We start from the raw sequence: 72,089 nt of genomic DNA on the forward strand, positions 1-72,089 counted from the left end.
GAGACAACAACTGACTTGGCCCCAGCCCTACCTGCCTGTCTCACGACTCAAAGAACCTGCACAGCGACGCATCCAGCGGGACCAGCGACCTCTGAGGACTCAGAGGACTGACCTGCACCTAAAGGACCAAGAAACTCCCTAGGACAGTTACTGTGTCCAAAAACAGCAACAAGAAACCAACTTTAAAGATACTCCAACTTCCCGCCAGAAGCGTGAGTCTTCACACTCTGCACCCGACGCCCTGGCTCGAGTTTGGAGAAACCAACACCACACAGAGGACACCCAGCCGACTCCAACAATGTGGACACCTTGAATCGACATCCCTGCACCCCCACAGCAATGCTTGCAGAGAGGATCCAGAGGCTCCCCCTGCCCGCGACTGCCTGGTAACAAAGGAACCTGATGCCTGGACCAAGTACTGCACCCGCAGCACCCAGGACCGAGAGGAACCATCTACCAGTGCAGGAGTGACCAGCAGGCAGCCTTCATCCTAGCCCAGTCGGTGGCTGGCCCAAGAAGCCCCCCTATGCCCTGCCTGCATCGCCAGAGTGACCCCCAGCCCCCGCCATTGTTTTCAACCACAAACCTGACACCTACTTTGCACACTGCACCCAGCCGCCCCGTGCCACTGAGGGTGTATTTTGTGTGCCTGTGTGTGTACGCCCCAGTGGTCTACAAAACCCCCATGGTCTGCTCCCCGAGGACACAGGTACTCACCTGCTAGCAGACTGGAACTGGAGCACCCCTGTTCTCCATAGGCACCTATATTGTTTGGGCCCTCCTTTGACCTGTGCACCTGACCGGCCCTGTGATGCTAGTGCTGAGGGTTTGGGGTTGCCTTGAACTCCCAACGGTGGGCTGCCTATGCCCAGGATACTGTACTTGTAAGTGCTTTACTTACCTGAGAAACTAACCAATACTTACCTGCCCCAGGAACTGTTGATTTTTGTACTGTGTCCACTTTAAAAAAAGCTTATTGCCATTTTTGCCAAAACTGTGTGTACTACTGTTTTAAATCAAAGTTCTACACTTACCTGTGTGACGTACCTTACAATTTATGTACTTACATAAATTCTGAATCTTATGGTTCTAAAATAAATTAAGAAAATAATATTGTTCTATATAAAAACCTATTGGCCTGGAGTTGAGTCTTTGAGTGTGTGTTCTCATTTATTGCCTGTGTGTGTACAACAAATGCTTAACAACACCCTCTGTTAAGCCTACTGCTCAACCACACTACCACAAAATAGAGCATTAGTATTATCTAATTTTGCCACTATCAACCTCTAAGGGGAACCCTTGGACTCTGTGCACACTATCGCTCTCTTTGAGAAGGTAAGTCCAGTCTTCTGTATCAAAGACCCTCTCAAAGCCTATTAATAGTAAGGCCAGGGAGGGGAACAGGAGGTGCTGGGGCATCTATGCAACACGAAGGCATCTAAGACAGTGCCTACTGCCCCTGGCTGGTATAAGGCCACATTGGTCTGGATGTAGGAGGGTACCAAGAACCGTCTTAAGACGTGTTGCCAGCATTCTGGTGAAAATCTTTACGTCACTATTGATAAGCAAGATAGGTCAGAATGTCGCACCGTCACTGGATGGGGGGTTGACTTTGGAATGAAAATAATGGTGGCCATGTCCATCCCTGTTCACCCTCAGTGTAAAGGGCAAGCAAATGCGGGGAGACAATCTCCTTGTATTTGCAGTAGAATTCTGAAGGGAATCCGTCAGGGCTCAGTGTCTTACCGGCGGCAAAAGCAGAAATGGCATTACAGATTTCCTCGACCATGAGGAGCTGTTCCAAGGTCCATATCTCACAGCAAGACACCCAAGGAACAAAATGTCACCAACAAAGGGGATTCATGCTCCGCCTGCGGCTGCAGGACGGCCCCATAGAGACACTGGTAATAGTCTGCAAACGCCCGTATTGTATTCTGGGTAGAATACTGAGGGGAACCAGTGCCATAAATTACTTCAGGAATCACTCGAGTGGTCATGGGTTGGGAGGCAAGCTCATATACTCATGCCGTAGATGCACACCATAATTGCCAAGCCCATTCTATTGATTAAAGGTGAATTCCAGCATGGGTCAGCTCAAACTGACGGGCCATCTTCCCTTGAGGATCCTTAGGAAGTCACACCTCCAAGAGGACGGCTATAGCCTCCAGTTCAATTATCTGGTGGAGTTTATCTTGTCCGTTCTGTGGAGAATACCCTTGGCATGTCCCCTGATAGTAGCCTTTCAAGCCACCCACAGCATCGCAGTGGACTCCACCATCCCTTCATTAGTCTGGAAATATGTATGGAGTTTGTCAGTCAGCGCCCAGAAGTATGTCTTGTCTTGAAGGTACCATGCATTTAAGCACCACATAGGTCACCAGGTGGCTGCTCAGGAGTCTAATCAGAGGAGTATTGGTGTGTAATCAGAGATTACCCAAGGGAGAATCTGTACCTTGGACAGATCGATTCGAGCGTGGGAGTGGGAGTGGTTGAGTGTGCGTTTATTGTCATTGTTTAGGATTCCACCAGCATCATGCATCGCACAACCCAAGAGCAGGTATCCAATTGGAGACTCAACAAGCACCTGCACGTCCTTCACTGGACGGGACACTGGTGGCATCAGCAGCGGGATCTACCACTGCATTAAAATCACCTCCCACTGCAGTGATTCCATCAGGGAGTGTGAAAATCTGATCTGGAAGAGTCTGAAAGAGAGACTCTGCCAGTGGGGGGAGGGATGTTGAGACAAAGAAGATTTAAACTGTGGCTCTCTATTCCACCTTCAAGATCAAAGTACAAAGTAGCGTCCGTGATGGTCAGACACCATACAGATGACCACCATAGGGAAGGACCGGTGGTTGAGGATTGCAACCACACAGGAACCTCATCTGTAACCAGCATGAAATACTCTATCTTATCCCTGTCGGATTGGGAAGGGGCAGCGGGTAACCAGCAAGTGTGTTTCCTGGAGCAGCAGAATGGCCGGGAGAAAGTGGTGGGACTATTGAAGGATCGCTGAGCATTTAATTTGGTCTAGCGGCCCAGTCACATTCCATGATAATACCAGAAAGTCCATGAGGGTGAGTACACAGTACTGGGAAAAATGAAGCAGGAAGACGCGTGTAGTGTGCAGTGGGTGACATCCGACCAGGGGTGTAACGCCCCTTGCAAATGCTATGTTGTTATGGAAGTGTGAGAGGCTGTGTTGTGGAGTGAGCATAAGGGTGAAAACAATTGCGAACAGTCAAACAAATATACAACAAATGCAGAAAAAGCTCTTCCCCCAACAAACCCCCACCCTATACTTCAGCACAGAAGCATCTGTCGCCCTCATAGCTAAAACACAAACCTGAAACATTATATTCTAAACGTGAAATGGTAGATCCCTCGTAGTTTCAGAATCTCATATTGGCTAGTCCCTTAGAAAGAAAGAAACAAAAAAGAAGAAGAGTTACATAAAAGGGCTCTGGGCAGCGGCTCTGGGCCTAGTCCGTTCTCGTTGTCAGTGCCCCAGTCAGGTCACAGGACTCTAAGACAATCCTTCATCCTCATCAGTGGACACAGGAGAGGTGGTGCTCACCAGGGGTTTGGCAAGCCCCAAAAAGTCAACCCCGGTATGGGACGAATGCTCCTGTACTGTCAGCTGCAATCAAGATGCATCAGATTCTGGTGAGAGCAAGCCAGTCCCTGATTGAGTGCACACCTTTTGGAAGCAGGTCTACATCCTCCAGCCTGCCTTATTAGTTGCAGACTTTTTGTTTAAAGGTTGCTTCTCTGTGGGCAAGGTAGCGCTATTTAGGGGACAGAACTGCCTCTCCTCAGTGAGCGGCTCCCAGGCTGCATCTGGTGCATCAAAAAGTTCCTTTTCCTCTCATACATCACTTTCAGCTGTGCCAGAAAACAGGGGCGTGTAAGAGGGGTTGAGGGCCCTCAGTTTCTGCTTGACCGCTGAATACAATTATCTTTTGGTTTGCACCTCTGTCATATAGGGCCAGATGTAGCAAAGACATTGCGACTCGCAAACGGCGAAAATCGCAGTTTGCGAGTCGCAAATGCATCTTTGCTATGTTGAAATGCATTTTGCGAGTCGGAACCGACTCGCAAAATGCATTTCCGAGTCTCAAATAGGAAGGGGTGTTCCCTTCCTATTTGCGAGTCGCAATGGTATGCATTTTCATTTCGCGGTCGCAAATGAAAGCGCAGTTACCATCCACTTGAAGTGGATGGTAACCCAGGCGCAAACGGGAAGGGGTCCCCATGGGACCCCTTCCCCTTTGTGTCTGGCACAAAAAATAATTTTTCAGAGCAGGCAGTGGTCCAATGGACCACTACCTGCCCTGAAAAACACCGAAACAAAAGGTTTCGGTTTTATTTTCAAAGTGCAGCTCATTTTCCTTTAAGGAAAACGGGTTGCACTTTGAAAAAAAAAACCTGCTTTATTTAAAAGCAGTCACGGACATGGTGGTCTGCTGTTCCCAGCAGGCCACCATCCCCGTGAGTGCCCTGACTCTCTATGGGGTCGCAAATTGCAATCCACCTCATTAATATTAATGAGGTGGGTCTTTGCGACCCCATAGCGAGTCGCAGACGGTGTCTGAGACACCGTTCTGCATAGCAAATTGCGAGTTGCAATTTGCGAGTCGGAAGGACTCGCAAATTGCAACTCGCAATTTGCCACCTACCTACATCTGGCCCATAGTCTGCAAATATCAGTATTTTGAAGCCATTGCTGTCCAAGTCCGGGAAGCGCCTTGTTTCTCGCAGAATGGAATCCCTACCATGGAAATTAAGAATGCAGGCAATCATGAATTTATGGGGGCCCCAGTCATGGGGGGGTGGGCTTAGGTGTCAGAGCCCTGTGCGCTGGCTCCACCACAAACCAAGTGGATAATATATCTGCCTGCATCCATGTCTTGATCCAGTGTTCCAGAAACTCAGCGTGGTGCAGCTTCTCCATCCCCTGCGCACATCCAATAAATCTCAAGTTGTTGCACTAGGATCTATTTTCAGCATCATCTGCTCGATTGTGCAGCTTGACGGTTTAGGACATGAGGCGAGACAATTTGGCTTTGAGTTCAGTTATCTCATCTTTTGCAGCGGGCAGTCATCCTTCAGCCTCAGAAATTCTGCCAGTGACATTGCATAAGTCCTGACGTACAAGTGGTACATCCACACAGACGTCACCAATCTTGTTTCAACCGCCATCTGAGACACCTGGATAACCTGAAGAATGTTAGATAGATCAGCAGTAGTTGCAGACGTCCTGCTCTCTGAAGCCCCCCGGGGGGGGGCACTCCCAGGTTTGTGGCATATTTCTCAATATGAGTTTGAGATGAGTGCGGAGGAGAAGGAGCTTTTTCCTTCCCCATAACTGTGAGTTACAGGAGCCCCTAAGATCAACAGTCAAGGTGCCCAGCCCGCTTGTCACAACAAGGGTGACAGCACCAGCAACTGGGACCCACCAGTAGTAGGAGGAGGCATTAATTATTCCGATGTCCAGTAAGGAATGAGGCCGCAAACCATCATGAGCTGCAAGAGGTATTGTCTCCAGCGGGCCACACCACAAATTCTAGTGAGCTGTTGGCCTCCTATCGAACTGACTCATGATATCACCAGTGCACACAGTCATGTTCATTGTCCCGCAGGGGGTGCAAAGGGCTGGGGCACTCATAAGGCAGGAATAAGAAGTTCTCAGGGGTGCACACAACTGCGCAGCAGACCATTCACAGTGCACGGTTAGTAAACAAGGGAGGGAGGAGCAGGCACACTCCGGGACCCCACACAAGCTTCCACCAGAGACAAGTGGTCCTTAGTTTCATCTGAGCATGCAATATATTACATGGAGTGGGATCCAGAAGAGCCGGTCACCATCAGCACCTCCCAAGTCCTTATCAGCTACCCAGTCACTGTAATGTGGGCATAGTCCACCTACCACAGTCACCAGGTCAATTTCAGTGGTTATGAGTCTCCACACATGGGCTCACCATTGTAGGGACACAGCGCAGGTATTTCTGTATTATTCATTCATTCAAGATGCCCTTGCACTGAGCGCTTCCCCACTGCCACCACCTGCGCAGCCACACACCCACCAGGGATGCAGGCGGCGACCCATAGAGAGTGCTCCAAGCTCCGGCCGCCTGCCAGCACCTTAATATGCAGCCTGCAAAGCCACACATGGCCTCAGAGGGCAACACAGAGGAAGAACAGTACCTCCGTTGTTTACGGCGAGGCCTTAGGTGTAGGCTCTGCATCTTGTTGCAGCTGCAGCCTCTGAAGATCTTGCTGCCACTTCAAGCTTGTCAATGGCTACGGTAGCAAGGGGGTCCACTCCCTTGCGGCTGAAATCACCAGGTCCTAGAAACAGTTATGGGTGGTGCGTCATCTGGGCATGGACATCCTTCATGGCAGTTGGCTCAGCGGTGCCATACCGGGTGCCTCTAAATTGGTCTGTCCGAGTCATGAAGTGGACCCCAGGCATTGTAGAAGAATACACATTTGTGAGAAAGTAGCCTCTTTCTAGCATGGTTACCCCTAGGTTTGGCCTGTTTGTGAGTGTTTGTCTGTGTGTTTTTGCTGTCTCACTGGGATCCTGCTAGCCAGGACCCTAGTGCTCATAGTTTGTGGCCTAATGTGTGTGTTGTCAGTATGCTTAACTGTGTCACTGAAGTTCTGTTAACCAGAACTCCAGTGCTTATGCTCTCTCTACTTACCAAATTAGTCACTATAGTTTAGTGCCTCCATATTCCAATTCCAATTGGCATACTAGACCCCCACTTATGAGTCCCTAGTATATGGTACCTAGGTACCCAGGGCATTGGGGTTCCAGGTGATCCTTATGAGCTGCAGCATTTCTTTTGTCACTCATAAGGAGATCAGACAAACCTTTCTTCAGGACTGCCATTTCAGTCTGAGTGAAATAGTGCCCACACCATTTTCACTGCACTTAAGTAACTTATAAGTCACCTATATGTCTAACCTTCATTTACTGAAGGCTAGGTGCAAAGTTACTAAGTGTAAGGGGACTCTTGTACTAGCAAAGGTGCTCCCACGCTGTCCAGGGCCAATTCCCTGGACTTTGTGAGTGAGTGCGCGGGGCCAATCCCATGCATCCTGGGGGCTCCACCATGGACCCCCAGTACTGCCAAACCAGCTCTCTGAGGTTTCCACTGCAGCCCCAGCTGCTGCTACCTCACAGACAGGTTTGTGCCCTCATGAGGACTGAGCAGCTCAATCCCAGTAAGGCAGAACAATGCATTTCCATAGGGAGAAGGGTGTTACACCCTCTCCCTTTCGAAATAGGGGTTACAGGCTTGGGAGGGGTAGCCTCCCAATCAATCAATCAAGGAATTTGTAAAGTGCACTACTCACCCGTGAGGGTCTCAAAGCCTCTGGAATTGCTTTGAAGGGCACAGATGATGCCCTCCTTGCATAAGCCAGTCTACACCGGTTCAGGGACCCCCTGTCCGTGCTCTGGCACGAAACTGGATGAAGGATAGAGGATTGACCACTCCCGTGTCCATCACCACCCCAGGGGTGGTGCCCAGAGCTCCTCCAGTGTGTCGCTGGTGTTAGCCATCTTGGATTCCAAGGTGTGGGGTCACTTGGAGACCTCTGAATGACCAGTGCCAGCAGGTGACGTCAGAGACCCCTCTTGATATGTGCATACCTGGGTAGGTAGCCAGTCACCCTCTCAGGGCTATATAGGGTCTCTCCTCTGGGTGTTTCCTCAGATTTAGCTTGCAAGACTCATCCGGGAATCCTCTGCATCCCATCCTCTGCTTCAGCTTCTGACAGTCGGATCAACCTCAAACTGCTCCAGGAACCGCTGTAACTGCAACAAATTATTCAGGACGACTCCCCTGACCTACAACTTCAGCTCCAGTCAGCCTTTGCAACAGTTTCCAAGGTGTGCACGGTCTGAGGACTGCTTGTCTTCATCCTGCACCAGAAGAACCAAAGGAATCTCCCATGGAGTGACGGAGTCACTTCCCTGCTTCTGCAGGCACCATTCTATGACGATGACCGGTACTCTGGGACTCCTCTCCTGACGACGAGCATGCTCCCTGGAACACAGATGGTGGACCAACATGACCCAGACTGCCCTAAGGTCCAGCTGTCCAAATTTGGTGAAGGTAAGAGCTCGCCTCCCAGTGCTGCGACAGTACCCCTGTGCACCACATCATCTCCAGCTCCTTGGTCTTCTGGGCACTTCTTCCAAGAATCCTTTGTGCACAGTGCAGTCCAGGTCCCCAGCACTCCATCCTGTGACGCACCACTCGCTGAGTTGTTCCCTGGCAGTGTGAGACCTTCCTTTGTTGTGCTGCGACGACTACACTATGCATCTTCTTTGTCCCTGTGTCCTGGGACTCCTGTGGGTGCTGCCTGGTCTTCTGAGGGCTCTCTGAAGTGCTGAGAGCCCCCTCTGTCTCCTCAGTCCTAGGAGATACCCCAAGGTCTCTCCTGGGTCCAGGCAGCTCCATTTTGACGCAAACCGCGTACTTGCGTGAATCAAGGCTTGTTAGCAGAATCCATCGACGCAAACAGCCTGCATCCAACAACTCGATGTGGGACATCTCCTGCACCACACAGGAACCCGCAGCCATCTTCTTTGGTGCTCTTCTGTACTTTTCTTCTTGCCGGAGAAACCACTTTTGCACCATCTTCTAGGTTGGCAGGGGCTCCTGTCCTTCCTGGAATCTTCTGCAACTTCTGGACTTGGCCTCCTCTTTTCACAGGTCTTCAGGTCCAGGAATCTACTATTTGTTGATTGCAGTCTTGCTTGGGTCATGCAAAATCTCTGATCACAACTTGTAGTGTGTCCTGAGGAAACTTGCAGTACTTTACTCCTACTTTCCTGGGCGGCTCTAGGTTGGGGAACATTACTTACCTTTGGTGTTTTCTTACACTCCCAGCATCCCTCTACACACTACACTTGCCTACGGGCAAATTTGTGATTCGCATTCCACTTTCTTAGTATATGGTTTGTGTTGCCCCTAGGCCCATTGCAATCTATAGTATTTTCTACTGTTTGCACTATTCTATGACTGTTTACTTACCTGATTTTGGTTACTAGTGTATATATTGTGTATAATACTTACCTCCAGAAGGAGTATTGCCTCCCAGATATTTTTGGCCTTGTGTCCATAAAATAAAGTACTTTTTTTTTGGTAACACTGAGTATTGTATTTTATTGTGCATAAGTACTGTGTAACTATAGTGTTATTGCAGGAGCTTTGCATGTCTCCTAGTTCAGCCTAAGCTGCCCTGCTACAGCTACCTCTAGACAGCCTAAGCTGCTAGAACACTGCCTACGTTTCACTAATAAGGGATAACTGGACCTGGTATAAGGTGTAAGTACCTTAGGTACCCACTAAAAACCAGGCCAGCCTCCTGCAAAATTATTATCCACTCCCACTAAATGGCAACTAATTCACTATGTACCACTATGGAAGCAACTGGAGTGATTTGCTCCCCTGCCATGCACAGTTTTTTCATCAAATATTTTACTGCAAATATTGCCTTGATATTATCAATAATGTTATCAGAGATGTCATGAGTTCTGTGATTTGTGATGATAAATAGCAGTACATGGCGAGGGTGCGACCACCACCGACCACGGTCATGCGCCCCCAGCACACAATTACTGCAATGCCCTGGGGAGGAGCTGGTCCCTGAGGCTTTGGATGGGCTGAATCCCCCCACATTCTTTTACTGTAAGTCCCCAAGGTTGGGGGTGACAGTCCCCAGGGTTGGGGGGGCGGGTGGCACCCCACATTTAATAACATTTTGTTCCCTGGGAGGTGGTGGTCCCCAGAGCTGTCGGGGGTGGAGGGAGGGGTCCTGCATTAAAATAGCAATGCCCCTGGAACTTGGCCCACCAGGGGTCTTCAGAATTAACAAGTGTGGGAGCCCTCACTGTTTATTTTATTCATTTTCACCTGATCAGTGACGAATCATGGAGAAATTTAAAAAAAATGCTTTTTTGCTATGGGGGGAGAGCTAAGGGGTCAGGGTGACTCTACCCTGCCCCCCCTTTGTTTTCTTTTTTTTACATTTTTTCCTGGGACTTGTCTGAAGCCGAGTCCCAAGGTGGTTGCCAACACTTCGTGGTTTCTAATCAGAACTATGCAGCTCCATGTACGAGCTCTTTTTCTTCGCGAAGTCCTCACAAAGAGTTCACGATCTCAGATATCTAAATTTACTTACCCTTTAATATCTCAAAAACTACAGAACGGATTTACACCAAATAACAAAAAGCGTAATCTGTATACCGTAAACTAGCTTTCTGCTAAATTTGCTGTAATTCTGTTAAGTGGTTTGGGCTGTAGTCGTGTTCAAAGGTCCTATGGGAATTAACATGGGAAAGGCAACTCTTTTGACCACCCCTTTTTCTCGACACCCGCTTGACGGATGACCCTGAAACTTTTCCTGTGCAACGAAAATCAATGGGACACTTTTATTTGCATAATTTCTTGAAGATTCGTCAAACGGGGCCAAAGATGTTGGGAAGTCAAAAAACGCTTTCTCACTGGAAACATAGTACTTAATAATATTTATGAATACATTCCTTCATTTTTTTGCCTTAGTGTCTGCACAAACCTTTGCAGACCTTTTATACCCGCTAGATTGCTAGAGGAGTTTTGCGGCAAGAAACCATAGATTACCAGGACATTATAGTTAGGCTTACATTTTAAACATACAAACCCATAGAAATTCACCTGTTAGAGTTATCTCAGTTAACTATAACTCATGCCCTAAGGTAATTATAACTTGCGCCCCTCTGTATTGTGCCATACAACCATAAGATCACAGCCTGTGGCTCTTTAGCTCCACTTGATTATGTTGAGGCATGGACCACTGTGGCAAGATGGATCCGAATTCATTGAAAAGGAAGACAAATTTCACTGATGAGGAAGCTGATATGTTTTTTGAAAAATATCAAATAGCGTTTTGGGTGAAATAGAGAGGTGGCATCACCGTCGCCAGTATGGCTGTGGGAGCTGTGTTGCCCGAAGGTGGCGCAGGGACTCGCTGGTCACTCACAATTCAGGATGTTGCATCTCTGAATTGTGCACAAGTATATTTAACTGCATATTGTAACGTGTGCATGTCTATGTCTCCTTGTCTCCGTTTACCCATACTTCCTCTCCATCCTTCTGCCATACCCCTTTCCTTTTGTCGGCCGATCCCCTGTTTTGCTATTCCATGTCCCCAAGTCTTCCTGTCCATACATGCATTCTCCTGACCCCTTGCCCGTTGTACCACTGTCTCTATGCCCCTTGTCTTTATAAACCCTTTTACTCCTGTGTTCATGTAACCCTCTCTACATGTATTGTTGCCTTTCTCGACACCTCCATGTCCCCCTGTAAGCACACCCCGTCCCCTGCTCCATTGTCTCTAGGACATCCTGTCACCTATGCCGATCTCTCTCGTGCCATGTATGCCAAACGTCTTGTACCCATCTCCATGTACCCCTGATCCCGTTTCTCTATGCATCACTTATTCTAAATTCATGTACACACGTGCCATTGTCTACATATGCCACAATCTTGCCTTCTTATCTCTCTCTAGGTACACCCTGTCACCCTGCCGCTACGTCAACTTTTAGCTAGCTAAGCATCTTCCTGAGGGCTCTTAGGAAGCCAAAGCAACTGGATGCCATCTTATTTTCTTGAGCTCCCATAGTGAGTTTACTGTCCTGTGTGACACCCAGGTCTTTCACATCTGGCTTGGGAAATGGACGTTCTCCCAACAAGGAGGTCCAGTTTAGCTGGCAAAGGAACAGGTTGTTACTGAGTGCCAAAACCTCAGTTTTATCACCATTTAACTCGAGGCATCTTTCAGCCGTGCAGTCAGTGACTTGCTTTAAACAGGAGTTAAGCTGCTGTAAAATAAGACTTGTAATGGACTTGAGGGAGACAATGATTTGTGTCTATTATCCGCATAAGACACCATAGCAAAACCTAGCAGATGATGTCTGACAGTGGATGAAAGTAAAGCGTTGGGCTCAGGGCAGATCCCTGAGGAACATCACACTTTAGGTTATGGGTGGTAGAAAGGAAAGGCCCCTCGCTGACTTGAAAGCTTCTGCTGTTTAGAAAGGAAGAGAGCCATTTTAGTGCACTTCCTGTGATCCTTGTTTCTTCTAATCTACACAGTAGAGTAGGAGAACATGTCAAATGCTGCACTCAGAATGAGAGCAGCGAAACCACCTTGGTCAAGGACCTTTTTAAGCTCCTTCGCAGCCATTAGGAATGCTTTTTCTGTACTACACACTGGCCAGAAGCCAGGTTGAGTATGGTAAAGGATCTTGTGAAATTCCAGAAATACAGACAGTTGGTTGTTTATCGCTTTTTTTTAGAACTCTGCTAACTCCAAGGAGGAAGGAGAAAGGCCTGTAGTTTTTGACTAACTGTGATCCAAAGAAGGTTTCTACAGTAAAGGTCTAATGATTGCATGCCTCCATGCATCTAGCACACTGCCACCATCCAGAGATAGGTTGTATTTATCAGTAAGTACTGACAAAATGGCAACACTGCTTTCAAAAGGTTATCTAGGGGTTTGGGATCCAATGGATTGCCTGATTTCACAGTTTTTGCTATGGTTAAGATTTCCTCCTTGCTAACCTGTGGAAATGAGGAAAGTTCAACCTTTGACCTGTCGGCTGAAACCTTCAGGTTGGTCATGTTCTTGTGATCCAATGCCCCAACAAGCGTGTCATACATAAGCCTTGCTTTCCCTTGATAGTAATTGGCTAATAACTCACAATGGGCCTAAGAGGGTGGAGGGCCTGCACCTGAGATATCAGGTTTCAAGAAAGAATTGCTAATTTATTTAAGTTCCTTCAAGGACCTAGAGGAGTTATTGATCCTTTCAGCGAGATTGACCATCTGGGCTTTCCTAGTGGCATGCTGATACTTTTTTTATGCTTTTTTGTAGATAAATTTGCAAGTTTAATCGTAACTTTTCTCCACTTCCTTTCCCTTCTTTTACATTGTTTCTTTAATTTAGTTAATTCTGCTGAAAAACATTGGTCTTTTGCCTGTGGCCGGGAAATCTTATTCAATTCCAAAAAAATTTACTCATCTAGGAAGACGTTCACCCAGTCCTTAAATGCTGTATACAATGGAGAAACATCACCAGATAAGTCAGGCACTGTATTCTGTAAGGCCACGATGGGTACTTTGGGGCATATTTATACTCCGTTTGCGCCGAATTTGCGTCGTTTTTTTCGACGCAAATTCGACGCAAAACTAACTTCATATTTATACTTTGGCGTTAGCCGCGTCTAGTGCCAAAGTTCATGGAGTTAGCGTAATTTTTTTGCGTGAACACCTTCCTTGCGTTAATGATATGCAAGGTAGGCGTTCCCGTCTTAAAAAATGACTCCGATGCATATGCGTCGTATTTATACTCCCGGGCAGAAATGACGCCCGGGAGTGGGCGGGTCTAAAAAACCCGCATTAGCGCCGGATTTTAGCGCCTGGGTCAGGGCAGGCGTTAAGGGACCTGTGGGCTCAGAATGAGCCCAGAGGTGCCCTCCCCTGCCCCCAGGGACACCCCCTGCCACCCTTGCCCACCCCAGGAGGACACCCAAGGATGGAGGGACCCACCCCAGGGACATTAAGGTAAGTTCAGGTAAGTATTTTTTTAAAAACAAATTTGGGGCATAGGGGGGCCTGATTTGTGCCCCCCTACATGCCACTATGCCCAATGACCATGCCCAGGGGACAGAAGTCCCCTAGGCATGGCCATTGGGCAAGGGGGTATGACTCCTGTCTTTGCTAAGACAGGAGTCATTTCAATGGGGGTTGGGCGTCGTAAAAAAAATGGCGCAAATCGGGTTGAGGCGATTTTTTTGCCCTTAGCCTGACTTGCACCATTTGTGGACGCCCATACGCCATTTTCCCCCTAGGCCGGCGCTGCCTGGTGTGCGTTGTTTTTTTTAACGCACACCAGACAGCGCCGGCGGCTAACGCCGGCTAACGTCATTCAATAAATACGGCGCCCGCATGGCGCTTCAGAATGGCGTTAGCCGGCGCGAATTTTTTGGGCGCAAAACTGCGTTGGCGCAGTTTTGCGTCAAAAAGTATAAATATGGCCCTTTATTTCCTGTTATTGGAAGGAAAAAAGGGGAAATAAAATTATCTGACCAACAGAGAGGAAGGGGAACTTTCACTGTCGTGCTTGGAATATTAGTAAAAATGAGATCGCCCATCCTCGTGTACCAGGTTTGGTGTCTTTCATAGAGACATTTCTACTCCCGATAGCAAGATAAATGTTTTGGTGGAACTCTAGATAAAAAAGGTCAAACACTTGCAGCAATTAGTGTGGAAATACAGATTCCCACATTTTATTCCAGATTAATTTATCAGCTGTGGCAAGTCTCCAGAGCCCAGAATTAATGATATGCATGTTTGCAGTATACTGCTGTTTTGGATAAGTAAGAATATCAGTCAAAATGGAAGCCAATGAGTTTTTTTTAGCTTTTGATTAGCCCTTTGAACCTTGTGTACTCGGTCTTTCCAGTTTGTTTGATTTATGGGCTTATTGTTTGCTGGTTTTATGACTCATTGCAGAGAGACACTGCCATTGAGAACATATTCTATGTCCCTAAACTGTTACTGTCAAATTGTTGCATCCACCTACCTTATTCCATTTTTTTGTAAGACCATAAGTTGGTGCACCTACATGTACAACTAAAATGTATTGCTTCAAAGAACACAATTGTGTCCCATAGGACTGCATTTTCAAACTACTATAGTGGCCAATGCAAAGAAAAAGTGCTTTACAATATGGGAAACTTATTTCAGACATTATTTAATTCACCCTTATGTGTTTCGTAATACCACAGGGTTGGGTGCTTAATTTATAACGATGGAACATGCAACATATTAAAGAAAATGATCTTGCCACAATGATAAGGTTCGAAAAGCTGTTTGTTACTGTGCAGGCCACGTGATATACTGCATTAACAGGCCTGATTGTGAATAAAATGAGTAGAAAAAAGCATTCATACCCCAAAAATGTTTACAGTGTTTTATAATGCAGTTCCCCTAAAAGTGAATCACTTCTATTGAACAAAGCAATTAAACACGTCTTTTTGGCTTTGATACAACTTTACATTTTTCATTTATTATACAGAAAATGTTTGTAGTTAGCCAGACAGCCACATCTGTTTCGCCCTTTGTGACATGCAAGCCTGTGTTTTTTCAAGGCTAAAAAAGAAGAGTCAATTTGTGGTTGTAATAGTTGTCAAATCTCATTGTTATCCATGTTGTGTCTCTGCGGTTGTCAAAGATATGAAAAGTCCTTCTGTTGATTAAAATTGCCAATATTTCAAATCTTTTGCTGTGCCTTATTATATAACAGTTTTGAAGGTAGGATTGAGATCTCCCACATGACACTAGCTGTTTTGTAGTGACAGGTAAACTCCTCTCAGTAAAGTCCTCTATCAAGGAGGTGGGCTTCCATTACTAACAATTCTCCAACGATTAATCTTGATGCGATCTGAGATTGTAAATGAAAATACATTTTTATGATTCAGTTTGGGAAATTTTAGAAACTTCACTCAAGGTTTTTCCCCCCTTTCTTTTAAAAATGTAAAAGAGTGGTGAAGGTAGATTGTTGCTAAGTGTAGTGGAAAAGGAAAGTTTAAAAATTGTACTTTGTGTTCCCTGAGCGAAAGTGGAATCACAACCAGTTTGGCTATTGTGGCTATAACTAGAATCCCAGATTAGATGTGGCCAACTGTCCGGAACAATGCAGGGAGGGGACAGGAACAGATAGCAACACAAAAAATTGATACAGTGGCCTTTTTTCAAGCGGTAGTCCAAAATGAGGAGACCAGGAACAGAAACCTATTCAACCCCAGAGCCTTCTCAGACATTTGTGTGTGTCCACAGCAGGGGAAAAACTGGTTCTAGCACAGATTGAGGATATACTCCATCATTTTAGTAGTGGTATGTCTGAGTGGTTATATCAGGCTCCTGTAAGCAGAACAAGACTACATCCATCTTGAATGGGGGATGCAAGGAAGGCTTAGTGTAACAAGAGAGAGTTAATACTTTAAAAGGAGGGTGATGTTCCCATGAGAAAGTTGCCAGTATTGGGTATGGGGAATTCGTCAGTCACTGGCTAGTGCACAGTAGAAGTGGATTAGCCATTAAAGGCTTGAACCACGGTCAAGCGATGTCTCTGGTTTGATCCAAGGTGCCTTTTCTGAAGTAGACAATTCACAGGCATATTATTATTCCCAAGGTGTATTTTTACTTTACATGTTGACGTTTTGCTCATGTCAGTACTGAGGTGAAGCTTGTTGCAAACCACATTTTTGGTTGCTGGTGGAGGCCTCTCAGGTTCTGTTTAGCATGACTGTGTTGTCCATGTACCTAACTTTGTTGTCTAGTTTGGTCAGTAATACCCTTCCTCTTATCAGTGGACCAAGAAGGTATGCAATATAGGAGGTAATTTAGAAAGTATATTTTGGGTTCCCCACATCTCATGTGCCAAATAGTTTTTAGAAAATATCTCCACTGCCATAGGAGGGATACACTTTTATTACAAAGGTAATGCCAAGTAGGGTGTTATTGCATGATGGCCAAGCTAGAACTTCATTTTATAATCAAAGAAACCAACCCCCTAAGTGGTGGTTTGTTTCGGTGAAACCAAAAACAGGCAGAATTCCTTAAATGCAAACTGACTAAACATATTCCTTCTGTAAACTTGGATACTCAGAACAACCACTCCTAACACTTCCTATTTTCTGCAGAAAAAAATAGAAGAAAGTTCGTCTCTGTAGTGGCTATGAATCTTTTACCTACCCACATTCGTAAAACTTCATGACATGTCAAATTTCGAAATACCCTTAAAACATGACACTGTAGAACTGACTTTGTCTAGGTCCAAATTACTCTCTATTCCTCACACTTCCCCCTTGGCCTCCAAATATTGTTCTCCACCATCTGTGGCTCTTTCCTCATGGCACATCTATACCTGAGCCTAACACTCAATAATATCAGGGGTATTCCCAAAAAGAGAGATGAAGGACAATGCTGTGTCACAACGGTGGGCTGCACATTATTTAAGCCCTTATGCAACCACCGTGCTGTTAACTGCCTGATCCCGTTAGCACCTTTACTGCACCTGCACCCACTGGGAGCTGCACTTTATCTGCACTCATTGGCAACCCATACTCCACTCATTTGCACTTGAACTCTATTTGAGTCATCTAGCACTCACCACAGACCCTCACAGCACCTACACCTTGTAGCAGTTGGACTGCAACTGCACTATCTTCACTGCAATTACACCATGGGGCACCTGCACTCAATCTACACCCTGGGGCCTGCCCTCTTGATCCAACAACTATAATCCACTCTACACCTTTAGAGAATCTGTACCCTCGTATACACTGTAGCACCTAGACCCATATTTATACTCCCTTTGCGCCAGATTAGCGTCATTTTTGTTACGTTAATCCGGCGCAAACTTAACACCATATTTATATTTTGACGCTAGACCCGTCTAACCTCAAAATATCTGAGTGTGTGTCATTTTCTGGATGTGTGAAACCACCTTGCGTCAATGAGATGCAATGTAGGCGTTCCCGTCCAAAAATTGACTGAAACACCCATGCGCCATATTTATCCAACTGGGCAAAAATGGCGCACGGCTGCGAGGCGGAGCCAGAAAATGACGCAAATCCTGATTAGAGTCAAATGTTAAAGCCTGAGTCTGGCCAGGTTTTAAAATGGGGCAAACACACCAACACTTAAGGAAAACTCACACAATCAACATCATTGCTCAAGAGGGACGACATGGAGGGCCTACTCATGCAGCATGCCAGAAGATGCAGAGCACAGGACCAACAGCAGCAGCTACCACCACACCAAAATGGACCCTAAAGGCAACGCGGAAGGCAGGTGAGGCTATTTAGGACCAGGACAACCCTTCTGGGCCTCAGGGAACATGATATCATCCAGAGGTACAGACTCAACTGGCAAGCCAAACAGCAGCTGCTGCGCCATATTGAGCCACAGTTGGCAGCCAGCTTGCAGACACTGCACATCATTCCAGCGGGGACCAAGCTGCTAGCTGTCCTGCACATGTTGGTAAGTGCCTCATTTCAAACTACTGGTGCCCTAGTTGCCGGGATCTCACAGCCCTCATTCTCCTCCTTCCTTCCCAAGGTACTTGATGCCATCATCTCCCTCACACCCCGCCACATCAGCTTCCCCAACACACAGCAGAAGCAGCAGGAGACCAAACAGGGGTTTTATCAAATAAATGGCTTCCCGCACGTGCTTGGTGCTATTGACTGCACACATGTCCGGATTGTGCCAACTGGTGCAACTGAGCACCTATAACGCAACAGGAAGCACACACACTCCATCAATGTGCAGGCCATTGTGGATCACCAGGGATTGTTCACCCAAATCATGGCAAAGCATCCTGGGAGTGTACATGATTCCTTCATCTTCCGCCACAGCACCATCAATCGGCACTTCGAGGATGGACGATATGGTAATGGCCTTCTTGTTGGTAAGTACAGAAATCTAGTAATTTACACGCAGCACAGCAAACCTGTAGGACCCACAAGACATACACCACTACATTGACACGTGGACAGGAAGACACTGAGGTGTGACACTGGTAGTCATGTTTGATATCCGGACCCAATGGGATACAGACCTACGGACAAATGACGGATGCAAATAACAACAGATGCCACTCTAGAGCCACAAGGGACCAATTTAAAACCACACAGTGACAATGACATGGCCTTAAACAGCAGTACAACTTGGAAGATTAACCATTCAAATCACATAAGGCTACAGTCAATCCCACACACTTCCAAGCTATATGTCCTGTGTAAGGGGTGTGTAATGTGTGTTGCTGCAGGTCAAACACCATGAGACACATAGCATGATGACGCTGACTCAAATGAAGGTGACATGGAATTACTGAGGCAGTAGCAACATCTCATATCACTCCTGGGGTGACATTGCCAGCTAGCAATAAGGAAGTGGACTGTGTTATGAAAACATGTTGGTGTAACACTAATGCAAAGTGCACACTGCTACACATACTGAATGAGACAATTCCCCATATACATAACAGATGTACAGGCAGATGGACCTTCCTACACTAAAACCTTCACCCCCACAACCAAGTTAGCCAGCTCACCTGGAGCAAGTTCAAGTAGTTTAGGTGCACAGTTGTACATGAGCCAACTGGGTGAGGGAACAAAAATAGGTTTGCATAGAACATGTCACCCATGGGATAATTGTGCATTGTCAATACTGAACACTTCAGTGCTGCCAACGTATAGAGATGTGTTGTGCATTGTCACCTAGCCAAATCAAAGGGCCTCACCTGCAATTACATATGTCTAATTGGATGGGATGTCTAGGCCATATAGTGCAATCATGTTACCACCACAGTGGAATCTATTGTGTGTGTGGAAGTAACATGTTACCTCCAGTGAATGCACACATACACATCTTTCTCACTACATAACGCATGGGAAATACATACTGAACTGCAAGTTTCTAAATATACCACAGATATCAGGTCAATCAGCCAAACACCAGTTTTGCTAGTCAAACAACCCAATGCAGATCACACACAATACCACAAACACATATGAGTCACAGACAACACAAGGTAACAACTGCCATGCAAAGTCACAATCACAGTGCAACCAACAACAAAACACTTACCCCCATTATTTCTTTCAGCTGATCAGGGTTATGGGATCCAGCAAAGGATCATGACCCCATTTGCCAACCCAAGCACAGCAGCAGAGCGTGCCTATAATGAGGCACATCGTAGGACACACACCAAAGTTGAGCGGACTTTTGGCATCCTGAAGTCCAGATTCAGGTGTCTGGACATCACCAGAGGCAGCCTCCTATATTCACCAGAAATGGTCTGCAAGATCATTTTGACCTGTGCCATCCTGCACAAAATCTGTGTGAGGAGGAACATTCCCCTATATGAACCTGAACAATAAATGCCTGAAGAGGAGGATGCTGTCTAGGAAAATGAGGGGGGCCATCCTAACACAGCTGCAGTAATGCGTCGCAGACAACAGATCATACAAAACTTTTTCTAACTATAGTCACTATCACTACTTTGTTATGATATGGAATTAAACACCTCACTTCATCACTCAAATATGCTCTGGGTAATTATTTATGCATCACATGATCTCTAGGAATCATAATCAGAGTATTTCCTCATGGAGCATTGCAGAAAGACAAATTTGCATACTTCAGATGCCACATCACATTTGATGGGTATGAATGTACAGCAAACATCACACACAGTTTTTATGAAATACATCCTGTCTATTTCATATTTGAAGGGCAATATCATAGGACCACAGCTATGAGACACATCCATGTTGCCAACATGGTCCATTGCAGCATATGACACACAACTAAGCCACCATCAATCGTAAGGTGAAAAAGTGTATCATACATAAGACAGTGGATGTGCAATTGCATTGGTAACAGGAATGTATGACCAGACCCTTGACAGCAGTAAGGTAATAAGTCCTACCACTGCCATGTTTAAAGTCTCTGCCCATCCTTCTCTAAGGGGCGCTGTAAATGGACTATCTGTACCCTGAGAATCATCATCTACACTCACCCAGACTCACATTCTGACTCCTGTGTGCTTTCCTCTTCAGTATGGCATGCCATAGTTCTAGTTCATCAGTCTGCATGGACTTCAGGTCCCACAATGCACTGCCTGGTAGTCGGTAAGACCTGTAATCTGATGTCCATTGATTCCCATGTGAAAAGTTCCGATTGGCCCTTTGAACTGGATTCTCAACTCCGGGACTTGTGAGAGACTGAAGCTGCACACACCTTTGAGCACTCTCATGCATCCCAGCCATTTGACTCTACCCTGCCCTTGCTGCTGCCTGGAACTGTTTAGAAGCTGCCATTTCCTGATTCTCCTTGTTGTGCATTGGGGTACAAATCATTTGTGTACCAGAGCCCTTGGGGGAATGTGTAACAGTGCAGAGTATACCAGAAACTGATCTTTGTTCCTACAGTGTTGTTCCTGCTTGTCCCAGTCAGACTCTGCTCACTGTGTATTTGCTTTGTTAATGTTTGTTCCTGACAGAGCCTGCATCCTCTTAGCCAGACTAGTTTCAGTCTTTGAGTTAACCAGAGACATTCCCTGTGGCTACATTTGCCTCATAGTTGGTTTTCATGCCCTCTGTTTCCTCTTGGGGTATTGTGTCTGGTAGGTCTACGATCAGTCCTCAAATGTATAGTATAGTTTAATTTGTTTACTTATCGTATTTTGTTCTGGGACATGTTTTCAAATGGGCAAATCCAGCCCCCATCCCTTGTCTGATTTTGCATGTATTCATTAGTGCCAAACAGTGACAGTGTGCTATGGCTGTATGCATGGATTTGGTACTGTGCCTCCAGCTCAACAAACAAGGGCTGCTAATTTGTATGTAAGGACAAAACATGTTTGTGCCCTGACGGTCCAGACACAGATTCACTTCTGCCGCCACCTATTGATGGGGCATGTGTGGCGACTAGCTGTGAGATTAATCAGCACAGGGGCAATGATGTTCCCTGTTGCAGTGGGAATTTTAGGGCCCACCCTGTGTACAAGTGTAGCGATTAAACCTGCCTGTTTTTATATTACTGATCCATAACTTATTTGAGCACACCAAGGTTGCTCTGTCGTCAGCCTTCTGAAATTTTGGCTGGGCCATAGCTGCCCTATCCCCTTGTATGCCGTTAGCTGATCTTTGGCTTTAGGTCAAATCTGCTTTGAAGGGTACTCGGTTAATTCAAGGGTTGGCTCCACAGACTCATGACTAGACCTGCACGTAACTGTTACACCATGTAGGCCAATACTGACACAGGGTACACATGGCCACACACTTGAACTGGACACCTTTGTGCAATGAACCACTGGAAATATGTGAACACATGCAGCATGGTCTGCTAGTCCACCACAGCCACAGGAGAAACATAGGTCATTTACCTGGATCAAACTGTGGTGTACATAACAATTTTATGATTGGATTTGCGACTCTGTGTCACAAACACTGTACGTACCTAGCATCTTCAAATGCCTGACTCATGGGTAGTATACACACAAGTGACCATGAACTGGTAACCAACATTTCAGGACATGAGAGGGGTAACATATCTGATCAAGCCCTCATCAGTCGTCCTCAATCTTTTCCTGTGTATAGTTAGGCATGGGAAATGTATTGTCCCCAATGTCAAGCAAGAACACACAGCATAAGAGGCAACAGATATTACAAACACATATTATGACTGATGCACCTTATTGAATGGCATCTGATGGTTATACCCATTTGTAACACATTCATACATGCACATTATGCCAAATGTTTTGCATACCGTTCCCACAGAGGCACACAAATAATTTGAACAGACAATTCACACACATAAACACACAGGCCATGATACATTTTTTAGTAGAGTAGCCTTGCTGTCCTCTATTGATGCACATTATACATCAATTGGTGCCTAGCGTTAATTCCACCAACGCACCCCAGGCATGTGGTTATCCATTGAAAATGTATTGATCCTTGAATGCGTGGGAATTTTCATGCATATGCGTCAAAAAATATTGACGCAAACCCCGTACACGCAAGACAACAAATTGGCCGCAAATGAGACAGGAAGTGATATCCTGTTTGCAGAAATGGTACAGTGGGTGTACTTTCACTTTCACTTTCACTTTCACTTTGCAGTCTGTGATTATTCTAGACTGTATAGCTGTATTTTGACTTGTCTCTCTGTGAATATTGTGATTTTGTCTCCTGTGTGCTCTTTATATTATCTTTTGGTGTTTGGTAAGTGTCTTTGGTATCCTGTGTAAGTGTATTTGTGTCATTTATTGTATTTAGATTTGTCTTTGTACTGTTGGGAGTCTGTGTGTGGGTAGTATTAGTTGGGGTAGTGTTGGGCTGTCTGTGGGTTAGATAAGTTTCCTTTTCCCACCTACTTTCCCTGTTTTTCCCTCTTTCCCTTTTTATTTATTATTTTGTTGCGATGTTGGGAAGGCCACTGCTGGGGTGAATGGGTGAGGAGGAGCTAGGGGCATTTGTGTGGCTGGTGTGCCACTTCCCCCCCCTGATGTTTGAGGCTGGGGGCCGTGTGATACAGGGATATCACACGGAGTCAAGAAGGCTGAGGTGCGCAAAGGTGCCGTTTCACCTGAAGTGCATATTCAACAGCCAGCGCAACGACCACCAGCTGAAGCATCGCTGGGCTGACCTGGTGGCCCGAGAGCAGGACCTGCTGGACCACCTGTGTGTGGTGATTGGTGGCCCTGTTGGTGAGTACCAAATTGACTAATGTGTACAGTACAATGCTCTGGAGTGACAGTAGCAGATGTTGTGACATGCTGAATGCAATGTTTGTGGACATGTGGAATGCAAGTTGAACAAACTGTGGCCCTGATTTATACTTACTTTTGCACCACATTACCGCCATTTGTTGACGCAAAACCTGCTCAAACTTACAAAATACAATTGTTTTCTGTAATTTTGGGCCACTTTTGCGTCAATAAATGATGGTAATGCGGTGCAAAAAAAGTATAATTCAAGGCCGTTGAGTGTACCAGGAATGGGATGTATTTCACATGTTAATACATGGAAACAACGTAGTCCCCAGTTTTGTGGACCCATGGCCCATAATTATACTTTTTTTAGCACCGCATTTGCACTGTTTTTTTACGCAAAAGCGGCGCAAACTTACAAAATACAATTGTATTTTGCCACTTTTTCATGCAAAAGCGGCACAAACTTACAAAATACAATTGTATTTTGTAAGTTTGCACTGCTTTTGCATCAAAAAGCTGCGCAAATGCGGCGCAAAAAAAGTATAAATATGGGCCCATGTCCGAACAGTATTCAGGGCCATCCGTACCAAGCTCTTCATAACCTTCACTATTATATTAGGCCCATATTTCTACTTTCTTTGCGCTGCATTTGCATAATTTCTGGACACAAAAGTAGTGCACACTTGCTACATTCAAATATATTTTGCTAATTTGCACAACTGTAGCGTCAACAAATGAAGCAAATGCAACACAAAATAAATTACACGTGTGGCCCTATGTTCACTGTTTCTGTGTGTTTATGTCGGGACAAATAATCATTCACATGTCCAAACCCAAATGGGCCATTATGCTACCAGATTGCATTAGTACAAAACAGGTTCATCTCGTGGCTTTTCGGAGTAGGCGTTGAAATCCTATCATTGAGTAGCAGGGCCCAACAAGTTTTTTTGCTTGGGCGCAATTGCTGGGACTTAGCTAGTGCAGTTACCATCTGTGTCACTTTGGTGAATCCCATTTTCTAAAGTGAAAGGGTCAGCATGGGATCCCTGCTCTTTGTGAATGCATGGTCACAATCTATTTTTGAGCATGATGTTGTGCAAGAGACCACTGACTGCTTCCATGACACTATTTTAGTGAAGAAATAGGTTGTTATTTTACTTTTGGTACACCCCTGCTGAAATATTGCAGCATTTATACAAATGTTAACTTCTCAGTATGAAGGCAGTCACAGACATGGTGGTCTGCTTAGATCAACAGGCCAGCATTCCTGTGAGTGCCGCCATTCCCAAGGTGCTTTCAAATAGAGACCTACCTCATTATGATTGCAGAGGTAGGACATTTGCTTCCCCATTTTTTATTAGCGGACAGTGTCAGTTCGGTTGTACTACCACTGATCACCCAACTTGGCAATTTTAAGTTGCTCATTCTGGCAATGTATGATTTACAATATCTGATATAGGTACACAGGGCCCAGAGTAACACATTTCAGGTGCAATGACTACACCTATGCCAATGCATTCTGTCAGCAATGATCAACTAAGACACTGTCAGCATACATCATTTTACTGTTTTGCCAATCAATGTTTAGCGTAACATTGTCATCAAGTAACACACAGGATCCCTGCCATCATGTTGTCATAGGGGGCATATACGGCTTAGGGTACACGGCCAATGTGGCATATGCAACCTACATACAACACTGGCACACCTATTATGGACCACTGAAAGCACAACAATTCCAGAAAGCAAATCAACCTATATGACCATCACACAGTTACTCATTGTCCCTTGATGCGCAAGCCACAATACTGGTATGGCAGTGCACCAGGAATGTGGCATTGCAAGTGTCTCCCAATTACAAAAGATGAAATGGAGTACCCTCTGGAATGTGTCAAGCACAAAAATTAGTAATCATGTTTGGCACCACATGATTGCTAGGGCCAGTGCATTTGTGCATATGTGTGTCTATCACTCACTGGAGTGACAGTGACAATGCATGTTTGCAGTGGTATGTCTGTTGGGGTGTCTACATGCCTGATGTGCAGCTCTATCATATAAAATGACACACACAGTGATTTGTTGTTCCAACTTTTGTACAGTGAGCAGACATTGAGCACATATCACCCTTCCAAGTTTTAAAGGTGGACCAGCCCCCTACACAATAGATGAAGTGGCTTGATTCGAGGACCCAGACGTATCCAGTAAGTGTTAATTTGTTTGTCCTGTGTTGTGTTTGCAGTTGTTGTGTGATTGACTCCTGTGTGTTGGATCCATTGCAAGATATGATGAGATGGTGCGTGATCTGATATGTGACTTGACTGGAGGTTGATATAGTGTGCCATGGAAGAGTTATACATTCACTGGCAGAGAGTCATATATTGGGAGTCCAGTGCTGCGCAATAGGCATGGGCAGGTGAACAAGGTGCTTTGTTGCCACATGTATGCAAAAAATTGATTTGGAGGTGGCCAGTTTCATAATTTAGACAGCAAGTCATACCCTAATTCACACAGAACAGTGATGCATCAGTTTTACACACCAACTTACGCATCCCTGTTAAGTAATGAACATGTAGGACTTTATGGGTGACTGTCCTGCAGCATCTAGCTTCACATGTTGTACTCCATTTACGTGGCACATGAGTGAAATGTCATAGGTGTGCGTGCAGGTCAAGGCCAGATGGGTGCTTGCATCAATTTGGTTGATTTAGGAAATGTATCAGTGAGATCTGATGTTGATGGTTGTCCGCAAATAGAAACATGAATGTAGATGTGATTGTCCAATGGTTGACTCAATCCTAGTTGGCAGACCTCCTTACCTGTGGTGGACTGACTAAATCCATGTACAGCTGGACAAAGCTTCGTGGTTGTCCTCGATGGTTGAATATATGTATTGCATGTTCATTACCCCGAGGCACAGGGTTAAGGGTAGAAAATATGTGTAGCTAGGTGAGATGGTCACAGTGTAGATGACAGACATGTAATTCAAGCATTCATGTGTGCCAAACTACAATGCCCCCTTATGATTACCAACTGCATACCGTCCTGCCAGTTCCATATACATATCACAGGTCTTGTGTGCCTTGAATTTGATCCAGAGGATTAGTCGACCTGTTACATGTTGAGTACTTGCAGCATTTGTTATGTGACTAATAGCACTACAAATATGCACAGATCATTTAATTAAGTACACACCTTTTTGTGCATTGCTGTGCTTTTAGTTAGCTGATGGGTAGGCTGAGTTGGCATGTCATTACCCAGGGACATTCTATCATCTGTACTGTGATGTGGACTGCATGTGCTATTTTAGAGGACATGTTAGATTATCATCTGTACATGTATCAACCAATGATGTCACTAATGTTTGCCTGTCTGTTACATCTGCCATCATGAATGCCCAGGAAATCTGTGAATTTCAGACACGGGCAGTGCGGTACCGACACATCCTCAATGTGGAGGCTGGGTTCTGTACGATGGCTAGGTGGTATTGTCATGAGAGAGCCACAGGGGCCTGGAGGGCATTTAGCAAAGGGGGCCAGCACTGGCCACAACTGCCACCACTAGAACAACTCAAATCACAGTGGGCACTGGGATGACAGCCACTCCAGCTGGTTCCTCGACCTCGTCAGCCCACAAGCAGCACCTTCTGCACCTCCACCTCCATCCACGGCACCGCCACCTGCTACAACAAGTGCTACCCAGACCACCCAGCTGCAGTAATGGACATGGCAGAATTCAGAACCCTACAACGCGACATGCAACGTATGTTGTGCCGCATGGACACTCTTCAGCAGGAGGTGGCCCGCAATAGCAGCTGACTACGAGGGATTAGCAAAAATCCTGAGGAGGGACAATCTGTGAATTTATTGATCCTCATCCCTAATTCGGTCCCCTCCCTCCTCTTTCGTCATACTTTTCTTTAGTGGGTTTAGGGGGCTTAGTGTTAGATTAGAGTAGGCTGTTATTTTAGTTAGGATAAGTGGGTTGGGGGTGGGGGAGTTATATTATTACATGTTTGTTTGTGGATGGGTGGGCTTGATGATATTGGGGGTTATGTGTATTATAAAAAAAATAACAAATATATATATTTGTTTAGGATAAATTAGTATGTGTTTAGGTTAGTATATGTTGTCCTACACATGTCCCATCATATAAGGGGGGTGGTGGGTTGATGTTTAGAGTGTTTAGTTACATGTGGTAAGTAAGTTTAGCTTAGGGTAGTTAGGACCAGTTGTGGGTAATGTATAGTTAGGATAGGTTAGGTTAGTTTAGGTTTTTCCCATAGTTTGTTTCCTTTCATACAGATATAATAAAGTTTGGTGTACTCCTTTACAGTATGTGTCATATGCTTGGGGACCAGGGCCTTTGCATGAGTGTACAGTGTCAAATTTGTGTTTGCCTGTGTGTTCCATCCTGCATCCACATCCCATTCTTGACATGGTTATTCCCACTTCCAAATGAGCTGTCACATTGGCAGCTACAACATAGCTACTTCTCTATGCATCTGCCATCCATTGCACCCAACACTCAAGATAACTATGGTTCTCAATGTGTTGTAAAGGTTAGTGTGATTTTAAAACTGTCATCGTTTGAGTCCTGTGTATGGAATCTTAGGCACTGTGGGACGTCTGCCTGCAGCCTGATGTTCATGTGAACTCTGATAAACTGAGTGGTGTCATAATCTTATGAAGTTCAGTATACATAACTCACACCTATGATTTCTTACATTGTACTCCAAGGTGACGTTATTGTCCATACACTTGTACACATCCATTCCTGCTGTATGGTGTGGGTGTGAGATTAAAGTTTAAAGTCATATGTCACATACATAATGATTGTCTTGTAGGGAATATGGGCCACATTGAGTTTCATCTTGTAGATACTTTGGACCTGACATTTACATTTCTACACTGCATTATACTGTTTGTAATGCTTTAACTTCAGAAATAAGCCAAAGGCAGCACAGATAATGATGAAAGCTAGACCCTTGTGCATAGTTATTAGCCCACATTCTTTCTACACTATTGTATTGACAATCTCAGGCCATTGACATGTTACAGCCATCACAAATCTCCTACACAGTTGATTTGTCACATTACACAGAGACAAAGTGGTTGTGTGAGTGCTGTAGTACAATATTGACATATTCCAGGTTTGTAAGTCCATTAGTGTGACGCCTTCTATTGTGACGCAACACAAGTGCAATGGTGAGGGACATGTCATTGTACATGCTGTGATGGAGTGTCATTCAGTGCAGAGGAACATGAATTGCCAATTAGGTAGTGAGAGACAATTGCAGTGCATATTGGTAAGGTAAACAGTATGCTGGAAAACAGTGCATGTTACCAACTGTAGCAAGACTGGCATGCTAACAAGCACAGGACATAGGAAATCAGTGCCCATGTGGCATGGACTGGTGCTACCAGGTACTCCTATGGCTGGAGGTGATCTGTTCCACGTCTTCATCTTCTGATGTGTGTGTCGTCTTCTCTGCCCTTGGTGGTGGTGGGTTTGAGGGGGCAACACACACTTCAGTGTTTGAAGAAGTGGACTCAGAATTCCCGGTAGCTGCCAACTGTGGGGCTATTAAGGGCATTACTGGAGCAAGGAGGAGCTGCTGGTTATTGAGTATAGCAGCTACATCGCTGTGGTAGGCAGCCAGGTTGGCCCTGAGGGAGTCATGATTGCAGTCATGCATGCAGTGAAATGTTTGGGATGCCAGGTGTTGTGGCAACTTCCTAACTGCTGTGGTGAAATCCCTTACACACTGTTGTAGTCCTTGCAGTAGGGATTGTTAGACTTGCATGGCTGCTGACTGTTCTGCAGATGACATCATGCACATTCACATCCCCTAAAGGCTTGCTGCCATATTTTGCATCCCCACCGCACCACTTTAGGCAGCTCCCGCTTTACACCCACTACTGTCCTCTCAAAGGTGGTACCAGTGTCATCAGAGTCCTCAGCTGTGTTTGAGCTGGCAGGTCGTACTATTGGGGTGGTGGGTGGGTCCTCTGTGGTGGCTGCTACATCTGTGCTCCTCCTTGCGAGTGAAGGTGGGGTCTGGAGGGTTCCAAGGACACCTTGGAGAGTTTGCTGGCTAATGCTTGTCAGCTCGTCATCCATGTCATCAGGGAAGTCCAGGACAGGCCTATCCACAGGAAAGCCATCGTCCTCTGCAATGAGATATTGTACAATTAGTGTGTCTGTGTTGTGGCAGTTGCAATGTGATGTCACTGACCTCCTACTAGTGGGGCATTGTAATCTTGGTTCCTGTTCATTGTTCCTGTCATTAATATTAGCATTCTCACATGCCTATGCCCCACATGCATGTCACATGTAGTGTGGGCAGTTTGGGGAATTGTCTGCGTCACATCCTGTAGGTGTAGGTCCTATCCAAATTGTGTGTTGCCACCTTCTTGTCCTACTCAACTCTCCCTCTACTTCCATTAGCATGGTGAGGCCTTGCAATGGGTGTGGGTGTTCTGATGCCACTTGCACCACACATAACAATATAGGACTGACCCAGTCTCTGATGTTTCACATACACCTATACGTTGCTGAGACCTAGCACATATCATGTATAGCATTGGCATGGCACGATACAGGTGTCAGCCTTGGTAGTGTGTCATCTTGATGCTTACCAATGTGTGCTTCATTGGATTGCACTGATGGGCCTGGCAGTGTTCCATTTCCTCTTATGACTGTGCGGGTGTGTTTCACTAGCTAGACACACATGTCCTCCTCCTCAATGCTGTTATCTTAGCAGTATGATAGTTGAGATGTTGCAAGGTGGCATTGCAGCTATTGTAACACAGGCATGGGGTAGTCTCTGGAATGGGCAGCATAGGTATGACATTACTGCTGTGTACGTCATAATGTAAGTAACAATACATGATGTTTATTGCACCTATAGACATGAGCAGTTGACAGGATTTACACTTTGTTAGGAATTGAAGGGGATTGATCATGTCATCATCCTGAACCCTCTATTTTGGGAGTGTTTGTTCCATGGGCCCCTTTCTGCCATTTGCTAGCACAGGTGGTAGTGGCAACTGTTGTCAATGGCAAATGCCTCTTGCGGAAATGGCTTGAGTCTGGAAATTGTCCCCTAGTTCACGTTGTGACAATACCAGCTGTCCTGTGACAGCAGCCCAGTTTTACATTCTACCCTACACTCCCTACCCTCCTGGACTGGCTTTGCCTTTCCAACAGCCTTGGCATGGCAGAGTACCCCCATGCAAAGGTTGTTGGTGTTGTGTTGTGCTGTGCCCCTGGTTTCCCCTGCACAGCCCATGCACCCGTCCTGTGCTCATTCGCCCTTTCCGCTGCCTGATTTCCATGGCTGACATGCATTGTGTAGTAGGTATGTACCTCCCCCTGCTTGCAGTTAACATTTAGGCATTTTTGTCCCCCATGCAACTTACCCTGCATATGTGTTGTTTCCTGGTAGTCTGCGCTGTCCTGCCCTGCAATTCATGTGACGATCTCCTCTGGGATGACGGCTGCTACCATCTCCTCCATCTCGCCCAGGGCCTCCTGCAGTGCTGGACTCCCACCTCCAGTCTGCAGTGCTGCCTTCCTGTTCCTTGCCATTTTTTTCCTTTTTCCTGTACTTGCAGTCATGCCAGCGTTTCTTGCACTCCATGACTGTTCTATGGACCTCCACCACACTGTTGATCTTGTTGACAATTTGTTGCCAAATTGCCTCTCCCCTCCCAATTGGCAATTGTGAGGTGACAAAAAGTTGATGCTGGTGTTCCTTCACCTCTCTGACCAGTATTACATGCTCCTCTGCACTGAAACGACAATTTGTTTTCTTCTTCTCCCTGGTCGTGTCTGTGTCCTCCTGGCTGGTTCCTGGTCGATTGGGGTCTTCCTGGGGTCTCTCCTGGCTTCTGGGATCTGTTTGGGGCTCCTTAGCATTGTTTGCTGCGTTTGCGCCGCTTTTTGACGCTAATGCGGTGGAGAATGGCGCATATCCGGTTTGCGACATCGCAAACCGGATTAGAGTCTTTTTCTCCACGTTAACGTAATTTTGCTTTACGACGCGGCGCAATGGTTAAAGTAAAAAAAAAATGACTCTAACCCGTGCTTTGTGCCACTGTGCATTAAAGTATAAATTTGACGCATGGGTGGCGCAAAGAAATGGTGTTAGTCTGCGTTAAAGTTTTTGACACAAAACTGCGTTTGCGCAGTTTTGCGTCAAAAAGTATAAATATGGCCCCTAGTCTCCAATGGTACCTACTGACTCTGTGCTACACCAGCACCTATCAGAACTAGAGTTGGGCCTCCTGGCATGTGCACTAGAAGCTACTACCTTCTTTGTTGCAGCTGTGCTGCACCAGCACCCAATAGCACCGGTGCGACAATTACACAAATTGACGAATGCATGAACATCTTTGTAATGCACTTGTACTTAATGGCAGCTTGAACATGCACTGCCTGATAGCAACACTACATCTACTTTGACTACACTGACTGCCGTGAACTCATGGCACAAGGACAATATCGATCACTCTAGTCATTATTTTGGTTTTCACCATATACAGAGAAACATCCAAGCTACTCCACTTATGTGGGCATCATTATAGGACAGTATTAGGAGGTGAAGTCACACGGAGATCACGAGTCTATTCCAGTCCTCCTCAGTGCATTATGGTAAATGCAGTTCAACGTAGTCCCTAACTGACAGTTTTTGTTGTGCTTCATTAAGTGTAGAAGGGTAGCCAGTGATGTATAGTCAAGAATGTCTTTCTTTCGACCATTTCAGAAGTGCAAAGAGCTTCTTGCAAGGATCCTGCCCTAATGTTTACCAGAGATTGCAAGCGTTCAGGTGAATGAAGACCGTGCCCTCATTGTCCAGCCAGGCACCATGTTGCTGGATGCCGTGGCCAGCAGGTGGTTAAGTGTGCTTGCAGCCCAGATTACACTGATGTTTCCACGCTTACATTCACCCAAGGGGGTGTTCCACAAGTTACCTGGAGCATTAGACGAGAAGAGTGGTGGGAGGACTGCAGCGTTCAGCGCTAGCTAAAGGATGTCGAATTTGTGTTTCTTCATGTGCCAGACCAGCATCATGAGTTTCAGAAATGGGTTTAGACAAGCCTTAGTAACCTTTCTTTGCAAGATAGTGGTCTGTCCAGAGAATTCATCGAGGGTGAAGTAGAGTCTTTTTCTGTTATGTCGGTCCCCATTTGAATCATATAGAAGGAAGCATTTACAAATGATGGATACGCCCAAAAACATTTGTTTATTACGTTTTTTCTTTATGCCGTTTGCCACCTCCCTACTATTTGTCCCTGATTTTTGTTTCTGCGCTTGAAAATTCGATGGAATGTACTTCTGGATATCTTTGCTTGGCTCTTCCCTTTTCCCTTATGTCAGAGGGAGTTTGGGGCCAGATGTATCAAACATTCGCAAAATTCGGCCGTTTGCGAATGCAAAAATGACTATTACGATGTATGAAAGGCATTCGCAGTGCAAATATAAGGAATCCCTAAAATAGCGATTCCTTGCAACTGTGACATGAATTTGCGGGTCACAATCTGCGTATAGCAAATAGCGACATGATTTAGCGAATAGTTATCTGCATAACGCAAATTGCGACCTAGATTTGCGATTCACAGATAGCGATCTGCAAATTCATTCCGTTATTTGCGATATGCAGATTGCGACACGCAAATTCCTACCTGAGTCCTGCAATGCCAGCCGAAAGGAGGTATAATGCTGCTCACAGGACAACCTGCAGTGTCGTGGAGAGGACCTTCGGACTGCTGAAGAGCCGCTTCAGATGCATCCACAAGAGTGGTGATGCACTACAATACAGCCCTGAAACAACCTGCAAAATCGAGGCTGCATGTGCTATGTCACACAACATTCCTACAACGAGGGGCATACCTGTGGAACCCACCGAGCGGACTCAAGTGAGGATGGTGATCCCTTGCCACCCCTTCACCCAGTAGACAGAAGCAGTGCAGCAGAGGGCAGACAAAGACGTTCTGACATCACGCACAACCATTTCTGATGTAAGTAATGACAATACGTCTATTATATGCATTGCTGTAGGTAGCATCTTTATTGCCTTGACTTCAGGTAACATATGTGTGATTAGGACGTAGCTATGTACTATACAAAAACAGGTGTGAGTAACAGTGTCACACTATTAGCATCATTGTATAACTGTTTTGCTAAATGTCAAGCTAGTCCCCTACACCCCTCATCATCAATTCCTACATCCACGCACTCCACTTGAGTGCTCAGTGGCCTTGGTGGCACCTCTTGTAGCGGGTTCAAGGACAGTACTGTCTAGTACTGTGACGCCTAGGATCCATCACAGGGGCTGTGAGATTGCTGAGGCTAGAGAGCTCCTCACTATCCCCACCACCCAGTTCGCTGTTTGTAGCACTCCGTGCTGTCTGCATTGTATCCAAAACATTGGTGATTTGCACCATTCCCTGTACAACGTCCCAACTGCAATTGCCATCTCCACTTGTATGCCCACAGCACGTCGTGATATCAAGGCAGTTGAGGTAGCAAGCCGATTGACCGATCTGCAGAACCCATCTAACCTGCCCATCGATTGGTGATGGCGCCTACAGTGGCTGACAAGCTCCTGCTGAATCACAGTGCAGAGTTCCCTAATGGCATTTGTCATCCCCTTTGTGTTTTCTGCTGCTGTTTGCTGTCCCTCATGCAGCTTGCACATGTTTTCATTAGGAGACTCCAACTGCTTGTGCATTACTCCGATGTTGTCATTGTGAGACACAAGCTGTGTGGTATTTACATCTGCAGTTTATGTAGCCCATTCATCTCTATTCACAGAATACTTCTTGGTACATGGAATGTTGTAATAAGAATTCTAGATGAGAGGGTTAAGACAGGAGATGGTAGGAAGATGATGTGAGGAGAACTGTTGGCTGATTTTCTGTGGATGAGATATTTATCTTGGATCCAATAAAAGACTTCATGACACATCGTCTATGGATATCTTTTCTACACTGGTGACGAGGATGGGATGTGTTCAATAGGATATCTCAACACAGCAGTCATACCGTTGGATCTCCATTGACAGTTGGATCTTTCCTTACTATATTCATAATTTCCTGTTGGTGAGTTCTTCCTGTCTTTTTACATCTTTTGAATCTACCTAAATACTAAAAGGAAAATATTAAGGAAATCTATTAAAGAGGAGGACCTGAAGGGACTAAGAGATCCAGTTATTCTACTAAGTTCCTGAGGAAAGGTTTTAACTGAAGGTTGTTGTAAAGCGTAGGATCTTTCTGTGTTGTGTTGGATCTTTGACAGATTTTTTTTTACGCGCTTTAAGCAATAAAGAGACTTTTTCTTAATCCTGTCAAGCGCGTGCAACTCCTCGACCTTTGTTTGTGTTTAAAACACTCATGCCGGACTCCTGCCGCGAGCGCTGTCACGCTCCATCGCACTCTGTGCATGAATTGAATTTAGCCCGTGCGTTCCTTTTTTCGATCTGGGCGCCACGTGTTTGTTTACCGCGCGCTCCTCTTTTATTAGTTTTAGCGCGGGGCACAGTCAAGGTGCTGCGCGCTCCTCTTTTATTAGTTTTAACGTGGGGCACAGTTGAGGTGCCGCTAGCGTGTTAATTTCAGTATCTTCTGGACATTTTTCATAAGCATAAAACAGGAAAGATAACTCACCAGCGTTATTCTACGATCAGCTTGAGGTCTCAGTTTGAAGAGATAATAAAAGGAGGAAGGAATATATTTTCTTTAACACAATACAAGATGAACTGCCTTTAGAAAATGAACTTCTGGTTTGGACTTTCCTAATGAGAGATATAATCTACAAAACATTTCATAGTAGTTGAAAGGAAGTAATATGTTTATATATAAAATAAAAAAAATAGTAATAGATAGTTATTAATAACAATAACACAATATATATAAGAGGGAACATTATTAACTACAATAATGCAAAATATACCTCCACCTCCTTTTTTCTTGACGGTGCCTGACGAAGCGCCTATTATATGGTCAAAATGGAAAAAGTAGTTTCTTCACTATACAAGAGTATTTGGTTCCTCATTATCAAATGAAAGGAAAGTTTCCCTTCTCATGCATTGTTTAGGATGTGAAGGGCTGGAGATTTTTTAGACTTTACCTGAACCGGAAGATGATGGGACGGATTTAAATGAATTTGAACTTTGTCTAAAGAAACTAGATCTGCACTATCTTCCAAAGATTAGGACGATTTTAGAACGGTATCACTTTGGTATGCGGGAACAAGGTCCAAATGAATCTATTGAGGAGTACATCACTGCCTTAAGGAAACTGGCGGCTACATGCAAATTTGGATTAACGCTTGAAGAACGTATAAGAGATCAATTTATGCTTAAGTACTCTAGTGACAAAATTAGACAAGAGCTTTGGAGTAAGGATGATCCATCTCTACAAGAAGTTGTGACGATTGCCAAAAGTGTGGAGCATACCTTAGCATGTGGGGGGGAATTGGAAAAAAACAGATTTCCTCCTGTAAATAAAATATCTCCTAAGAACGAGCAACAGGAAAGCCACACATTAGAAGGAGAAGGAGGAAAGGATGACACAAAATTAACACAAATTCAACGATCTAAGTACAAAGATACCAAGTACTTTCGGTGTGGAAATTTGGGCCATTTTGCATCCTTTAAAAAGTGTCCTGCTATCAATGCTATCTGCAAAGTATGCGGAAAACATGGACACTTTGCCAAATGTTGTAGGTCGCAGAAGGATTCTCCGTCAACTTGAGTCAAAATGGTACAGGACTGCATATTGATGGTGGATGAACAAGGAAAGAAGAAGAATTATCCGAGAGACATTGTAACAATGTGTGGAATTAAGTGTGAAGTTCTCTTTGATTCAGGAGCATGGTTAACCTTAATGTCTAATGAGATATTTGATAAGTATTTGAGTCACAGTATAAAGTTGGAAGATCCTGATGTAATCCCAGAGGGCTGTGGAGGTCAAACCATAGAGCTAAGGGGATACTTTGAATCTGAAATTATCTTTAAGTCAAACTCTATTGTTGCTAAGATCTATGTTCCAGTAAAAGAGGACAGCGTCTTAAGCTGGCCTCATCAAAGAGAACTCAAGGTCATCTTAGATCCTAATAACTCCACACCTGTTTTGCTCAAAAAAGACTTTGTGAAGATTGTTAGTGGTGTGTGTGAAATATCTACGGACGTTAATGTGGAAAGGGTACCAAACTTTGTGCATGAATTCAGGGATGTGTTTAATGACACGTTAGGGTGTCTCACCAAATATGTACATCGTATCAAGCTCACAGAAGGGGCAATTCCTGTAGCTTGTAAGGTACGGCCAATACCAATATCTGTGAGGGATGATGTGGAGAAAGAGTTGCACAATTTGTGTCAGAATGGGATTATTGAACCTGTTGAGGCTTCAGAATGGGTTTCTCCCATTGTTGTCGCACGTAAACCCTCAGGTGATATCAGACTGTGTGTCGACTTATGGAATCTTAACAAGGCTGTTGTGAGTGATTTATTTCCACTCCCTAATATCACGGAAATGGTAACTCTCTTGTATGGTGCTAAGTATTTTAGTACATTAGACTTAGCTTCAGCCTATCATCAAGTGATGCTTCATGTAGATTCAAGGGATCTCACTACGTTTATCACGCCTTTTTGGAACTTTTAGATTTGTAAGGATGCCGTTTGGGCTGGTATCAGCTGCATCGGTGTTTCAACGATTAATGCATGATCTATTTAGTTCTGAGAAAGGTGTGAAATATTTTCAAGATGATATTCTGGTATTTGGACGGACTAGAGAAGAACATGAAGAAAGAGTTAGGAAAGTGTTAAGTATCCTAAAGATTCATGGGCTCACGTTAAAGCTCAGTAAGTGTCATTTTGGTGAAGAGGAAATAGAATATTTGGGACACAAAATTACTTCTACTGGTCTGTACCCGAAACAAGACTTAATAGAAAGCATTTTAAAACTGCATTCCCCACAGAACAAAGAAGAATTACAGGCTTTTTTTGGTATGGTTGAGTTTCATGGAAAGTTTCTGCCTAATCTAGCTATGAAAACTGAAAATATGCGAAGACTACTCAAAAAAGGTGTTGAATTTGTATGGAATGATATGTGCGAAGGCGAGTTTAAGATCGTTAAGAATCAACTGTCTAAAGTAGGCTGTTTGAAATCGTTCAATCCCAATGAGTTGTGTGTAATCATGACAGATGCTAGCACAAGAGGCTTAGGGGGTGTTCTCTTACAAAAAGGAGAAGGACATGATTGGAGACCAGTTGTGTATTGTTCGCGAACCTTGAAAGGGTCGGAGGTGAATTATTCTACGATAGAGAAAGAAGCATTAGGTGTTTCTTGGGCTATAAACAAATTTAAGAACTTTGTGTGGGGAAGACTCTTCCATGTTTATACTGACCACAAACCTTTAATTGAAGTCTTCATGAAAAAGGGTCTCGACCAAATTTCTTCCAGAATAAGTAGGTGGGTGGTTAATCTTCAAGATTTCAATTTTAAAATGTTTTATGTTCCTGGAGCTTACAATAATACCGCTGACTGCTTGTCCAGACTCGCATCTGTTTCAGAAGAAAACTTGTGTGATAACCAAGAAAACAATTTCAGTGTGTGTAGCGTAACGGAAGGGGTTATTGGCCATGATGAGTGGGTACGTGCAGTTGCGAATGATTCCATTTTGCAACGTGTATGTAATTTCCTCAAGGACAAATGGGACTTTGAAGATTTAAGAAATTCTAATATTTTAAAAACATTCTGGAAGATAAGAGATTAATTGTCAGTTTCTGAAGAATTACTGTTTCGCGGGGGGAGATTAGTAGTTCCGAATGCATTAGTTGAGAAAATCATTCAACTTGGACATACTGGCCATCAAGGTTTAAGTAAAACTAGAGCTAGGATTCGTATGAACTATTGGTGGCCTGGGATGGATTTATGTATAGAGAGAGTGATTAGAGACTGCCCTGACTGTTGTAACAGTGATAAAATCTACAAAACGAGAGTGCCTTCAATGAGTATCAGAAGTTTGTCGAACAGGCCATGGGATGTTGTGGCTATGGATATTGTTGGACCGATTTATGGTAAAGGAGGGAGCAATTATATTTTGGTATTAATTGATCAATTTTCCAGGTGGGTGGAGATTGGTATAGTTAATAGTGTGGAAACCAAAAGAATAATCAATCTTCTGGAAGAAGTTTTTGCTCGAGAGGGTTATCCCAATGCCATCCTAACAGATAATGGTCCACAATTTGTGTCCAAGGAAATGGAATGTTATTTGAAGAGGTTGGGGATAAAGCACAAATTGTGCTCGTTGTATCATCCTGAAGGGAATGGTATTGTTGAGAGGTTTAATAGGTGTGTGAAGGAGTGTGTGCAGTTGGAAGTAGCTGCAGGGAGATGTTGGAAAGAAGGCCTGAGAAAATTCTGGATAGCTTATCGCTTTACTCCACATTTTACTACAGGATCTGTTCCTTTTGAGTTATTCAGGGGAAGGAAACCCAATACTATGCTTGTTCCAGGTTGGGTCACCAGTGGTAAGGATAAAGCTGTCTCTTGGTCTCATGGGGAGTATGATAGGATATGTGAGAAGAAATCAGTGAACAAGAGAAAGGAATACTTTGACAGAACGAAACGTGTATGTGATGTGAAAGTGGATGTTGGCGATGAAGTTTTGGTTAAGAGACCTATTTTAGGTAAGAGCGAAAGCAAATTTTGGGGTCCGTTTAGTGTAACGAAATTGTTTAAAAATGCTGTAAAGGTTAACGATGGCCGAATATGGAATCTCAATCGTATTGTGATCTCAAAGAAAAAAAAAATTTGATTCTGCAATGTCGTTCTTTACTGAATCTTATTTTATTGTTTTTTTTTAATCACATTTTAAAGGGTAGTTTATTCCTATGTTCCATGTATATAGTTTATAGTGTTTATTCTCGGTTTTTTTTTTGTTTTCTTTGGGGGAAAGGTGTGTGGTATTTACATCTGCAGTTTATGTAGCCCATTCATTTCTATTCACAGAATACTTCTTGGTACATGTAATGTTGTAATGAGAATTCTAGATGAGAGGGTTAAGACAGGAGATGGTAGGAAGATGATGTGAGGAGAGCTGTTGGCTGATTTTCTGTGGATGAGATATTTATCTTGGATCCAATAAAAGACTTCATGACACATCGTCTATGGATATCTTTTCTACAAGCTGCCTGTGCATTTACCTCATGTGTTTACATTGCAGGCCCTGCACTTTCAGCATGGAAGCTTCAAGGCTGCCAAAGAGTGATGGGCCCTCTCCTTCATCAGTGCACTGTCTGCCTGCATCGTGACGCCTCCTGAGGGGAGTGGACTGATGCTGAGGCAGGGACTGCTGTCTTACTGTGATTCTTGCCTCTGGGCGTGGTGTGGGTACTTCATCCGGCATTTCATCAGAGTCCAGGTTATACTCTGGGAGAGATAACTCTCTTCCCTGCGTCTAGTTGGTGCAATAATGAAGGACTCACTGGTGTTTGAGTCGGACTGTGGCTGTGTTTCACCATCCCCCACATTTCCATCTTCTGCTGCGTCAAGGCCCGGGACATCTACAACTGCAATGTGCAGCATGTCATTTTTGAATATTTCACAAATAGTTGCATAATAGTATTGAATGTACACTAGCATCGTATCACTAAGAGTATTTTGTGTTGTTTCTCTATATGGCTGAACACTATCTTGCTATTTAGGTGGTTGTTGCACTTTAGGGGTGTTGACTACCACTCACATAAGTGCGTTGTTGCATTTAATGTAAGATGTGGCATGGACTACTTATCACACTGCATCGAGCTAATAACTTTTTTTCTAGGGGGGCATTTGTACGTGCACATATGGGGATACACCTCATTACTGCCCTTACTTTTGCTGGTTCTGGGTGTCCCTGAGGTGTCAATGTCAGTGACACCGCTGACAGCTTCAGAAAGCAGTGTGGACTCCACCATGTCTTTCATTGGTGTGGACGGTGTCTGGGTGGGTGGTCCTCCTCCGGTGCTCCTTGCCTCCTTTAGCCTGCTGGCTACCCTCTCTTTGGCACAGGAACGCAAGTCGTACCATCGCTTGCGTATCTCCTCAACGGAGCGCTGCGCCACACCCACTGCGCATATTTTGGTCTGGATGTCTCACCACAGTTTCCTCTTGTCACTTTCAGGTACCTGGAGTGAGTTCTTCCCCAAATGTTTGTGGTGGTTCCTGACCACCTCCTCAGTGAGCACCTCCAATTCCTGCTCACTGAATTTGAGCTTGCGCTTCCTGTCACCTGTCTCCTTCACATTCCCATCAGTGGCTATGTTGCTGTTGGGTCCTGGCTGGCTCACAAGGCTGCCTCCCTGGTGCTGGGCTGTGTCTCGCTGCCTGTCCTGTGGGTGTGGCTCCTGGAAACAGCATGGGCTGACTCACTTCCTGGTTGTGATGTCATCAGCCTGTTCCAGTTTGCCATTTTCACAATTTGCGATTTTCAAATACTGAATCACTATTTTTTTGCGATTCTGTATTTTCAACTCACAAATTGTGTTTGTGAATTTTAAGAAATCGCTATTACCGACTCGCAATTTTGATGCATCCCATTTTGCATTTCTTAAATAGCCATTTCTTAAAATTCAATATTTAAGAAATGCAAACCGGGAACTTAATACATCTGCCCCTTGGTGTCTTGTTATAAACGTCTGTATTTATCTTTTTCATGAGGTAGAAGATAGCCAAAGAAGCTGTTTAGCCTTTGTGTTTTTTCCTCATAACTGGGACCGTCTAAGGGTGGGAAACGTCGAAAATTGTGAAATTCAATTGGAATTGGATGCAATAAAAACAATTCCTGCGATAATTCCCACTTCTAAGTGTACCCTGAGGGTCAAAGTTAGCATCCCACCATATTCCTGCTTCCCGAAATGACATGTACCTCAGGTCACTGGTGTCAGTAGTGTTGAGTGCGAGAATATCCTTTATTGGAATGAGGGTCTCAGAGAGATTTTGATATAGAAATCTTTCTTGAAGATTAACCTTAAAAAAACAAAAACAAATAGAGGCAAATGATTTAGGCCCTCATTATGAACATGGCGGTCCGTTCCGCTCCGCCGGCGGTAGAAACCGCCAACAGAGGAGCGGGCCAGACCGCCAAATAATGAAGCAAACAAAACACACACATCCCGCGCACCACCCACCGCCAGGAAAGGAAAGGAATCCCGCTGACGACAGCAGAGTCCGCCCACAGGCCGTCGGAAAGGCCCAACCCGCCCATCAAATTATGAACTACCATTCCGCCACCAGTTCCGGGGCGGGAACCACCGCCACTCAAAGCCAGGCAGAAAAGAAACAAATAGAAGGAAACACTCACTGGAGTTCCACAAAACGTGCAGCAGCAGCCATGGACAGAGAGCTGCAGATCATGCCAGCCTTGCTCCTTGCCATATATCTACACGACCGAGACCGCCGACGAAGACAACGGTAAGTACCGCAACCTACGACACAAGGGAGGAAAGGGCAAACTTACATACCCACCCACTCCACCCACTCTGCAACGTCCCCCCAACCCTTCCCAGCAGCAGAAGTCAGACACCCCACACCAAGAGGGACATACCGACCGAAGGCCACTGTAACTTGACCATAGTACATACAATAGCCCCACACCCTTAAATAATTAAAACAAACACCAGGGTGGAACTGCGTGCAGCCCAAACAGAGGCCACACAGAAATGTTAATATGTAGCTCACTGAGCAAAACAGTGCCAACAGGGCCAATGGCCAGTCCATAAAAAGTAATTTGTCCTTGGCCACAACTGGCCACACCTGACTCCCACATGTGCTGGGTACTCCACTGATCGGGGCACCATATGGGGATCCAGGCACCTCACGGAAGGGGGGCAGCGGGGGTGGGGGTGGGGATTTCCGACGCCAGTGGGACCTAGACTTGTGTGAGGAGATTGGAGGGGGGTGGGCTTCTCCTTTGAAGGGGGAGGGGGCTGTTTGGCTCGGGTAGAGCTGGATGCCTTAGGCTCTGAGCGGGCCTTCTTCTTCACCGGAGAAGGGGCACAGGAATGGGAAGGCTGGACCAGGCTGGGATGTGATGTGGAAGGAGCGGAAAGGGCAAGGAGGTGGGCATGTTTCGGGACAAGACAGGGTGGGCCAGTGGGTTTGAACAGGTCTGCATAGGAGAGGAAAAGTTTTTGGGGAGCAATTGGGGTGGGAGTGGATGAGGGCGTGGGAGTGGAGGCAGAGGGAGTTGATGTATGGAGTGTAGGTGTGCGTGTAGTGGGTGCAGACAGCTAGTGTGGATGTATGTTGGGTGGGTGTCTGCAAGTCTGGTGAGTGTGCTGCATGTGTCAACTACAATGGAGGTGGTGAGTGCAGGTGTGGTGCATGGGGTGCATGTATGGCTGTCTGCTATTGTGGTGAGTGCAGGAAGAGGAGCAGTAACAGTGAGTGAAGGTGCAGTGCATGAGGGTGTGGATGTTGAGGGGACAGACAGGGAGGCAGAAGAGGCGGGAACACTGGGGGAAGTGGACGTTGTTGTGTGTGCAGGTGTCTGTTGGCTGTGTGAATGCTTGTGGTGGGAGGTGTGGTGCTTGTGTTTGGAAGTGTGCTTCTTGTGTGTTGATGTGCCTGTAAGCGGGTCTGATTGTGTGCTTTGGACAGGTGAGACGAGTGGGGTGCTTGAAGGGGTAGAGGAGGTTGGAGGGGGGACAGAATGGCCAGGGAAACTGGCTGCCGTCCAAGAGGAGGCCAGAGCCTGAAAAATTCTCTGTAGGGCAGACACGGCACCGTGAATGCCATCCAGATAGGAATTGGTCTGCTGCACCTCAGAAGCCAGACCCTGGATGGCATTGACAATGGTGGTCTGCCCTACAGAGATGGTTCTCAGGAGGTCAATAGCCTCCTCTGTGAGGGCAGCAGGGCTGACTGGGGCAGGGGAGGAGGTGCCTCGGGCGAAGGAGACGCCCACCTTTCTGGGTGGGCAGGCACGGCCAACTCGGTGGGGAGCAGAAGGGAGGGCGCTGATGGTATGGGGGTGGCGGAAGATCTCACGGTAGTGGTTTGTCCACTAGGGTCCGCCACCGCCAGAGGACCCCCATCGGAGGGGGTCTCAGAGTCACTAACTCCTGTGGTAGTAGCCTCCCCCGTGGAAGTCCCCTCGCCCTCCCACCAACTGGTCCCCTTGGCGTCCGTTGTCTCTGCCTCAGAGGATCTGTGGGCTGCTGACTCCCCACTTGCCGGTGCCTCTGCTCCCTCGCCTGATGTTGATGCTGTACCAGACAAACACAAGAGAACAGGGATGGGGGGACAAAACAAGAGAGACACTTGTAAGTAGCTGAATGCTGATACACAATGGCCAGACATACACCTACCCAGCAGACACACCCAACAGCAGCACCATGCACTATGCACTATGCCCATGGGCATGGCCCTGACTACTGAGCAGTATACTGACCTACACCCATCCCCTGAAATTGTATTGGAGCTGAGGTAGGTGAAACCTGACAGGGACACCCCTACACCCTTTGGGGAGCAGACAGGAGCTGGACACCAGTCAAATTCCCTGCTCTAAGCACCATGAGCCCTATCGCACACACACTCATCCTTCCAGGCTGAAGTATGGGCTGTGAGTACTCACCCCCTTGTGATTGCTGTGCAGCCTTCAAGTGCCCATCCAGGTCTGGGTACGCCACCGCCAGGATCCTTCGCATGAGGGGGGTCAGTTCCGACGGGCACCCCTTCCACGTTGGGAGGACTTCCCCAGCTGGGCCTCAGTGATCTTCCGCGCCCAGCGCCGCAGGTCCTCCCACTTCTTTCGACAGTGGGTGCTCTGCCGGTTGCAGACCCCCAGGGTCCGTACCTCCTTGGTGAATGCATCCCAATGTGCCCTCTTCTGGTGGGTGCTGACCTAGTAGGGTGACACAGAAATGGAACACAGAGGTCAGGCACCTGCACAATGGCAACAGCTGGCAGATTGTCAGACATAGGACAGACAGTACTCCCAGACAGTGGCACGCAGCATTCCATGCACCAAGGCCAATCCTGGCTCATAGGAGCACACATCTGTGCAATCCACTCCATCCATTACTCACACAGTGCTCCCCAAACCCGGACTCACCTGTACCTCTGGCCGGCCGTAGAGTCTGCCGTACAGGGGCAGGACCCCTTCCACAAGTTTCTCCAGTTCTTCCTGGGTAAAGGCCGGGGCCCTTTCCCCTGCACCTCGTGGTACATCCATAGCCAGAGGCAGGCCACAGCAGTACACAGAGTGGAGTACCTGTCCGCACAAGATAAGGGAGTCAAGTGATCAAACGATGACGAACGCTCGTACGTTCCACGGCGGTATGCACGATCATGATACGCCAGGATTCCCCATTGGCATCCATGTTAGCCAATGAGGGTGCGAACAGCGGTTAACACCGCCGGATGCTGTGACGTCAACCGCCAGTTATATTAGGTCACTTCCACAACGAAGGGGCAGAACTACAGTGGGCAGACATTTTGCCATCACCTACGCATCTTGAAATCATAATACTCACAATGCTGGGCCTACTAGCCATATGAAGCACCTAGGCCTGTATCCATTGAGTATATAATCACACATGATTTACTCCGTTCCCTCCTAGTGATGTACATGTACATCTGTCAAGTTGCAGTTATTGTACAGACGCTACTATGAAGAATGCACTGCATGTATGTAGCAAATCTGCCAGTGTATGTGTGCACATCACTCCCTTTTCTTACCCCTCATAGGTACCGACCCTTGTGGCGAAGAAGGGCACCATCGGTGTACAGACCACTTGTGGATATGGGAACCATGGAGGAGTGTCAGATCATCATCACCTACAGACTCACACGTGCAACTATTCAGGACCTATGTGCATTACTGGATCCTGCACTGACTCCCGGAAATCATAATCAGCATGCCATTCCAAATGAGGTGCAAGTGCTCTCCGCACTCCATATCCTTGCCACAGGCTCCTTTCAAGTGACAGTGGGCATGGGTGCTGGTTTCTCACAGCCAATGTTCAGCCAGGTACTGACAAGATTTCTGAATGCAATCCTATGTGCGATTCCCGCAAAGTGCTGAACTCCCTGCCATCAAGTCTGACTTCTATGCCTTTGCAAACATTCCCCATGTCATAGGTGCCATTGATGGCACCCACATAGCTATCATCCCCCCAAGAGTGAGTGCACAGGGGTAGAGAAACAGAAATAACTTTCACTCCATGAACATCCAATTGGCATGTACTGCAGACCAGTACATTTCCCATGTGACTGCCATGTTTCCAGGTTCTGTCCATGATTCATTTGTTTTGAGGAACAATAGTGTGCCACAGAAGATGGAACAACTACAAGAGGACAGAGGGTGGATCATAGGTAAGTTTGCCTGTCACTAACTGACACATTGCAGAAAACCAGCCTGTCTGACTAAGGACATTACAATGACGACTCTGTATTGACCATTTCCCTTGGTGATTCTGGCTATCCAAACCTGCGTTGGCTCCTGACACCAGTGAGGAATCCCAAGACGGATGCAGAGAGGAAAAACAATGAGGCCCATTGACGTACTAGAAGGGTGATAGAGCGTACTATTGGTCTCCTGAAGGCTAGATTCCGGTGCCTACATATCTCTGGGGGTTCCCTGGCCTATGGGCCTGATAAGGTGTGTAGAATAGTGGTGGCCTGCTGCATACTGCACAACGTGGCTGTGAGACATTCAATCCCCTTTTGCAGGTGGAGGGTGCTATAAGTCCTGATCAGTTACCTCAGAGAGGTGAGGAGAGTGATGGTGAGGATGAGGAAGGGGAAGATGCCAATTCCAGGAACCAACTGATACAACTCTACTTCCAATAACTGTGTGGGACTTAAGCCTGTAAATGTGGTTAGTGACTGATACTGTAAGTGTGCCATGTCATATAGGGGGGATTGGTCATGATAGGCAAGACATGGACCTCTTCAGCATGGTACTGACAGACAATATATGCATTACCTCCTTGCATAATTTGAAACAGACATTACCACCACCAAGCACAAATTGACAATAAAGTTGTTCCCTGCCAGTTGCATCCATGTTACAGGTGAGAAATGTTGTTTATTGGTTGAAAACAGTGAAATGTGCTATGTACAGTGATGGAAGTCGTAAGGGTTGGGTGTCCTCAAAACCGACTTGGTGGCAGCCCTGCTGGATGTCATAGGTGGGTCCTTTTTGTTAGTATAGTATTTTATTTAACCCTCAGCTAAGTGTAGTTGGTGAATGAGTGGGATGGTTGCTTTGCAGTAGTAGCAGTGTCAATTGTTGGAGTGGGGCTTGTTCTTAGCTGGGTTTCCAGGGCCATATCTTGGCCTAGGACTACGTTTTGGCACCTGCTGCGGAGCTCCTTGAGGTGGCATGGCTGGCCCTTGTGATTCCTGGGAGGGTATTTCCTGCGCTGTTTCTGCTGCTTGGGTCATCTGTTGCTGGTTGTCCAGGGCTGTTGTGGGGGCCTCTTGTCCAGTGTGGGTGTCTGACTGTTTGTTGACCAACTGCAGCAGTGCTCCAGCAATGGTGGCCATTGTGGCATTGTGTTCTTTCCATGGCTCCATGGCCTGTTGGTGTTGTTCCAGCTGCATCTTCTGACTTTGCTCCAAGGTGGATACAATCTGTGCCAACCTGTCTTGGGTATGTTGGTAGGGCCCCAATTCCTCTGCAATGACGTTCTGGGCTGCTGCATCCATCCGATGCCGTACCCCCTGACCCACTGGGGCACTTGACCTTGGCCTGGCCCCCTGTGCCTGTGTCCCCTGCGCAGGTCTTGACGTGCCACTTGTACTGGGGCCCTCGCCTTCCTGCATGTTGGGAGTGGGAGACTGTGGCCTCTGTAGCTGTGTTCCACCTGTCTGTGCCATGGGTCCACTGGTGTGGGTACGGCTCCCCTGGCCTGCTGGTCTTGACTGGGTGTTAGGGGTGACAGTGTTTTCCTGGGAGGGGCTGCTGCATGGTGAGCATCTAGGGCTGTGTGAGGGGCCTGCCTGCTCATCAGTGTCCAGGGGTCCTTCGCCAAGGTCTTGTGATGTGCCTCTGTCTCCCTGGAGTGCTGTGACACTCCTTGTCCCCTCCATTAGGGTTGCGTGGGTGGTGGTGCCTGTTGGGGGACATAGACATGTCTGTTACATATGCATGGGGGTTTGAGGTGTACTGAACTGTGCAATTTTGTGCTGGTGTGCCTTTCAGTGGCCTTCCAGGGTGCCTTTGTGATATGGTCATTGCATTTAGTGGCAGTGGTGGGGTTACATTGTGGTGGGGGTTATTATTCCATTGTGGGTATGTGCAGGGATGGGTGGTTGTGCACAGCGGGAGTGATGTGGGCCTGGTAGTGAGTTGTGGGTGATACAGGGTAGTGGATGTGGTGGGTAATGGCTGGGTGGGGTGTGGGTCTAGGTAGGTGTGGGTGGGGTGTGGTGGTGCATCCATTACAGGTATGGTGTATATGGGGTAATTGTAGATGACTTACCCGAGTCCATTCCTCCAGTGAGTCCCTCTGAGTGCAGGATGGCGAGTACCTTCTCCTCCCAGTCGGTGTAGTCAGGTGTTGTTGGTGGCGGTCCTCCCCCAGTCTTCTGCACTGCGATCTGGTGCCTGGATGCCATGGCCCTGACTTTCCCCCGCAGGTCGTTCCATCTCTTGCAGATGTCGTCCCTGGTGCGTGGATGGTGTCCCACTGCATTCACCCTGTTGACAATGGTCTGCCACAGCTCCATTTGCCGCGCAATGGGTGTGTGCTGCAACTCGGACCCGAATATTTGTGGCTCCACCTTTAGGATCTCGTCCACCATGGTCCTTAGCTCCCTTTCGGTGAAGCGTGGATTTATGGGGGGGGACATGGTGAGGGTGGAGGATGGCGTCGGGACTGGGGACGGGTTTGGGTGCTCCTGTGTGGATCGATATGCGTGTCCTGTCTGCTGGCAATCTCTGTCTGGCTCTTGTGCTCTCCGTCTCTGGTTTTGTTGCAAGGAATTGTGGGGTGTGTCTGGGGTTGTTTTATGGTGTTCTGGATGTGTGTCAGGTGTGTGGGTGCTAGGCCTAGCCAATGTGTGCACTGGTTGCTGTTGGGCCTACTTGCCGCTGTGGCGGTCGCAGCCGCCAATGGTCGTCCGGCCTCCACTGTCCGCCGAGGTGATTTGTGCATCATTATTTGGAGGGTGGGATGTGGGTGTGCTTGGCAGTGGCGGGGTGGGGTGGGTCGGGATTCCCGCCGACAGTCTCCTTGCAGGGAGTGGTGGTCTGGGAATTTTGGGCGGGGTTGGGTTTTTCTATCATTATATGGCGGGTTTCCATTCGCTGCCGCCGGCGGGATTCTGTTCACCGCCGCCACGGCGGTCGGCGGTCTTTCCCACTGTGTTCATAATGACCGCCTTAGTCCTAATTTGGGCACATATCTAATAATGTGCCTAGGGCTTAGTATTATAAATTAGGTCAAATTAGTGAATAAAAAACACCTTTATCATGAAAAGAGCTGCGAAAATTGTATAGCTATGTTCATGTTTTGCCTCGTTGCAAATAAACACTGTTTTCTCCATCATATATTACACAAGCAGCAAAGATTGTGTAAATGGGCTCGCGCTGTTTGTTTATTTTCAACCAGTGCAAACACAACCTCTGAACATCCATTTTCTTCTACACTAGAATTGCTCGGGTTCAATGACCCCCGGAATTAACCATCTCATGTAAAATGTTTGATAAGGCTTCTCTTGAACTCATTGGCACTCTTCTAAGTTTGTGTGTCACTGGGTTGATGCCTTGTTTAAGAGCAACACTTATAGGTACACTCACCTGCGTTTTCAAGCTCATTACTAAGAACATATTTATGCTTGCCCAGCTGCAGTTTTAAATTTTAATCATGCGTTGCAGCACTTTTATCCTGTTTTACATCCTCTCTCAATACAGGATTCTTAGCATTAGGATTAAAAGAAATATCCACTCAAATGTTGAAATAAATTACCCCAACATATATATCATTAGGCTCTAAAGTCTCATCCTTGCAATGTGTATTATATATATATATATATACACACACACACATTTATATATGTCATTTTACAGCTTGGCAAGGGTGACACTGTGTCAAACCTATGCTTAAAGCCTTTGCTGTACAAATGGCAAAAGACTTTGGCCCTCATTCTGACCTTGGCGGGCGGCGGAGGCCGCCCGCCAAAGTCCCGCCGTCAGGTTACCGTTCCGCGGTCGAAAGCGGGGAAGAGGCTTCCACGATGAAGCCGGCTCGGAATCGAGCCGGCGGAGTGGAAGCTGTGCGACGGGTGCAGTTGCACCCGTCGCGTATTTCACTGTCTGCGCAGCAGACAGTGAAATACATTTAGGGGCCCTCTTACGGGGGCCCCTGCAATGCCCATGCCAGTGGCATGGGCACTGCAGGGGCCCCCAGGGGCCCCGCGACCCCCCCTACCGCCATCCGGATCCCGGCGGTCGGACCGCCGGGATCTGGATGGCGGTAGGGGGGGTCGGAATCCCCTCGGCGGCGCAGCAAGCTGCGCCGCCTTGGAGGATTCAATGGGGCGGCGGTACACTGGCGGGAGCCCGCCAGTGTTGCCGGTCCGACCGCGGCTTTACCGCCGCGGTCGGAATCCCCATTGGAGCACCGCCGGCCTGTCGGCGGTGCTCCCGCGGTCCTCCGCCCTGGCGGTCTTTGACCGCCAGGGTCAGAATGACCGCCTTTGTCACTATCTAGCTCGGCGTGGATAGCACTGTGCTGATCCAATGCTTAAAAACTTTGCTAGATAAACAGACATTTGAGGTGAGCAAATCTAGAGTGTCGCTGGTGTTGCAGGGTGCTCCTTACTAGAGCTGCTCTCCACCTAAACTTGGGAACTACCCAGAGTTCTCTATTCTCTTTTTTTGCATAATTTATGCGGCACTCTAACCCTGAAAGGGATTTGTTTTGACTTATACTGGGTGCTCCCTTGTGTCTGGACAAAGCTAAACCTCTCTGATGAGCTCTAATGAGAGCGAAACACGTGTCAGGGGTTGCTTTTACTCATTCCAGGTTGGCTTGGATGGTATTTTACCAGTCCAAAGCTGTAATACTGTGCCTGGAGTGGTAAATGGCTTTTGTCATTTTATAGCTCGGCAAGGTTGACACTGTGTCAAACCTATGCTTAAAGACTTTGGTGTATAAATGGCAAAAGACTTTGTCACTATCTAGCTCGGCGTGGATAGCACTGTGCTGATCCAATGCTTAAAAACTTTGCTAGATAAACAGACATTTGAGGTGAGCAAATCTAGAGTGTCGCTGGTGTTGCAGGGTGCTCCTTACTAGAGCTGCTCTCTACCTAAACTTGGGAACTACCTAGAGTTCTCTATTCTCTTTTTTTGCATAATTCATGCGGCACTCTAACCCTGAAAGGGATTTGTTTTGACTTATACTGGGTGCTCCCTTGTGTCTGGACAAAGCTAAACCTCTCTGATGAGCTCTAATGAGAGCGAACCACGTGTTAGGGGTTGCTTTTACTCATTCCAGGTTGGCTTGGATGGTATTTTACCAGTCCAAAGCTGTAATACTGTGCCTGGAGTGGTAAATGGCTTTTGTCATTTTACAGCTCGGCAAGGTTGACACTGTGTCAAACCTATGCTTAAAGACTTTGCTGTACAAATGGCAAAAGACTTTGGGCCTGATTCTAACTTTGGAGGACGGTGTTAAACCGTCCCAAAAGTGGCGGATATACCACCTACCGTATTACGAGTCCATTATATCCTATGGAACTCGTAATACGGTAGGTGGTATATCCGCCACTTTTGGGACGGTTTAACACCGTCCTCCAAAGTTAGAATCAGGCCCTTTGTCACTATCTAGCTTGGCGTGGATAGCACTGTGCTGATCCAATGCTTAAAAACTTTGCTAGATAAACAGACATTTGAGGTGAGCAAATCTAGAGTGTCGCTGGTGTTGCATGGTGCTCTTTACTAGAGCTGCTCTCCACCTAAACTTGGGAACTACCCAGAGTTCTCTATTCTCTTTTTTTGCATAATTTATGCAGCACTCTAACCCTGAAAGGGATTTGTTTTGACTTACACTGGGTGCTCCCTTGTGTCTGGACAAAGCTAAACCTCTCTGATGAGCTCTAATGAGAGCGAAACACGTGTGTCAGGGGTTGCTTTTACTCATTCCAAGTTGGCTTGGATGGTATTTTACCAGTCCAAAGCTGTAATACTGTGCCTGGAGTGGTAAATGGCTTTTGTCATTAGTTGCGACAACGTTAAAATATACATAGAATTTAGCAAGATAACTCGTCAATCATTAGTCCCTGAAATTTGTCAGTCAATTTGAGTGTCCTCAACTAACATCAGATTAGCATCAGCATGTTGGGGTTCATGCAAAACAATTTTGAACACAAAGTTAGGAAAACATCTAACTAGGGATCTGTCATACAGCACAGTTGGTACCTAGAAAGAAAATGCATAAAAATGTGAATATGTGACAGAACAACTAGGTCCTAAACAACTATAGCCTAAACCACTACTGCTAAACAACTAAAAAGTATCTACAACTAAGTACTGAACAACTACTGGCTAAACAACAATTGTGCCTGAATAACAATTGTCTTACCTTACCTGGGAGAACCGCCAGGAACAGGATGGCGGTATGGGCTGTCAGAATCCCCCATGGCGGCGCAAGCAAGCTGCGCCGCCATGGGGGATTCCCAGGGCAACGGAAAACCGGCGGGAGACCGCCGGTTTTCCGCATCTGACCGCGGCCAAACCGCCGCGGTCAGAATGCCCTGCGGGGCACCGCCAGCCTGTTGGCGGTGCTCCCGCCGACCCTGGCCCCGGTGGTCAAGGACCGCCGGGGTCAGAATCACCCCCAAACTCTTGATGCTATTCGTTTGTAGTTGCATACGCCCATTCAGGACCTGCGTATCTTCGACTTGCTATTCTCTTTCTCTTCAACTTTCGATCACCATTCAACTCTCCTTCACTTAATTCTTCTTTTCTTGTAGTATCTATTTCTTCCTCTATTGTTGGTTTGACAACCACCTCTTTCCTTTTCTCCACTTGCGATTTCACCCACTTTTCTCCTTTCAGTGAACCTTCTGTCAGTATTCTCTTCAAAATTGAACTTGAACCCTTTTCTTTCTCAGTGGTGTTTTCTCTTGATGGACCTGCAACCAGTTCAGGAGGAATCAGATCACTTTGACTTCGATCCACCTCAACTCCTTCCCCACCTGGATCTGGCAATTGCTCTGCTTGTCACTCAGAATCGTCTGCTTTTGGGAAAGCCCTCCTCTGACGAGGCTCTCCTTCTGCTTCAGTTGAGACAGGTTCTCCGATACTCTCCTGGAGGTCTCCACCCTCGTCTCTCACAGGAGTAACTGAACCGTTCTCAACGAGCTCAGATCCGGTCTCAGTTCCTCTTTGTTCTTCTTCTGGCTCCGAGACTTGTCTCACTGTTGTTGGTACTCTAAACAACGCTTCTTCATGATCCAGTGGACATGCCACTTTCTTCGTGTGAATTGCGTGAATCCAGTTCAGGATCCCAGCACACTTCACTGCTGCCGTAGTTGTCAGGACCACTTGATTTGTTCCCTTCCAGCGAGGCTCCAAACATGTCTTTCTCACATGCTTTCGGCTGACAACCCAGTCTCCGGTTCTCAGTTTGTGCCCTGGGTCATGGATCGGTGGCAGTGTGGTGGCCTCCACCTGCTGAGAAAAAGAGCAGACTACATCAGCCAGACCCTTGAAGTAATCCAACACAATATAATCTGTAATGTTGACAAGTGCATTTGCTGCCACTGCTGGTAATCTCATTGCTCTGCCCATGAGGATCTCATGAGGCGACAGTCCTGTTTTTTTGTCAGGTGTGTTTCTCATTGACATCAACACTAAAGGCAATGCATCAGGCCATTTTAAATTCGTAGCTGCACACATGTTTGCAGTTCTTGACTTCAAGGTACCATTCATCTGCTCCACTAGTCCTGAAGCTTCGGTGGTAACTGCAATGCAACTTCTGCGCAATGTTCAATGCTGCACACAATAATTTAATCACTTAGTTATTGAAGTGGCTTCCCCTATCTGATTCTAAAGAGATCGGAAACCCGAAACACAGTATCAGTTACCTAAGCAGCAGTTGTGCTACTGTGAGACTATCATTCCTTCATGTAGGGTATGCTTCAATCCAGTGACTAAAGATGCAAACAATCACCAACAGATATCTCAAACCTCCACACACATTAATCTCAATAAAATCCATCTGCATTCTGCTGAATGGACCTCTTGCTCTTCCAATATGGCTCAAGTTAACCACTGTCCCTTTCTCTGCATTTAACTGCTGACAAATGACACAACGATGGCAAACTACTTCAGCAACTTGTCTAAACTTTGGGTTGAACCAATCAATTTTAAACAGACGGACCATGGCATCCCTCCAAATGTGTGCCTGACCATGATAGTACCTTGCCATTTGAGACAACAGGCTCTTTGGCAAAACCAATTGACCTTCCTCAGAAACCCACAATTCATCTTGTCTTTGGACACATTTAATTTTACTCCATGAACGTTTCTCCTCTTTGTCGACATTACTTTGCAAAGATTTTAACTCTTCCAAAGTATCAATTACTCTCAATGCATAACTCGTACATGTTGTGTCCTCTACAGGTAACAGTTCCCACTTGTCCTTGAATGATATACAGTTCAAAATCTTGCGACTTGATCTGCATATCCATTTCCTAGTGATACGTAGTCCTGCGACTTTAGATGTGCACTGCATTTCACCACAGCAATCTTTTCAGGCAATTGAGTTGCATATAACAGCTCTTTTATTTTCTCACCATTTCTCACTGGTGAACCAGAAGAGGTCAGGAAACCTCTCTGCAACCACAATTGACCAAAATCATGAACTATTCCGAATCCATATTGGCTAACCGTATAGATAGTAACTCTCAATTGAGCAGAAACATGGCATGCTCTAGTAAGAGCGACCAATTCCGCTACCTGGGCAGGATACACTACTCGTGCACACAGCATATCCTGCTCTGAGTGTCCCTGTGTTGTCTCTTAGACAAGAGCCATCAACAAAAATAATATGGTCTCTTTTCTTCCAATCTGGTATCCCTAATGTCAGGTCTCAGTTTTGTGCACAACTCAGTTACTTCAAGACAATCATGTTCAACATCCTCCTCTTTCTCAATTTCAGTATTTTCACTTGAAAGTAAAGTTGCTGGGTTCAGCACTGTACATCTTTTCAGTGTCACGTTTGGTGATCTCAAAATACTCATCTCATACCTAGTCAGCCTAGCACCAGTCAAGTATTGGGTTTTCGTCCTTGCAGTAAAATCGCAATCGAGTGAGGGACCATTACAGTCAGGGGATATCCCATCACCACACCTTCACACTGTGAAAGACTCTGACCAACTGCAGCCACTGCATGCAAACAACGTGGTAAGGCTGCTGCAACTGGGTCCAAGGTAGCTGAAAAATATGTTACAGGGTGATGAGCACCTCCATGGACCTGAGTCAAGACAGACAATGAACATGCATCACGCTCATAACAAAACAATGTGAAAGGCTTCGTGTAATCAGGAATACCCAGCGCTGGAGCTCTGCACAAACTCTGTCTCAATTCAGTAAATGCTTTCATCTCATCCTGGTCTAGCACTATGGGATCTGTGACTTCCTTATGAGTCAGCTTCTGCAATGGTCTTGAAATGACCGAAAAATTCAGGATCCATTGGCGACAATAACCCACCATTCCTAGGAACATCCTGACATCTCTCTGTGTAGTCGGGGGACTTATCTGCAGTATCATTGTAATCCTCTCTCTGGATATTTTCCTTTACCCTTTCTCAATCTGATGAACCAAATACTTCACTACTTTCTGGCAGTACTGCAATTTCAGTGGTGACACTCTATGACCACATTTTCCCCAATGGTTCAACAGGGCAATCGAATAATACTTACACTCATCCCTTGTCTTGGATGCAATCAATAAGTCCTCTATGTATTGCACCAAAGTCAATTAGAAAGGCAGTTCTAATGACTCCAAATTATATTTCAAGGTCTGGTTGAACAAGGAAGGTGACTCCGTGTACACTTGAGGAAGTCTACACCAGCAATAGACTCGTCCAGGAATTTGAAAGAAAAGAGAAATTGGCTATCCTCATGAAGAGGCACAGAAATGAATGTTTGTGACAGATCAATGACCGTGAACCACTGTGCATCACATGGAATCTGGAACATTGGCACGGCTGAATTGGGCACTACGGGACAACACTTGACCACAATCTAATTTTTTTTCACAAATCCTGAACAATCCAAACCTTCCCACAGGGCTTTTTCAAACCGATTATTGGCGAATTACATGGACTGCTCAACACTTCTTTCAGAATTCCCTGCTTCACAAAATCTGCAATTATCTGAGCCACTTTCACCAGAACATCTTGTGGCATGTTGTACTGTGGAAGTTGGGGAAAAACTGCATTCGGCTTTAAGGTAATCTTGACTGGCTCCACTCCTTTGATCAGACCTTCTTCTTTTCCTGTCAAATCCCACACGTTCTCTTGTACTGTTCCCTGTAAATCAGAATGGAGCTCTTTCACTGTGAACATTGGGAAAAACTAAATCAAGGGAAACTCCTCATTTGTAGTTTCACACTCTGTTTCTAGGGCTTGGTCTTCCTCATCATTGCTATCTGTCTGTATCTCAATTCCATAATTTGAGCAAGTAATCAAGCACTTTGTCTTACACAGCAAGTCCCTTCCCAGTAGGGATACTGGACTCGAATTGCAGACTACATATTTATGCAGTCCCTGGAAATTGCCAATCTCAACTTGCACTGGATCTGTGATCGGGTTTGTCAAGTATTGGTTTGCTACCCCCACAACCTGAACCGTTCTACCTGAAAGGGGCAAATTCGGAACTTCTGCACTTCTTACTGTAGATGTGTAGCTCCTGTGTCCACTAATAATGAAACCTTATGACCCATAACCTTTCCCCTCTCATCAGGTCCTCTTTGATCTACTTCTAAAGAAGTCGCAATCACACATGGCTACTCATCTGAACTGTCACTTGTCCATTCACCATTTATTTCATTCTCTCTGTGTAACGGAAATTGGTGCACTGTGTTACTACTTCTGTCTTGTCTCTGACCTGTGACCTGTTGAGAAAGCATCAGCTGTTGCTGCTCCATCGGAGCATGAAGTATCTGCATGTGCTGTCTAGGTACCATGGGAACCTGCTGCTGCATGGGCTGCTACTGTGACACTTCTGCACGAGGCATTTGCACCTGTTGCAAATTTGGATTAGGACCCCTTAGTCTCGGTACTCTCACATTCTGAAATGAATTAATGTAATTACCTTGCTGACCAATACCTTCCTGCACCTTTATCGGACACTCCTGCGTCTAATGTCCCACGGCTCCGCAAATGTGACCCAGCAATAGCTTCTTCATTCCCTGCATATCATTCTGAACCACTACAGTATTCAAATCTGGACCACTATTCATATTGCCTCCACGACATCTACCTTTCATCTGGGGCTGAAACATGACAATTCCCTGCTGCTGCGGCATCTGCTGCACAAAACGTCCTTGCACTCCTGTTTGAGCGTCGTTAATTTGCATCACCATCGCTTTCTCTTTCAACTTTTTCTGCTTCAACTCAGTCTCATCACTACAGTGTTTCGCATACTTTAACACCTCATCAATTGGCTTTGCTTGCCAGCAGATCAAATGACTCTTAATCATCTGACCAATCTCAGGTCTCAATTCTTCCACAAATTTGAACACAAAATGCAGCATGTCTTCTGGCTCAATTGGTTCTCTACCACTGTACTCCTTGAATGCCTTCAACAATGTCTCATAGTACGCATGTATTGACTCCTTTGCTTCCTGCACTGTCCTGTCAATCCTCTGCCAATTAATATTCTTGGGCAAAATCCTTGTCTTCAGAAACTCAATCACCTGATAGTAATATTTCATTACCTCAGGAGACGGTGCACCTGTATTCTTATCTCTCTTCGGTTCACTTTTTGGCCAATCTACTTTCCTCTTACACTCAACCCATAAGTCAGCTGGAACCACTATCTCCAGTAATGTGTTCAAGTCCTCCCACAAACACTTCGCAAGTTTCACAAACCTGTCTGTCTGCTGATACCACTCTACTGGCTTCTCTCTCAATTTTGGATAATCATTCGTAAATGACAGAGGGGTCATTACAACCCTGGCGGAAGGCGGAGAACTGGCGGTAAGACCGCCAACAGGCTGGCGGTCTTACTTTGTGGAATTATGACCATGGCGGTTATCGCCATGGTCATTCGCCGGTTCTCCGTTCCGCCCGCCGGGCTGGAGACCTGGGTCTTCAGCCCGGCAGCCGTCACTATACCGCCGGCGGTATTTGGACCCGGCTTACCGCCGTGGATTTCCGGCGGTTTGAACCGCCATGAAATCCATGGCGGTAAGCACTATCAGTGCCATGGAATTCCTTCCCTGGCACTGATAGGGGTCTCCCCACCCCCCCACCCCCACCCCGACTCCCTCCCCTACCCCCCCACCACCCCTGCCACCCCTCAAAGGTGGCAGGGCCCCCCTCCCCACCCCACCCCCAACATCACTTCACCCATACCCACACGACACGCACGCAGGCACCACCTACATACTTACACGCACACACGCCGACATACATGGCTACATCCACACACACAGTCAAACACCCACATTCAAACATACACGCACACATCCATACAGACATACCCACAGACATACACGCACTCATTACCATACACACAACACCCCCGCAGGCATACACGCACTCACACACCCCCTCTACATACACACACGCACACCCCCATGCACCCACACAACACACAACACCCCGCCACCCTCCTCCCCTCACGGACGATCAACTTACCTGGTCTGACGATCCTCCGGGAGGGGACGGGAGCCATGGGGGCAGCTCCGCCGACACCACACCCCCAACAGAACACCGCCACGGCGAATCACAGGACGTGATTCGCTGGGCGGTGTTCTTTTGGCGTGGCGGTGGAGGTGGAGCAACCTCCACTGCCCCGCCTCCCGCCAGTATGGCTGTTGGCGGTTCTCCGTCCGTAAAAGGACGGAGAGCTGCCAACGGTCATAATAGGCCGAGCGGCAAACCGCCAACAATGGCGGTCTTCCGCACGGCGGTCCCTCGGCGGTCTTTCAAAAAGACCGCCGAGGTCAAAATGACCCCCAGAATGTCACTTCTACTCCAAGGGACATGAACAAAATTTCCCCCTGGAATTTTCCTCATTGGTAAAATCTTCACTGGATCCTTATCCTGCTGTACAGTCTCAGTCAGCTCCAAGGAATCTCTTTTCTTCTTGTCTCTTTTCTTTACCCATCTGCCCTCCCATTTGTCTAATGCTCCTCAGACCTGAGCACTCTGCAGCAATTCTTTAAGGTGTGCCTTCATTCCAGTTGACCTCATGTGTTCAAAATCTTTTGCTTCAAAATCTAAACTGTAACTCCTCTTTAAATGTTTTGTTTTCTCAATTTCTATGCCATGTTTCTCAGCCAAATCTGCTAATCTCTGATGGACTTTGCCCACTTCTCTCGTAATCCTTGGGCACAAGTATCTCAACTCTGCCTCTGTGCAAGACTCTAATCTGTTCAAACCCATTGTTCCCTCAACTAATTCACCTGCTTCCATGCTTAGTCTGACACAATTCAATTGCTCCTAGCTTTTAGAGGCATTCTGTGAGGTATTCAGCTTGTCTAACCATTCAGTCAACTGCTGAGCTGTCAGTCCATGTAACGAAATGTAACTCGCTTGGACAGGTGGCACCTTCTGCATCACTGCACTCGGAGTCTGCAGTGTCAATAACGTCATGCTCTGACCTGCATTTGGTCCAGTCACAGCATCTGGAAGTGCAACAAGTGGACTGAGTTCTAACAATGATCTTGATCCATCAAAAGTCTGACCCACGGAAGAGACTACCTGAACTTGTTCATTATGTGCTCTCATCATTAGACTCTGGGTCATTGCTCCCTATTCACTCACAATTGGTTTCTTCTGTAGGAATAATGGTACCGCTGGACCAACAGTAATCAGCAGAGATATTGCATCCGAGGTTGCTCTGGCACCTACATTCTGTGGTAGAGTAACTCCCCTACTCTGATTCATTACCAGTGTCAAATCTGACTGTGTCCCTGTCATTGGTGTAAATCTCACCAATACCAGCAGCTGTAATTTGTGCATCAAAATCGGAGTCAGCTCAGTCTGGACCAGCATTGGTCTCAGAACCACTTGCTCCGTAGGCACCACTAAATTTAAGGTTGTCCCTAAAATGGGCACATTGGGATAAATTCTCTGTATCTGTGGTGGCTGCATCTGTGTCTGCACTACAGGAGTAGTCTGCACATTAGAACTACTTTGCACCACATTCGGTGTCAGGTTAGCATTATCCTGTACTGGACTCTCTGTCCCCATTACCTGTGCCGGGGCTGTTGGATCAGTACTAGTACTCTGACCACTCTCATGTACTGTATAGGGTGGTCGTCGATATCTCAATATCTGTGTAAAAAGATCTTCAGCATCTGATTCCTTCTCTACTGTTGAAGACCTTCTAGCTTTCTTACTCTCAGACAGACTTCTATTAGTCTTCCTAGTCGCCTTCTTCCCTTCCTCCTCATCTTCCTGCGTAATAGCTGGAAACAACTTAACTCTCTGCAAATTCTCTGATCTCCATTTCTTCTGCTCCCAATCCCATCTCGCTTCCGTTAAAGTCTTTCCTACCCTTCGTATTCTTCTCTCGAATTTCAATTGCTGTTGCTGTCTAGCTACAAGCTCCCAAACAGCTAATACCTCGAACTCTGCTGGGCTCGGAAGGGGCTTCAACTCATATAGCGCCATCCGCAATTGCTCCAAAATTCTCAAATTGAACGTCTCATTTTCAGGAAACTCTAAGTTCCCATTTTTCTCTGTCAACTTGCACCATTGCTTTAGCCAAAGACATGGTGCGACACCTCTCTCTTCCATTACAATGTAAGCCGGTGTATTCTCTGGCGGTGTAGGCTCTCCTACACTCGCTTTAATGTACGTATCTTCCCTTAGGGCACTTCTCAATGCTTTGTAAAACGTAATTTTTTCTACTTTTGTTTATTCAAAATCGAATCAGGAAATGACTTTTAATCCCACGATTCCTTTCACCCATGTTCTCAACCAATTGCCTCTCACGGACGGCTGCCAATCCATGCGCGACCCTTCTCACTAACTAACCTATCTCAGCGCTGCTCCGTTGACATCACAACCACACGTACTACGGCTGACAAAGTCTTGCAGCTCATCCTCCAAAACTTCAATTCACACAAAACTAATGCAAAATATTGCGGGTACTAATCAAAAACCAAGAACCAAAAACAAATCTGCTGGATTACTACAGGAAAGGTAACACAATCGCTTCAGAAACCTTACGGATTTTCACTGATAGCTCTTTCGTGCATACAGCTATTCCTCTTTCTCGGTCTCCCAGATTCACAAGCAAAATTAGACCTGCAAATTTTACTCTCAACTGATCAATGGGTGAGCCCTGGTGCACATAGGACTCGCAAAATCTCAGTCAAAATTTTCCTCTCGCCCACTTTAACTCACACACTGATTTGTTGATCACACCCGATCTACCTACTAAACCAAACAGATTACAACATATAACCAAGTGTCTCGTACACTTTTCAATATACTCTGGAGTCTTAGACCATGCAGGGTCCGTACATCAACAACTACGTGGACAATTTTTGAGCACAAAGCACCACACACATGTGAAGTTCGACAACATCCCTACTCTCATACTGCGGAGTGTGCACACTCCTACCAAAACTTCATTTGTAGTACGTAAACTCCCTAAGAACCTTGCAAACATCACAATTCACCTGCGATTTGCATAAGCTGTGCAAGCGCAACCGATTTCACTTACTCTATCACTAGAACACCAAGAACATACTCAAACAACCCATTTGCAGGATCCAGGATATGGGAAAGTCATTTCTAGGCTTCAGGGGGCATAATTTTCTCTCCAATAATCGTTTTGAAAAACAAAATCCAAATCTCAATAATCCTGAATTCTCAAAAGGACCAGCTTCAAACTGCTACCATATCCGTGACACCCATTACTCAACACCGGACACCTATGGCAAGCTCTCAAAGAGACAAACCATCCTTTGCTACCATAACTGTTAGCGAGTCACACCTTCATAAGTAAACTTGCAAGGGGATGTGAATAGGTCGATGAACCTTTTGACTCGTTTAAGAAGTTCTTACCATGGCTCCAGTACATAATCAATACACAATAATCAATAATCATTAGTAATCAATAAAATCAATAATCAATGGAGTTGGTAAATGTCACGCACCATGAATTCTCAGTTTTAGTATGTTTATTTCCCTTATATTAACAATACTAAAGTCATGTAGATTAATCTCAAAATCAAATGAAACACACATAACAGCAATATTGGTTGTCCAAGCCGGCGAAAGACCCTGAGACATAACTATACATTTCCTATGATTCCTTTGATGAAATCTATATGAACATTACACATGATAGATAAGAAAATCCAATCTTTTACTGGGCTGAGAACAGACTTTGGCCCTCATTACGACCCTGGCGGTTTGTAACCGCCAGGGCCGCGGGACGCGGTGGCACCGCCGACAGGCCGGCGGTGCCCCGCGGGGCATTCTGACCGCGGGGGCTTAGCCGCGGTCAGAGAAGGGAAACCGGCGGTCTCCCGCTGCCCCCAAGGAATCCTCCAAGCCGGCGCAGCTTGCTGCGCCGGCTTGGGGATTCCGACTCCCCCTCCCGCCATCCAGTTCCTGGCGGTTCTCCCGCCGGGAACCGGATGGCGGGAGGGGGAGTCGCGGGGCCCCTGGGGGCCCCTGCAGTGCCCATGCCAATGGCATGGGCACTGCAGGGGCCCCCATAAGAGGGCCCCGCTTGTATTTCACTGTCTGCATAGCAGACAGTGAAATACGCGACGGGTGCAGTAGCACCCGTCGCACCTTCCCACTCCGCCGGCTCGATTACGAGCCGGCTTCATGGTGGGAAGGTCGTTTTCCCCTGGGCTGGCGGGCGGCCTTTCGGCGGCCGCCCGCCAGCCCAGGGGAAAACTTGGAATGCCGGCCGCGGTCTTCAGACCGCGGTGCGGTATTCCTGCGGCGCAACTTTGGCGGGCGGCCTCCGCCGCCCGTCAAAGTTGTAATGAGGGCCTTTGTTTGGGGACAGCTAAATTACATGCAGTGACTGAATATGGTGGTCTACCAGGCTCTTGAATAATAAATGAGAGCATCCCCATCAACCAAGGAGACAGGGTATACAACCACATCTAAAGAAATGCTCCTATAGGTAGTGCTACACCCTAACCACATATATTCACTTACACGCATAGGCTTTTCCTTATATCATCGATCAATTGTGTGAACACAGTGAAAAATAATATAGTCCTCATATGGTCGACAAATAAATATCCTCCTTTTGTTGATTTATATACACAATGTACACCATAAAAACATGTTTCAGTGGAATATTTGTTCTTATCCACCTTCTTCAGAGCATTCATGAATATATTCTTCCCATACATTTGAGATCTTATATTCTGTTATGCATTGTAAGGTAAAAACATTCTAATACAAAAATAAAAATATAACATTATACTTCCATAAAGCAAATACACATTACTTAATTGCACAGTACGCTCATCCTCAGTGTTTTTCATATTATTCACACACTTTCACAATGTTGCTGTCCAATCTACATACATATCTCTCATCTCACACTTACTATTATATAGAAGCATCAGGTCTATCACAAATCCCCCAAATGTGTTTTTAATTTTGTTTAATTAAAAACATCCATACATATGACTTTTTCCTTTTAGATACAACACAACACTACAGCGTTCCTCAACATCATTCAAGTTTGCATCTACAACAATTAATTTCTCTCAAGCTCCCCAGACATTGAGCTTTCTTGTGGCTCCATATTACTGTTTATTGTTTGCGTTACTCTCAGATTGTCATAATTAAAATCCCCTATATATGTTTCCTATTTGCATGGATTCCTATTACTGATTCCCCCTCTACACTAACTGTCAATTTGTACATTTCCTCTAATATAATACCTTTTCAGTATGTTTACCCTCTGCTGAATCTTCAGCAAGATAAGTTATAGAAAATCAATGTACCAGTCTTCTACATATGAACTAAAATTTAGATCAAGAAAATACCACACGTAGCTTCCAATGACTCTATATCTTTCATTGTTCAATCAATTAGATCTAATGTATTTCACAAGTTGGTGTATTGTGACCAATATTCACTGCAACACACACTCACCTCCTGTTACTTAGGGATTTATAGAACTCCCTCCTGACCTGCTAATGCTGTATGAATCCAGGTGTAAATGTTAGACAATAAAGAATCCTATAAGGTCAATGATGATTTTCCCCAACAGAATTTGTGGGGAATTCTTAGGAAATCTAGGGTTTAAGTACCGCAATGCCAGTAGCATTTGTGAAAACTCAATGTAACCGTGCAGTCCCACCAAGACTTCTTTGTCAAATGAGCACCACACATTGAGTTTTAAATCATGTTTGGAAAGGACCATTAGTTACAACAAAACGTTAATATAACTTTAAAGTAAATGTAGGGGTTATACTCCAAGATAGTTTGCTAAACTGTGTGGCACATAAATAGTTGATCTTTGGAACATTCCATTTGGTGTCACTGGTGAAAAAGAAAATAATTGACTCTGGGATCTTACCATAACTAGAATGGGGGACATAAGAGCAAGAGAAGACGTGGCTTTGAGGTAGCTGATGAAATATACTTTAATAACTCATCATAGTATTACAATATTAGTACCACCTCTTCTCATCAGGATGACCACACGTTTTTCAAATTTGTTCATTTTTTAAATTAAGATAAATAAGCAACAGCATTGGATCCACATATGAGGGAGGCACAAATATAATGACATTTGTCCTTACAAAATAACTTACAGTGGGACAAGATGAACGCTTTTCAGTAGTGCTAGTTCATGATTTATGGACATCAGCAACACATCTCAATTGAACATTCTGGCTCTTATTGAGGAGTACTGATGCATCTTAGCAAGTCAATACGTCTGAATAGGAATTATATTCTTTTCATCAACTGTGTCTATGGTTCTTATTAGGACTGCAACAGCGTTCTTGAAAATAATATGGACCTCATATGGACAACACCATTACTTCTCATTACTTGTCCCTTCCTGCACATGAACAGTCAGTAATGGCGATTTGTTACTTCTATGTGTGCTGCAGAATTCATCACACATAGAGGTAGCTAATTGTCATTATGTAATCATTGTTGATGTGCAGGAAGGCACACCATCCAGCACGTAAGCAATAATTAATGACGGTTTGCAAAATGCTGCACACATAGAAAAAGCAAAAAACAAGGAAATATAAAAGTATTTATGCTTGTTGTGCCAAGGGGGGCGTTAGTTTTTGGCACTGCCTCAGGTTTACGATCTCTCATAAATGTGGGTCAGTGTCAAAAGCAATGGGTTTTGCGTGGAAACACCTACAGCAACACACATTGTACACCCCTCTGCCACAGAAAACTGCATTGGGGGCTATATTTACAAGGTGGTTTTACTCCACGCACAGTAGCTTATTGCCGCCTTGTAAATGTGGAAAAGGGCACAGAACCAGCAGAGTGTTGCTGAAAATTACGCTCCGGTGGCGCAAGGGGCTTGTAATTAATCCCCTTTGTCTGTGGAAATTTAGTGACCATTCCAATGGAAAATGTACTCTCTACAATTGACAGTGAGCTGCCACACAATGCTTTACTAATATATTTGAGAGGTGTATTACAAAATGCACTACAATTCACATACTACATCCTTACCTCTCTCCTGCTGCTTACCTGTGCTACACTTGGTCTTTGTGTAACAGTTGTGTTTTTCACAATCCATAAGACTTCAGTGATGTAATATTGATGGCAGCACCCCTCTCTGAAAATTGTTTCAGCACCGCTGAGATCTGAACTCCTATTTTGTTTATATTTTTAAATTATGCATTTCTGTCAGAACGGTTAAAAAGTCCTTACATTTTTCAAGCGCACCAACTTTTATTTAACCAACCATGACCTTTTTAATTTAATTTTCGAGATTGTCATTGACATTTTGACCCAAATAAAAAAATTATTTGCAAGTATCCAGGTGTCAGGAATCCTGTGTCCCATTGCCATGGTCCCATTTTCACAGTACCCTTCTTAAATCAAACATATGCCTCTGTCTCCATGTTCATTTGCCAATTTTAAGTTTATATTAAACTCCCTTTAGTCAAAGGTACATGGATGTTGGGAATGGTCTTCGAAAACACAGGTAAGTTTCAAATAACTTTTTCCCAAAAACGTCTTGGAGTATAATCAAGCATAACTGGTCTGTAGATGCTCCATGGTTCGACTGACTCCTTCTCTTAAAAACATTCTACATTCTATAACACATAATACAAGACTCATCTATTGCTAGGAGATAGTTTAAAGATCAGCACAACAATGCACCAGAACAAAATACAGAATCTTATCCTAAAAACAAGCTGAAAACAAAAGTGGGTTGAACCCAAGAATAAAACGAATGGGGTAAATAAGCAAATCGCATAAGTCAAAACATGAGTCCAAATGATTGTTGAAGATAAGGCACTAGAGTTCAGTTAGCTTGTGGGGCCTTTCCATGGTCTTCTTTTATATTATAAATGACTTTGCTGACAAATGAAAGGAAAGTTTGCAGATGGTAGAGGGTTTTGTTAAAAGTAACTTCCAGGATGAAACTTTGTACTAGTCTATTCTATGTGAATCTCTTTCCCAGCTGCTCATGCAGTCTGTTAGACTCCTTCTTCTCATGTTCACCGAAAAGCACAAGGTCCTCATATGAGGACAGGGTAGATACAGAAGCAGGGGTGCCCTTCCAGTTTGTTCATTTGAAGCTAGTACCATTTTCCCAAACAAGAAAAGTGTAGCTCCCAGTGACAATGGCTGTTACCTCCACGATCCAACTGTGACACTGATGATTGCCAGCAAGTGATTTACTGGTTACCAAGCTTATTAGTTGAAGTGGCATGAATGTCTCCCACCTCCTTAAAGGCCTCCTTTTGTTAGCTTTGTGTGTACTCTTGTCCATGAATGCATGTTTTTATTGCTTACTTGAAAATTGAAGTGAGAATGTCCCGGGCACTCCTTAGGCTAGGATCCCATCGAATAGCAATCTCCGCCCTTTCCTTCTGGGCCACTAAAAGGCATAATGACTACACCTTCCTCCCTATGTTTAGCTATCATTACCACTTTTATGGAATTACTAATGACATCAAAAGATTGTTTAGAAGTGTAACTGTAGTTATCAATATGGGCAGTTTTTAAAAAGCATGTAGCCCCAAGGACCCCACAGGAATTTACATCTGACCACAGAGGACCAATAGTGTTGGAATAGGTTGGAGGAAGTCATAAAATATATTCTTTCAGCTTTACTTATGTGTAACACATGGCATTAGTGCTGACCTGATATCCTGTGCAAGTATGCTGTAAGACTCTTACCATGGGGGTACGATTGCTTGGTTTTGAGTGGCAGTACTGCAGCGTGTGGGTGACTAATTCAGTCCCACACAAACTGAAAGCTGTTGACCTAACCTTCTTGGCTAGCTAGCAGCACCTCACCCAAACCTAGAAAGTGAAGGTGATTTGTGGCAGCCTGACGCATGACACTCTGACTCCTCAGGAAGTCATGGTGGAACAGATCTTACCCATTCTCTTATTTGCACAAGTCTCACACATGCAAAGACAGACAGAGAAATGCAGGACAAGTTTCAGTATATTTTATTGCAGCAACTTCATTCTATGTAAAAGGGCATTAGCTGCAGTCATTAGGAAGATGAAACATAATACGGTTATGATTGTGACCATTAGAGTAAAACATATAAACAGTTCCAGCATCCTGCATTTCTAGCATCTAACATGAGAGCATAGCAGTGTTGGCCTATCTGCTCATACTAGTCCATGGAAGGACCCCCCTGACCCAATACCTGAAACAGGGTTCTGCCTGTTGTCTGCTGGCAGTCTATAATCAGCAAAACTATGGTGAAGTTGCACACAGCATAAGATGGCTGGCTGGAACGTCCCCTCAAACCTCCTTTGGCCTGTGTGGTGTTTTTATAGCAAAAGGTGTTGTGTTCTGAGAACAGGCCTGACGTGATAATATGTCTAGGTTTGGAAGGTTGGCTCCATACTCTTGGGGCAGTAATACTAGGTGAAGCATCATGTACAGCCTTGAGCAGAGGCACAGAATGAAGGGCCAGATGTATCATCAAAGCCATTTGCGATTCGGAAATAGCGACTTTTAAGAAATCGCTATTTACGACTCGCAAAGTGCCATGTATCACATTTGCGAATCGGTAATAGCGATTTCTTAAAAATCGCAAATCCTATTACCTATTACCGATTCGCAAATTGCGATACCGGCTCCATTCGCACCATATCTGCCAATTTTTTGCATTTCCAAAATTGCGATATCTGAACCAGAAATCGCAATTTTGGAAATGCAAAACCCCAGGGTGCTGAGGGCCTAAGGCCCCCTCTGCTGCACCCCAAAATTTTTTGGGGGGACATGTAAGATGCACACATGCCAAAAGGGCATGTGTGCTTTACATGTACAATTTAAAAATGCATTTTAAATGCATTTTTAAATTTTGCACATGGTTAGCACCAAGTTCAACTTGGTGGTAATTAGCGATTCCTAAATGCCAAAATTACATTTAGGGATTGCTTTATACATGTGCTAAGGAATCGCAAATAAGGAATCCTTATTTGCGATTTCTAATTTAGAGAGTCGCAATTTGAGACTCTCTAAATAGGGTTGCAATTTTAAGGAATCGCTATTTTAGCGATTCTTAAAATTGCGTTCAGAATGTATTTCATACATTCTGAAATGGCATTTTGCATTCGCAAACGGGCATTCGCACCGTTTGCGAATGCAAAATGCTTTCATACATCTGGCCCGAAATGCTGTGCAAAGAAACTAACAACAATGCTTTTGCAGGAAAGCATCTGTTTAACAAATAAAACATCCCTGCTGAAAGCAAGCCATGGTAAAATATAATACAATGAATAAATGAAGCTAAATATGTAACTAGATAAAAGGGTGCAGGCCGCCGGCCTGAAGCTGAAATAAATGTACCGAAGCAAAGGCCCTAACATGAACCCACAACACCCTCCCTATCATCAGTACAAGAGTGCAGGGTGCAAGACCTAAAATAACCAATGCTAACAACTACTATTTGAAAGCAAGCTTAAAATATACGTAAAAGAGATAAAGGGGGTCATTCCAACCTCGGCGGTAAAAGGCACTTACCGCCGTGCAGAAGACCGCCATAACACCGCCGCGGCAAACCGCCACGGTCATTCCGACCCACAACAGGCAAACCGCCAAAATACAGACTTCCACAAAAGTCCGCTACACCAAAGGCCAGCGAGAAACTGGCGATGACCAGACCTCCACCGTCACGCCAACAGAAATACGCCCACACTATCACGACCCACGAATCCACGCAGCGGTCTTTCAACCGCGGTATTCCATTGGCGGTACACACCGCCGCGCTCAAAATACACACACAGCTCCAAAACACAGCCTCACTGGATAATTCGAAATACACACACCTGATACACATACAAACAACACTCCCACACACCCAACACAATATAAAACACACACCCACATCACCCACAAACCCCCACTCCTAGAGATTCGTGAACACGCACAGAGATAAGAGACCCGAGCACCCTGACGCGCAATTCACTGTCACCCAGCAATATTACCACGCACTTCAAACTACACACCAATACATATCACCACACTTAGCACCACACAATCCACCCCACACATCACCCAAACCACCCCATGGCACCGCAAAGACACCCCAGGTTTTCTGAGGCTGAACTCAGGGTCATGGTGGAGGAAATTGTACGGGTAGAGCCACAGCTATTCGGGACACAGGTGCAGCACACCATCATCGCCAGGAAGATGGAGCTATGGAGCAGAATAGTGGACAGGGTCAACGCTGTGGGACAGCACCCAAGAAATCGTGACGACATCAGGAAGCGGTGGAACGACCTACGGGGGAAGGTGCGTTCCATGGTATCCAGGCACAACATCGCGGTGCAGCGGACTGGCGGCGGACCCCAACCTCCTCCCCCAGAATTTACAACATGGAAGGAGCAGGTCTTGGCGATCCTGCATCCTGAGGGCCTCGCAGGAGTAGGCGGAGGAATGGACTCTGGTATGTCCAATCTTAACTACTTCATCCCCCCACCCCACCAGCATGCCAACTCATACCCCCACCCTCACCCCCACCCCCACCCCCATCACACCTACTCATTGCAAATGTCTCACCCTCACAACCCACCCATCCCAACACCAAGCCCTGCATGCGACCACAAAGCATGGACACCCATCACCTAAGCATGCCCACTGCACATACCCATCCCCCCGCCAAACCACCGTCACAAAAGCCCCCACACAGGAATGCAAGCACAGGGGTACACAGGCACCCACCCATTGCACGCTATGGCACACACAGAAGCAATAACCATACTTTTATACCCCTGCAGGACCCGAACGACACGTCACCGCGCAGGAGGGTCCACAAATGTCCACTCCACCCCCAGAACAGGCCCACATTGATGACAGCAGCTCTGTCTCCCTGGATCTAGATGACCATCCCGGCCCATCGGGGACCTCTGGACAGTCGGTTCCCCTCAGACAGCCACAGGCCACAGCAGACCTTCCCCCCTCTGGGAACACCAGCACAGCACCCACACAGCTGGCCCATATCTCTGTCCCCAGGACACGTCAATCAGCGGTGTGTCCACCACTACAGGGCACCCAGGTTAACCCACCACCCCAACAACAACAGGGACCTGGGGGCAGTGGTAGTGGGCACACGGTCCAGGGGACAGAGGCACAGGGAAACAGGGGAACTGGGAGGGCTGCTGTGCGACTGGGGGGGGGACAGGCCCAGGGAACCCACTCTCCACGAGGCCCTCTCCAAAATCATGGGAGCATACCACCACTCCCAGGAGACGATGGCCACGGTCCTGGCCAGGTCTCAGGAGATCCAGCTTTTGCTGGAGCAACAGTATATGGGGTTCAGGGAAGAACTAAGAAACATCAGTTCCGCCATGGGCACCATTGTAGTGGCTCTGAATCAGGTAGTCACCACATTGCGGGACACTGTTGCACCACAAAGGGCCCCTGACACTAGCATGGACCAAGAACTGCCTACCACCTCCGCCGGCGCTAGTGGACAGGAGGCCCCGACACAAGACCAACAGGCCACCAGAACCCCACCCCCTGCAGAAGGAGAACCACCCCGCAAGCGGGCCCTGAGATCCAGGAAGAAGACAGAGTAAGATGCCAAGACCCCAACCAGGAAAGGATACCTCCCTGATTGTCATCCCACTGTCCCACATTGACACCCTGTCCAACCTTACACTGCCCCTGCACCACTTTCCACAGGCATCTGGACAATGCACCTGTGATACTGATAGTCTGGACTCTGCCATGGACAATCCTCCACCATCACACCTCAACGATTTGCAACCACCCACCAATTTAGAGCACTGTAATAAACACACTTATTGCATAAAACAGTCTGGAGTCTGGCTGTGATTTTGTACAAATGTATTAGACATTACCGTGCCAAATGGCATATTCACATTGTGATGCCAACATACCAATGTCACACAGCTGTAGTCCATGGTGAATTAAAGCAGATGTCACGCAGTGGGGAACACATCTCTGAAATCGGAAGGGAAAGTCACAACTCAGTTACCATACACTGGGGGAAAAGGTCAGACAGTAGAGAGGTAGTAGGAGTTAAGTATATGTAATATGCCGGTGTGGATTCTTACCTGTGTGTCATTGAAAATACTGCTGTATTACTGTGTTCCTGTTCTCTATGTCGTCCTCTTCGCCTTCCTCCTCTTCACTCTCCACAGGCTCCACAGCTGCTACAACACCACCACCTTGACCATCCTCCTGCAGAAAAGGCACCTGGCGTCGCAAAGCCAGGTTGTGAAGCATACAGCAGGCCACGATGATCTGGCACACCTTCTTTGGTGAGTACATTAGGGATCCACCAGTCATATGGAGGCACCTAAACCTGGCCTTCAGGAGGCCGAAGGTCCGCTCGATCACCCTCCTAGTTCTCCCATGGGCCTCATTGTAGCGTTCCTCTGCCCTTGTCCTGGGATTCCTCACTGAGGTCAGTAGCCAGGACAGGTTGGGGTAACCAGAGTCTCCTAATAGCCACACACGGTGCCTCTGGAGTTGACCCATCACGTAAGGGATGCTGCTATTCCGCATGATGTACGCGTCATGCACTGACCCAGGGAACTTGGCATTAACATGGGAGATGTACTGGTCAGCCAAACACACCATCTGGACATTCATAGAATGATAGCTCTTCCTGTTCCTGTACACCTGTTCACTCCTGCTGGGGGGGACCAAAGCAACATGTGTCCCATCAATGGCACCAATGATGTTGGGTATATGTCCAAGGGCATAGAAATCAGCCTTCACTGTAGCCAAATCCCCCCACCTCAGGAAAGACGATGTAGCTCCGCATGTGTTTGAGCAGGGCAGACAACACTCTGGACAACACCTTGGAAAACATGGGCTGGGACATCCCTGAT

The sequence above is a fragment of the Pleurodeles waltl genome, chromosome 6, assembly GCF_031143425.1.
Source record: "Pleurodeles waltl isolate 20211129_DDA chromosome 6, aPleWal1.hap1.20221129, whole genome shotgun sequence".
In the NCBI taxonomy this organism is placed as follows: Eukaryota; Metazoa; Chordata; class Amphibia; order Caudata; family Salamandridae; genus Pleurodeles; species Pleurodeles waltl.